The sequence below is a fragment of the Pangasianodon hypophthalmus genome, chromosome 9 (assembly GCF_027358585.1).
Source record: "Pangasianodon hypophthalmus isolate fPanHyp1 chromosome 9, fPanHyp1.pri, whole genome shotgun sequence".
Taxonomy (NCBI): domain Eukaryota; kingdom Metazoa; phylum Chordata; class Actinopteri; order Siluriformes; family Pangasiidae; genus Pangasianodon; species Pangasianodon hypophthalmus.
Window position 1 is genome coordinate 8854737 of NC_069718.1, and position 72089 is coordinate 8926825.

The 72089-nt window shown below is 39.3% G+C and overlaps 3 protein-coding genes and 4 non-coding genes across 11 annotated transcripts in view; 5 read left to right on the forward strand and 2 right to left on the reverse strand.

The window, feature by feature from the left end:
* Positions 1 to 586, forward strand: part of sting1 (stimulator of interferon response cGAMP interactor 1) — a 13842-nt gene extending 13256 nt beyond the window's left edge. The window contains exon 7 of the mRNA XM_026919644.3: positions 1 to 586. This exon is cut by the window's left edge and continues 129 nt beyond it. Coding sequence (XP_026775445.3) covers positions 1 to 146 — 146 coding nt within the window. The 3' untranslated portion in view covers positions 147 to 586.
* A 13664-nt stretch (positions 587 to 14250) lies between these two features.
* On the forward strand, positions 14251 to 16640 carry si:ch211-39i2.2 (DNA damage-inducible transcript 4-like protein-like). Its single transcript, XM_026918760.3, has 2 exons — positions 14251 to 14492; positions 15651 to 16640. The coding sequence occupies exons 1-2, from the start codon at positions 14342 to 14344 to the stop codon at positions 16103 to 16105; spliced, it is 606 nt and encodes a 201-aa protein (XP_026774561.1). The 5' UTR covers positions 14251 to 14341; the 3' UTR covers positions 16106 to 16640.
* A 658-nt stretch (positions 16641 to 17298) lies between these two features.
* On the reverse strand, positions 17299 to 41245 carry brd8b (bromodomain containing 8b). Of its 5 annotated transcripts, XM_026918978.3 has the most exons (20): positions 41147 to 41245; positions 40374 to 40470; positions 38133 to 38202; positions 37934 to 37983; positions 37032 to 37154; positions 35742 to 35822; positions 35133 to 35197; positions 34794 to 34933; positions 34377 to 34568; positions 33418 to 33520; positions 30218 to 30343; positions 29499 to 29674; positions 28765 to 29247; positions 28288 to 28478; positions 28078 to 28170; positions 27907 to 27975; positions 27315 to 27597; positions 27055 to 27153; positions 19928 to 19972; positions 17299 to 19541 (listed from the first exon to the last, which is right to left on the reverse strand). In XM_026918978.3, the coding sequence occupies exons 1-20, from the start codon at positions 41163 to 41165 to the stop codon at positions 19482 to 19484; spliced, it is 2565 nt and encodes an 854-aa protein (XP_026774779.3). In that variant the 5' UTR covers positions 41166 to 41245; the 3' UTR covers positions 17299 to 19481. The 5 variants fall into 5 exon arrangements, with proteins under 5 accessions (XP_026774779.3, XP_026774782.3, XP_026774781.3 ...); XM_026918981.3 differs by lacking the exon at positions 30218 to 30343; XM_026918980.3 differs by lacking the exon at positions 27055 to 27153.
* A 52-nt stretch (positions 41246 to 41297) lies between these two features.
* Positions 41298 to 41370, forward strand: trnaa-agc (transfer RNA alanine (anticodon AGC)). Its single transcript has one exon. It is a non-coding gene; the product is annotated as a tRNA-Ala (tRNA).
* Positions 41371 to 43091: 1721 nt separating this feature from the next.
* Positions 43092 to 43164, reverse strand: trnaa-agc (transfer RNA alanine (anticodon AGC)). The gene has a single exon. It is a non-coding gene; the product is annotated as a tRNA-Ala (tRNA).
* An 895-nt stretch (positions 43165 to 44059) lies between these two features.
* trnaa-agc (transfer RNA alanine (anticodon AGC)) lies at positions 44060 to 44132 on the forward strand. The gene has a single exon. It is a non-coding gene; the product is annotated as a tRNA-Ala (tRNA).
* Positions 44133 to 46174: 2042 nt separating this feature from the next.
* Positions 46175 to 46247, forward strand: trnaa-agc (transfer RNA alanine (anticodon AGC)). Its single transcript has one exon. It is a non-coding gene; the product is annotated as a tRNA-Ala (tRNA).
* The last annotated feature ends 25842 nt before the right edge of the window (positions 46248 to 72089 follow it).

Consider the following 72089-nt stretch of genomic DNA (forward strand, 5'->3'; position numbering starts at 1 on the left):
TCACAGCTCCGCTTCTTCTCCACCAGCAGGAAGAGCCACTCAGCTCTCTGCCCAGCCTGATGATTAGTGCACCACATTCACTGAGGTCAGAACCTGTGGAGAATACAGACTACACCCAAAACCACTACCACCACAACAGACACTGATAAACTGACTCTCCATGCACTACCTCCTGTACATAGCATCTTTATAGTGTGTTTAGTGATATGTAAACTAATCTCTACACACCGCACACACTGCCTTAATAAACCTTAATAAACATATAAAAACATCATAAAATTTATTTTACTCATCATGAATTCATGACGATTAGGCTTTATGTATTTCCATTAGGGTTAACAGAACACGTTTCACTTAAATGTGTTAAAGTCAAATTTGAATTTGAATTATGATAGTATTTATGCATTAGAAGGCAGTTTTTTTTTATATGAATGTATAAGATCTTTATCTTTATTAAACAAATAAAATACATAATTTATGGTACATTTTGTTTTCACATATTTCTGTATAAATTTTTTTTTTTACTGTTTATATAGAACGTTGTATTAGTTCTACATCTCGATTACGTTTTACTCTCTGTAGTAAGTACTTTCTGTGGATATATATATATATATATATATATATATATATATATATATAAACTTATTAAACTTATTTATATATATATATATATATATACATATATAAAATAAGTTTAATAAGTTCAATAATGTTCAATAAATTTCTTTTCCATATGGATTCTCTAACTTTGGTAACTTTATTTCATGGATAGCTGCAAGAACTTTTAGAACAAGGTCGAAACATTTCAAGATGAAAAAAACATTTCACTGAGGTGGGACATTCAGGAAGGTACATCTTTTGTACCTTTAATATGGGAAAGCGAATGCAGGGTAGGAAAACTCTACCCTGAAACACACAATATTGTTTGGAGTTGTCTGATGTCACAGGAAGCCATTGCTAGCGCAGTTACATTACATTTCACAAACATAAGGGATAGCAGTCAGATTTCACTGTTAGCTCATGAAACAACTCACCATTTTCCAGAGATAGTCAATGTCATATTAATGAGAAATCCAGTGCAGACGTAATAGAGACAGCAACCATTTGACTCAAAGTCGCAGAATGCAATGCAGCTATACGATGCAGTTGTGCTGAGTTACGGCAGAGACTCGGCTCGGCTAGTTAGCAATCTACTAGATGACAAGTGCAAGGTGTTGATTAGCATGAAAGCTAAAGATTTAAACAGAGTGTACAGATGAAACAACAGGACAGACTAAAGGACTAAAGCACTGCTGCATCGGTCTCTTTAAGTAGAGATGAAGAGAGCACTAAATCCCACTGCACCAATCAGTGCCATCTGCAAGCAGTCGAACGGCAGTGGGAAACTGTTAACTAAAGTGAAAATAGATCAACATGTCACGTTTAAACTAAAAAAGTCAAATAGAATAAATGTCATATGCCAATGAAGAGCACAGGTTAATTGTAAAGATTAATATGCAAGTTATTCAGGATGGATTTTTAAAAAAAAACTTATTTAAGGTACTTATTTGACCTTACAGACAAGATATGTACACAGTATTGTCCGACTTAAAGTCTTTTCTATTGAAATACATGGCAAGTGACACATAGGAAGTGGGGAAAAATCATGCTGACACATACATGTGTGTGGTGTGGAGGTCAGCACCATGTATGGACTGACGTGAGCGTTGTTAGGCAGAAGTGGGAGACAGCTGTGCTTACAGACAATGACGTCATCATGAAGCGTCTTTCCCTTTGTGGTGTATCTCTAGTAACGCCATTAAAATATCCGTGTCTGGTGAGTCACCACTAACCTGATTGCCAGGTGTCTAGCTTATATATAGAAAAGGTTTCCCATTTACCTTCATTTACTGAAAGATTGTCATTAACACTGAGAGGAAATTAGAAGGAAGGGGAGGGATAGGAGCATTGTGTCAGAAAAAAAATTCACAGCAGTTGTATCCATTGAGAGTAACTCTAGAAGATGTGTGTCATTAGTATATTTATAACTATATATCTATTTATTTATAACTCTATAGTTGGGCTAATGATCTTGATGTTTCTGAATGTTTTTTTTTTCAATCTTGTCACACACTTAACCACTCCTGCCTGTTTTAAATCTTAAAAATATCTCATTAAGTGAAACTTGTAGTTAGGCCAAAGTGCTCTCGCCACTGCGGCCCGGGTTTGGTTCCTGGCCAGGGAACCATGCAACAGTGCACTCTCAGTGCTGGTCCCAAGCGCGGATAAAATTGGGGAGGGTTGTGCCAGGACGGGCATCCGGTGTAAAAGCTATGCCAAATCAAATACGCGGACCAATGATCCGCTGTGGCAGCCCCTAACGGGAGCAGCCGAAAGAGGAACAACAACAACGTCATATATCAGGAGACCAGACAATGTTTTTCTGTCCTGTTTCAGTCAGTCTGTGCCCACTGTAGCCTCAGATTCGACAGGAGGGGAACTACACGCCTCAAGGTTCAATGTGTTGTGCGTCCTGAGGTACTTTTCTGCTCACCACGGTTATAAAGAGTGGTAGATTGAGTCACTGCAGAATTCTTGTAAGCTCGAAGTAGCCTAGCAATTCTCCTCTGATCTCTCTCATCAACATGCTGCTTTCAACCGCAGACTGGCGCTCACTGGATGTTTTTTGTTTTTTGCGCCATTCTGGGTAAACTCTAGGGACTGTTCTTTTTGAAAATCCCAGGATATTAATGAAATAATCAAACCAGCCTGTCTGGCACCAACAACCATGCTACAGTTAAAGTCACTGAGATCACATTTTTTCCTCATTCTGATGTTTGATGTGAACATTAACTGAAGCTCTTGACCTGTATCTGCATGATTTTATGCGTTGTACTGGTGCCACACAATAGGCCGATTAAATGAACAGGTGTAGAGGTGTGCCTAATAAAGTGGCCAGAGAGAAAATAATAAAATATTTCTCATTATGATATGACTATAAAACCAATATAAGCTTATTAACCCTATTTCTAGAAATATTTTTATTTATTTATTTATTTATTTATTTAGTTGCCTAGCTTATTTTTCCATGAGCTCTGGAGGAAAAGAATCAGGGAAAAAAAAAACAGACAGGTCAGATCAAGTCGGTCATGATCACGCACACGCCTTTTCTTCGGCATTCTATCAGATGCAGGTTCAAGTGAAACCTCGTGCCAATGAAGTGTCAAAAACACTTGTCTGATTTTGTAAAGATATTCCTTTTCTCAAACAGGAAGCTTTTCTTACATTAATTGTACCATCATACCTGTCAGAAGTGAGTTCTGACTTAAAAATAAAACTGAAAACCAATCAGGCTGCAAATCAGTTGATACGCTGACAGAAATCAAAGCAGTGTCAAGATAATGATATATGAGGAAGTATTAGCTCCCTTTTTAGAAACTATCTTTCCTCTTAACTGGATCATTAAGTAAGAACAATAATCAGAGAGCAAGCAATGACTGGAAAAGTGCTGATACTAGGAAGGAATTAAAATATTTACTAATGAATCTGATTTAGCATGACATAGTGGTTATTTTTTAATAAGGTGTGGCCATGAAGTATGATGTTGTGGTCATGAAATACCAAAGTAAAAGCCATGAACTGTGTAAACGTAGCCCAGAATGAAATATATTGTGGAAAAGTCATACATAATACATGGTCTTCAGTTAATTATCTGGTGGCAGTGGGCAAAAAAGTCTATTCACATTGAGAATTTGCTGACGTGGGTATATTGATGTCACAAACGCCAGTGACTCCAGTATGTCTTTATGCATCATTCTAAGATTGTAGTAAAGTGTAATATCATTAATCATCTCCATGCTTAGGTTCCTGTGACTGCAATGTCTAATCCAATTCATTTCTGTCTCTCACTCATTTTAAAATACAATAGTAGCCATGAGTGAAGCACTTTGTGGCCACAATATAGTTCACGAGCAGCTTAATTCGTGGCCTTGCTCTATATTAATCCGTGGCCACACCTTGTTAAAAATATCCACCATGTCAACAAGTACATAAAAATAACCACCGTTTCACCTCAGCATGTCTGTGCTCCCTAAAAATGTAATTTTTTAACAGTTATGTCCTCTTGAATGGCTGATTTAGATTATGAAAGTTGGTGTTTGAGTCACAAAAGCCACCATTTAAAACAGAAATGAAGTTATTTCTCCTGAAGAAAAAAAAAGATGTGGGAAGTGTTGCATATGACCTCAACTCATGACATTATGATGGCTCAACCATCAGCTTGAAGCTGTCGTGTACTATCTGGAAAATTTTAACCAAAGAATCTAACTAGCTGACTTAGCTAATGTGAGTCATTGACAAAATCTTGGGTTCATGGGAATATGATAATGCTGATTAGTAATCCCACTAGCTACGTCAGAATGGCAGGAGAACATGGGAGCATTTCTGAATTGCATATTTTGGTATATTCATAGAGGTAAAGGTGTAAAAATGTTGCGTTTTAATAACTTTTTGGGTTAAAAAAAGCACATTAAGCAATGATTATTCAGTGTTTGAAGATTATTGAATGACTACTTTAACGTCAAATGTAAATCAGAAGCATGATAAAGCTACACTATGCACAGAATCTGACAGTTTTATAAATAACAAATGGTTGGTCTCAGTGAAGACAAAAAAGTAATATAATTATGAACATTCTGGCAGCAAAACAGGACAATGTGAAAGTGTGTAAAACCTTTTGAGGTTCTTTACAGTATATGTACATTTAAAACACTCAGTCCACCAAGAGATAAAATTAATGCAGTCTACATGCCTTGTTTCTCTTTAACAAGAAGCTAATGATATTTTGTACAAGATTAAATAGAAATGATTTCGTCTCATGGAATAAAGTGAGCTTCCTACAACTACTTTCTGGACTTTCATCACTGTAACAAAAAAATACTAGTACTTCTTTGTTGAAATATTTTTTATTATTATTGTGAATATACTAAGTATGATATCATACAAATCCCTGTGTAAGTTATTACAGAGATTAATATACATGTGATTTTTGACTTTGTAACTACTGGCAGAGCTGCATTTATAGAAAATTAATCAACAGAATTCGAATTAACTGCTGTGGGAGGACATGCGGTATAAACATGTCATGCTCTGTAGAGGAACCTTTGTGATGATTATTATTTCCTGCTTCAGTTAAATAGGAAAGATACAACAAAAACAAAAAGGCAGATAAACTAGTTTAGGAACGACGGAAAAAATGTTTTTATTCTTGGATAAAGTTTCAGATAACTTCATCATAATCTGTGTCAGGGAGAGGAATTTCTGCCAGTTAAACCAGTTAAGAGATAAACAGATAAACCAGTTAAGAGACTTAGATTTAGACAAAGGTTAATTGAAAATCCATAATAGTTAACCATAACAGATTATACATCTGACCTGGATCATCAGATATTATTCAGGACATTAATCAGTCAGGTGATCAGGAATCCTGGACAAAAAAAAAAACTTGATGACAATCTGAAAAGAAAATCACTAACTTACATTTATGGCATTTGGCAGACGCCCTTATCCAGAGCGACTTACGACTTTCTTATCTCATTTATACAACTGAGCAGTTGAGGGTTAAGGGCCTTTTGCTCAAGGGCCAAGAAGTGTCTGATCAGAAATCCAATATCTTAACCACTGAGCTACTGCTAATGAATCACTGAACATCTGAGCATTAAATAAAAACAACCAGGAAGAAGTTGTGAATAAGTACAACTTCTTCACAACAAATTATTTGAGCATGAATTCTGAGAATTTAGCAATAAAAAATACAAATATACAAAAAAAAATACTAAGTGCAATAACTTTTATATGCTTTATACACCAAAAACACCATAACTGTTTATGATGGTTATTATTCTATGTTACATAGGTTTTGGATGTTTGAGCATATCCACTAGCTTAAAATAAAAACAAATTCTTTTAAATGTGTTAATATCAATGAACAGCTAAAACATTCTTTCTATTGTTCTTTATTTTATTTATTTTATTTTTTTTTAGAAAGACTTCACCTACATCCAAAGGTACTGTATCAGAGAAACCTTCAGCATTAGGATAGTTTGCATGTATTTGGCCTAGAGGTATTATGAAGATGTGCAGATGTTGTTTTCAGTCATCCATAGATCAGCTGACTGAGAGAACGTGTCTGTCCGGTTCTGTGCCAGTGATTTCCCACTGGGTTGGAATGACTTATGATCAAAATGATAAACTATCTTTCTCTTGTGGACAGCTCGTGATGCCATGTGATGGATCAGAAGGTAGAGCGGTACGCTGTTTGAAAGTCAAAAATCGCTTGAGAAGCACTGAGTTTGGACTGGGCAGTTTCTTAACAGAAAGAAGATGTTGCTAAAATTGAATTAAATTGTATTTGTGTCCTGCTTTTAACAATGGACATTGTCAGAGAGCAGCTTTACAGAAATCAGGATGTTGATTTAGATCCCCAATGAGCAAGCCAGAGGCAATAGAGGCAAGAAAAACTCCCTGAGACAACATGAGGAAGAAACCTTGAGAGGAACCAGGCTGAAAAGGGAACTCATCCTCTTCTGGGTGAAATTACAAATCATTACAGTATACAGGTGTAGCGTAAAGTCAAACAGTAATATGTGTATTGAAAGGATGTTCAGTATGAGTCCTGGGATAATCACAGGACAGTCTTTAAGATTACAGCATGCATTAACAGTTAAATGACAGGCATATTCTGTAACTTTTCAGGCGTATATCTGTATTGAGGCAAGTCAGGATACATCATCCACACAGACCTTTTACCAGATTGTTAGCATAGATTCAGACTCTTGGAGGCTAAAGAAAATGCTGTATGGTGTCCCACAAGGTTATGCTTTAGGCCCTATATTGTTTTAGTGCCTCCTCACTGACAAGTCTTTATTAATATGAAAATATGATATAAATTTGGCAATACAGTATGGTAGTGAGTAGCAATGCCATCTCTCCTCAGTTATTTTTGTACCAGTTCCTTCTTAATTTTTTTGGGGTCAAATATTTAATACTACTCAATGCTCGCCATGTCTCTGTATCTGTCTCTCTGTCTCTCTCTCTCTGTCTCTCTCTCTCTCTCACTCACGTACACACATTCTGTGGTAAACCATTTCTTGTTCCCATCCAGTAACTTCCTCAAGTTGTTCCTGAAAAGCCTTATTTCTGTATTACTGTGACCACACAGCTCTACACACAGTGCACCTTTCATTACACTAAAGAGAGTTACTGAGCAAAGGTGAGGTCACTGTTAAGGGGAAAAACACCAGAGTGACTCACACACACACACACACACACACACAGCTGGCAGACAGAGAGGTGTGAGTTGCGATACACGTACAGACTCAGTAGTAATAGTGTGGATTAAAATGAGGTTATTACACACCGGTCACTGTTTGCAATAGGTTTACAAATGATGCCGTACATTAATTTGAGCATTTTGGTAGATGCTAAGTCAAGACTTAAACAATTAGCTAAATTAGCATGATGAATGATGACTCACGCATGTAACGTATATCCTTCATACACTACCAGCTTCGACACACCTGCTCATAGAAGCGTATTTGCTATTTTCTACTAACAGGAAGACATTAACACTAGGAAATAACACACATGGAATTATACAGAAACCACAAAAAATCTAAACTATTTTATATTTTAAATCCTTAACAGTATTCTTCATGAGGTTTTACAAGTTCTTACCAAGCATCATGGCACAGGAGGCTTCTCTTAAAGTTCCCAAATAGGCCGACCTGCTCACTGCTTCTCTACTCCTACTTGTTTGGGGAAATAATTTCATTTTAAGTAAAAACTAATTATTAAAAATAGTTTTTGATTTAGAAATAAATGTATACATTGCTGGTAACTTCACTATTTATATTTGTCTTAGAAACAAATTTCAGCTGTAAGCCTTAATCAAAATGTCTTTTAGACATTGAAAAGTATATATATTCTAGTGTCCAAACTTTTAATTGTTAGTGTACATTTATTTATTTATTTATTTTATATATTGTATGTGTAATAGTGTAAACTATTATAACTATTATAAAATCAGAAGTAGGTCAATAATATTATTATTAAACAATATTATTCACTATAATCCTATAAATTATTGAGTAACTACAGCCAGTAGTAGTAGACGTAGTAGAAAAAGTACAATATTACGAGTGTAAGTGTGAATTTAAGGACCTATTTGTGGAAATTATTCATTTTTCCCCTCCTTATTCTTATTTTGCTGCTTATTATTCCTTATTATTTTGCTGCTGCATTTTATCTCTTCCGTAATATGCTATAAAACCTCAGAGAAATTCAATATTGTGATATGTTTCCTGTATCATGAAAAAGTCTTTTATGTAATATGATATTATACTTCTTCAGTAATATTTGATTAGTGGCCTGTGACACTTGAGATCGAGCCAGGACTTTCCCTGTGAGGTGAAGTCAGGTGGAAGGTGGCCTGATCCAGTGATCTCAGCAGCAGGGAAAGCAATGTCAGCATGAACAGTGGTGAAATATTCAAAGTTCACTTCCTGTCTGAGTCTGCTCACCTGTGGCTCACGTCCTACTCATACTGCCTCCTCAAACTACAGGGTTAAAGTCTGACTCACTGCCTTACACCTGCCTGGACCTGCACCTGTACGTCAGCTTATCCATGCCTGGGGGTTATAGGTGTATCTCTCTGCATGTTTCATTAAATGTACAGTTATTTCAGAGCGACTGACTTAAGTGGGAGGAGAAGGGTTAAAATATACACTCTCAATTCACAGCTCTCTATTAAAGATATTTAAATGGCAAACATATAGAAACTTCTGTTGCAGTAGATATGTAGAAGGTTCTGTGCATGTTCTTCCCATGTCTGCGTGAGTTTCCTCCAGGTTCTCCAGTTTCCTTTCGCCTCTCAAAAATATGCCAGTAGGTCTACATTGCTACTCTAAATCAAGAAGAATGAGTGGATGATGTACAGTAGGCTATATATCTTGAAATGGCATTCCACAGGTTTTTTGTGAGTGAAATAATGTTGAAACAAATGGTCAGGTACTGCTTCTGGACAGAATGGACATCACATAGTAGCTGAGATCATCAGGACAAAGGAGTAGCTGATGTGTTTGCTGGGTTTTGTTTTTGTGGTTTTGTTAGAAAGGTGGTGGTGATCTTTTATTGCCTTTTTTAATTCTGTCTTTTTTTTTTTTAATGTAGCCTGAGCCAAACCAAGGAAACGCTTGCACAGCTGCTTTTAAATCTTGCTAAGTTCTTCCACACATCACCTTGTTACAGGACTTGCTCCATTGGCTTCCTGTAGCTGTCCAACTCAGATTTAAAACCCTGCAGCTTGCCTGCAAAGCCAAAAATGTTTCATTCCCCCACCCACATGAAATCACTCATCACACCCTTCTCTGCACCATGGTCCCTTTAAACCTCAAGCACAGTGTGACTTGCCCTGATATCATTCAAGGTACTCACGCTTCAAGACTCTTCTGTGATTCCACCAGGGTGGTGGAGTGACCTTTCCCTGGCTGTGCAAAGGGTTGAGTCACTGGCTACCTTTAAACGAAGACTGAAGACTCATCTCTTCATTGAGCACTCATATGAGCACTAACTAACTTGATGTGTTTTTATTTATTTATTTTTTTGACCAACATTAGCCCAGTGTAATTTCGTCCAGGGCCAACAGACTTTCCGCCATCCAGGTTCAGCCAATCTTGGCCCATCATTGGTAGGGTTGTTAGCACAACGTTGTATAGGGAGGCCAACATAGCCACCCGAAATAGACTTTGGGCCAAAATCAATTTGCTGCCTGGGGATAGTAGACCCTGACCTTAATCTCTGACCTGTTTGTACTAGCATGAGGATCTCACTCTGATGGAGTCACGCGTGCTCTTGATAAGGGCGTCTGCTAAATGTCTGTATATTAATTGCATGCTGTGCATCATAGGAAAAACTATTTCTTTCTTGTGTTCTTCACTCACCACACCCACACACTTACGCACTTATACATACACCATTCTTGTTTTGGCCCAACCTAGCCTGGGGGATGACGATGTGACGGGAACTTTTCTGCTCTTCGGGTTATCACAGACATCTCCAGGCTCTTCCACCACTGCAGGAACAAGAACCTAAAAATACTCAACTGTATCGTGCAGTGTCTTGTCACTGGGGTGGATTTCTCACGGATATTTCTATTGTACCTGTAATTACCTTTAAAACTCTTTTAGGAACAACTATAAAAACATTTGTACTTGAATTTGTACTTATATTTGAATGTACCTCCCCAAGGACAAGCATGTGTACCATGTCATGTACACTTTGTTGTTAAATTATTCATTTTTTGTAGACATTTGTAGACTCAAAAACTATTTTTTTCTTTGGCAGTCGGGCTCTCCAGATATATGTTTTAGTTATGTGTTTCAATAAAGTACTTCCACAAAATTGTATTTATGTTCTCATTTTGTATTTCATTTTTTTTTCCCCCAATGGTATCGTCCAGGGATGTCCAATCTTATCCAGAAAGAGCTGGTGTAGGTGCAGGTTTTCATTCCAACCAAGAAGCAGCCACACCACAACCAAGCAGCGGATAAGATTGAACACCCCTGGTCTAGTCCGTCTAAGACTGTGTGTCATGCATGTTGCCTGACTGGCATTGAACATGACCCTCATCCTTCAGCTTCCAGATGATGAGCCCATTAGATAGCTCCACCTCGCCATTTGGGACTGAGTCCGATCAGGTTACATTTCATTTTTCTTTTTTTTCCCTTATTTTTTTCATTTTGTTTTTTTAATTCTATAATTAAAGTACTTCCTCATTATTCTTGCTTACATTTTTCTTTTATCTTTCATTTTAAATCCATGTGATTAAAACAATTTGTCATGCTTTAATCAGCAGCATTCCCCGAGCCACAGCTCCCATAATACACAGCACATCAATGAACTGCAATCTTTAAAACATGACCAGTCACATGGTCCATATTCCTGTTCACAGCCACCGTACTTGTGATCAGCACCACCTGTTCACTGATCAGCCTCAGCCTTTCAGCCAGCCACCCAGCGTCAGCTGATCCTGGCCCAACATTTGTAGGGTTGTTATGAAAAGTGAACACAATGTTCTATAGCTAAGGCCAACATAGCCACCCAAAATAGATGCTGGGCCAACGTCAGATTGCTACCTGGGATAATATTCTTAGATGTTGAGCTATTGCACTAGTATGAAGATTTGATTTTGATGAGTCAAAGTCACGATGGATAAGAGCATCTGGTCATTTATGGTATGCTGTTTATCATAAGAGAATCTATTTTTCTCTTGTATTCTTCACTCACCCCACCCACACACTTACGCATTCATAGCTACACCATTCATGCTGTGAAAAAACTAGACTGGGGTGGAATTACTCTTCAGGCAATCACAGACATGTCCCTCCCATCACTGCAGGATATTTACCATACAAGAGCTTCTCATTCTCAGATAAAACAATATTAACCTGTATCTTTTAAGGTCTTGGGGGTCACTGAGGTAGATTCCTCATGGGTGTGTCTTTTGTACATTTAGTCACCTTGAAAAGTAATACAATGGACCTTTAACACTCATTTAGGAACCACTGTTGTACCCTTGAAGTTACAACATGTCTGTCTGTACTTTAAATGTACAAGTGTATGTACCCTGAGATGTACAGTTTGTTTTTGAGTAATTTATTTTTGCAGACGTTTGTAGACTTAAAACCACTTTTTATTTGACGGTCAAAGCTCAGATCATTTTAAAAATATATTTTTAAATGTAGTGTCAATAAAGCATTCTTCTATATATCATTTCGGTTTGTTTTTTTTCACTTTCATGTCATTTCCTTTTTTCATTTTCTATTTAGGTTATATTTTTGCTTTGTCTTTCATTTTATTTTCTTTTGATTAAAATACTTTGTTTCGCTTTAATCACCTGCTTGTGGATCAGATTCACTCGGTCCCATCACACTCACCTGGACTTTCACACCATTGTTGCGAATCACTGAGTCAGTTAGATTGAATCAGTGAGTCAGTTAGACTGAATCAGTGAGTCAGTTACACATTACAGAATAATGCTGTGTTTGGTTGCTAGTAAATATTTTAATATTTTGGTTGACTAGCTAGTTGTTTTTTTTAAAACGCAAAACAATTAAAGGGAATAAACTATTATAATTATTATAAACATATCAGTCAAAATCAATAATTAATGAGCAAACATAATTTACAATGACAAATTTTGTTCTTCCATTACATTTAAAATGTAGTTTTCACATATGTCATAGTATAATCAGATTTATAGCAAAGTCATTTAAGAGGATTGGCCATTTTAATCAAATAAAAAATTAAATTTGTGTAAGCGGTATTACTAAATGCAAGATGCAATAATAACATCCTTTATCAGTGATGTCAGTAAGCCTTTGCTCTCGTGCTCCTGGTGTGACTTTTATTGATCGCTGCTTCTGCCTCATTTCACCTGTTTGCTGATTGTCTGATTTTCTGCCTGAATAACGCTCCTGATTATTGCTCTGTCATATAAGTTTGTCTGGCAATGTACTCTGACCTGCATTTGCATCCAAACCCATGTGCTATGTTACCTGTCACTTCATTCTTTGTACTTTTATTTATTTATTTATTTAGGTTTCATTTCATTCTACATGTGCATTTGAGCAGGCTATGGAATTTTACTCCAACATATAGCTATGAAATAACCTGTAATAAATTACAGGAGAATGTAATTATTAAAATATGACAAAATGCAATGTTACACATTATTGATAGAGTTAGCAGATTCCCTACATAAAATGGATAGACATGCTAGCTGGCTAAATGCCAATTCTTTATCTAGGTTATCTAGCTAGAGCAATGCAACAACAAACAGGCTTGATTATCTGTATAATGCACACTTTAACAGAATGAGGTTTCACATTGAAAAAACCATCTACACTATGTTTATGAAATGTATTTTGTTCCTTCTTTTGTGTAAGGTTATAGCCTTTGCTACACTGAATAAAATCATAGGAGACATGATAATGATCCAAAAATCATTTGGACCAACGCTGAAAAAAACTCCAGCTTGGGCTGACCAGCTTCCAGACGTGAAAACACAGGCCGAGCTGGTCAAGCTGGATTTTTTAACAGGGAAGATAGTGGCAAGAAGGAATGAAGAATTAATGGTAAATGATAACAGAGATGTCAACTAAAAGTTTCTGTTCTTCTCTCAGTTAAAGATGATTACGTTTTCTGTTGCGTTTCCGTTCTTAGCACTGTTCCACTTTTAATTTTCATTCCTTGAACCCTGGTTTTCCACACCCAGGCTGTAAAAACCATAAATGACCCTCACCCATTGACACCTACCATCCACCCACCACAGTCTGATGCAACTCTTTCAGCTCTTTAACCACACAACAAGCTCTTATCACCGACAAATTCCCCCTCTGGTTTCTACACTATTACACTGTAGAGGCTGATTTGCCCTTCAGTAGCTGCTCTCAGTGCCATCCCACAATCACCGTCTGTTTATAGGGCACTCTAGATTCATCTCTACAAGCAAACTTTATTAAGGTCAAGTTTTTACTTGTTTTTGAATAAATGCCCATTCAGAAGTTTTAATATCTACATAATATAAACTTTTACAGTTGCACAAAGGAGATGCAAAGTACGACTCTAATTGTACAACCTGTTATTTTTTTTTTGTGTAAGTTTCAAACACTGAATTCTTGAGGCATTTCCACAATAATAATAAAAAAATGTTATAAATAATGTTTATTATTAATAAACATATTTATAATAAACTTATTTTTAGATGTAATTTTTTTTATTTATTAAAGTATATATTTAAATACTTATTATACTTATATATATATACATATATATATATATATATATATATATATATATATATATATATATATATATATATATATATATATATCGCCTATGCTAAGCATACAGCAATAATAATAAATAAAATATAAATAATATAATAAATATATGTAATGCTGTAATATAAATGTACATGTAATAAAGTGTAGTAGTGTAAATATGAGCTGTAGTGTAGGGATGTAAGAGGCTCTGGGAGTTGCTGATCTAACTTCACCACAGTGTTGCGCAACGTGCGTCGTTTCCATAGCAACCAGCGTCCCTCCTACCACGCGCGAGAGCGCTCCGGCCAATCAGCGCGCAGCGTCTTCCAGCTGATGCAAGCAACAGCGTATAAATACGGCGCGAGCGCTGCGAGGTCGCGCACTTCAGCTTGTAGAATGTACGAGAACAGAGTGAGGAGACAGCTCGGGGTGGAGGCGGCTGGAGAAATCTCAGAGTTCAGTGAAGAAACGGCGTTAAAATGGTCTACAGTCAGGCTTTGGTGTTTGGTTACGGCTTGTCCGCTGGTTGTGAAGAGGATAACCTAGCCGAGATGTGGAGAAAGGTGCTGCAGCACTTCAGAGCCTCTAAAGAAACCGCTGGACGCCTCAAGAAAGCGACTAGCTCCTCAAGTAAGTGCAGAAAAATGAAGAAAAAGTGCTTTTAACTTGTTAAATTGTTGGTCTTAAGTTTAAAGAATAATTTGAACATTCTAAACTGACAGTGAGAAGTAAGAAGTACGATAACAAACAATAGCAACAGCAAAAAAAAAAAAAACACTCACTTTTTTTTAATTAGACTTTCTTATTTTATTATTATTTTTTATCTATATAGATATAAATAATTATCTGTGTATCTAGGTAAATTATTTTGGCAAACAGTGAGTAGGTACGTGCGCTGTGCTGGGTTCCTGTGTGCGCATGCGCAGTGTGGCTTACCGGGGGGAAGCTTTCAGCTGACGTCATCAGCGATCAACTCAGCTGATAACAGCGTGACACACACACACACACACACACCCCTGCTGACCGCTGCAGTTTCTCACTCTCGGCCATCATATTAAATGCCAGTCAGTGGTTGCGTCTGACAAATAAAAGAGTGAATACTGGCAGTTTGCCTGAAATGTTTATTTTAGTATTTTAGTATTAGTATTTTTAGTACTTATATAGTACTAAAGAGCTAAATAATAGTTATAATGAGTGTATGCACATTGCGGAGGAAGAGTGCAAATTGTAAGAAAAAAAAAAAAAACTCGTTAGATTTGCATGATAATCACTAAAATGAAATCACTCCAGAATAAGTCCAAATTTAATATTTGCCATAATGGTTTTGCCACAATATGCAGCCAAATCAGCAGTAAAGTTGTTTTTAGCTATGATCACCGATGTTGTAGCCTTATATGTATTTAATTCTGAAAGGACAAATCATGATGACAACTAAAGTAAGCGCTTCATCTTGGTCAGGGTTACGGTGGATCTGGAGCCAATCCTGCAAACAGTATACACCCTGTTCACAGGACACACACACACGCACACACGTTCATACCTGGGGAAATTTAGTATACCCAGTCCACCTACTGGCATGTTTTTGGAGGGAACCCCACACAGACATGGGGAGAACATGTGCAGAAACTTCACACTTCACACAGACAGTAACGAGAGCTCAGGATCGAACCAGTAACCCCCCAAAAAAGCCACAATTGCTTAAGTGTTGTGTATTGAATCATAGCCTGTGCAACATGGAGGCACTCAGGATGCAGCCTTTTAAAGTTTCTCATCATTTCCTCCTCACAGGTCTGGAGTCCGAGTGCAGCCTGGAGGATGATGACCTGGAAGCGAGTATCCAGCTGCAGCAGCAGGATTTGGCTGTCCGGATTGAAAAGTGTCTTGTGATGGCGAAAGCGTCGAGTCTGCAGTGCAGCGAGCTGCTGGTGCCGGCCCGCATGAGCTCGCGTGTAGCCAGAGATGTTCTCCGTGCTTCAGAGCACGAGCCGTGCGGTTTGAGAGGAGCTCTCATTCAGCTCTTCACCGAGACCCAGGCAGGTTTACAGAAAGCAGGCACAGTGACGCTGGAGAACAGCCTTACGCCCACCTTCGAGCTGTCGGTGGTGTTCAGAGCCGATCCGCAGCGCTGGCCACCGTTAAAGCACCTGCTCGGGTCCGAGAGAGTCCTGCGGCTCCGGCCAGAGTATCGCCTCATCAAAAGGAAGCTGTACTCGTCCGCCAGCCCTACAGTGATCGAGTTTTAAGTACGGCAGTGGTGTGTAGTCGAGGGGGAGCAGGACCTGTATCACTGTGTTCAAGAAAACTGTTACAAGCCATTTTGCACATTCCACTCGTTTGCTGTTGTTAAATATATTTATTACCTTTCCTACTGAAGATACATGAATGTTACTGCTGAATCATTTTTTGCAACCTTTTGCACACTACTACACTGTTTACAGCAGGTGTGAATGAAGTTATGAATGTTATTTCCATTTAAAAATGTCTTCTGTTTGAGGTGTGTGAACACTTACAGGTGCACTGTGCGTGTGTGTGTGTGGGGGGCTATATCTCCCTGGACATATTAGTAATTTCAGACAGACAGGTTTATCTTTGTGTAACTATTTGGGGAAATGTGTAATTTGTGCAAGGTTCTTTTTCTTCCCTCCTTACATTATTTTTATGTTCCCAGATGTTAAAGGAGCCAAGCTGGCTTTGTCTCCGAGTAGCAAGGTGGTTTTTTTTGGTACATTTATCCTTATTCCCTCAAGACTAAAGGAAAATAAAAATCTTTGCACTGTATTCAAATGTCAAATTGCCTTTTTTAAATTTATTTTATTTTTTTTAATTACTATATTTTGAACATCTCATTCTTCAAAGAAGCACTAAGCAGTGTTTAACTTTCCGTAGTTTCATTAAGTCAATTTAATGTCGCTTAGTCATCTAAATCTAACACATGATGCTTTGAAGACAAACTGAAATCCAAACTGACTGTTTTTAACTTTAGGTTAACGGAGCAGTTCCTACTGTGCTTGATTCATCAGTATCACTTCAGAATTTTTTTTCTTCTTTTTGTTCTGTAGTCAGAATTTAAACGTGGGTTTTTTTTTGTTTTTTTTTTTACTGTCACATGTTTGATATTTTCAATATTGCACAATACTGTCCTATTACTTCACTCACAATAAAAAATGCTGAGTGTTTTATCTAGAAATATGCTATGTCACAAAAAGAAGCACTATGATTTTAGTTTCCTGTTGTCAGTGTTTGGAAACAGGAAATGTAAAGGTTGTTACCAGCAGCATTAAAAACAAGACTATAAATACACTACCTGCTCCTTTAAAAAGTTTTAATACATAAAAATCCTTACACTACTTGATATAGTTATTGTAGTAAACAAAGTCTGCATCTTTCATCTGTTTGGAAAAAACACAAGAATGCAAGCTCTAAAGCAAGCGACTGATCAGATTTCTAAAGTTTTATTAACTCACATAAATTAAAACAAGAAGAAAATAGCTTCATTTACATGTACATGTTTTTTATATAGAAAGTTTCTTTTGCTAAGTGTAACCTCTTTTAGGAATTTATTTTATCCACAAGTTGTCATTTGAGCGCAGACACAGTGCACACCTACTGAAGTATAAACTGAGTAGACTAAAAGAATTGTTAAACAAATAAAATGTACACAATGTTCCTTTTACCCCAGTCAGCCAAAACATGCTTGACGTCCAACATCAGATTCTTTCATTTTTCACTGGAGTAAATACTCACTTTATTAGGAACACCTGTACCTTCATGCAGTTATCCAATCAGCCAATCATGTGGCATCAGCACAATCATGAAGATACAGCAAATAACTACTCTTTACAAACGTGGTGAGCAGAAAAGCATCTCAGCATGCACATCATCTCAAACCTTGAGGCAAACAGACTACAACACCAGAAGACCACATCAGGTTTCTCTCCTGTCAGCTAAGAACAGGAATCTGAGGTTACAGAGGGCACCAAAACTGGACAGCTGAAGATTAGAAAAATATCGCCTGGTCTTTTTTAATCTTCACCTGCTATTACCTGAAGCTCTTGACCTGTATCTGCATGATTTCATTCATTATGCTGCTGCCGTGTGATTGGATGGTTGGATAACTGCATGAATGTTCTTGATACAGAAGCTGGTGAGCATATAATGCTGCCCAAATATTCATCAGCTATGCTATCTTGTATTTACAAATAAAATGGAATGATGTTAAGTGGTTCCAGTTGTCTAAGATGGCAGTGTTCAGCTACACGGTGAAGTTTTGTTCATGTTTAACAGATTACAGCAAGTCACACTGTGTCCTAAACCACACTGCTGAGACTGCACGATGGCAAGCTACACTGGCACTGTAGCAAAACCTTGGACACCAAACACTGATCGACTGGCTGATCTCTGACTTTATTTTTTTAATAATTTTTTTGACAAACCTTTTCCTTTATTAATGATGAATTTACGTCTACTCTGGCTCAATTTATTCTGATTCAGCAAAGAAATAATGCTGACTTCAGCTTTAGGAACAACATCCTCTTCTAATGAGACCAGTGACACTGTGTCCTGGAAAAGACCATACTGCTGATAGCATGACTAATCCCTCCCACACACACACACACACACACACACACCTATCTATCCAGCTCCTCAAAACACCTTTACAAACAATTTATGATCATGAACCAAGATGATGAAGCTTCTCCAGCACCTAATGCTGTTCCTTATGCTGAAGCTGACACCGTGTTCAAGACACATGCAGCTGTAGAGTCTCAGGACTAATACACACTGAGAAACTTTCACATCCAGATCAGAGAATGAAGATAGACGGTCGTGATCATGAGCAGCCCAAAAACAAAGCCGTACCCTACGTTCACACTAGCAGGAGACAAATCGACAGATGACCGTTCATTTTCTATGTGCGTCACACGGAGCTGCAATTTCAATGATTTGAATTGAATTGATTTTTTTTTTTTTTTGCAATTCTATGCAAATTATGTATGATGCTGTAAAGAAACAAATCCAAACGAGTGCCTTGGACCAATCCTATAGTGCTTGTGATCTTACGTTTCTTCAGTTCCCCATTCGCAACTTTAGCTCCTACCTGCAATTAGTCCCGAATTCTGATAACGCAAAAGTGGAAGAAGAACTAAGCATGGTTTCATCTTATCCAGTCATACACGCCCTGTCATTAAATGTGTACAGAGGCATTACGAAGAAAAATGAAGCTTGGAAGGAAGAAGCAGAGATCATTGGTGCCTCTGGTGTACGTAGCTAGTACAGCTATCTTGCTTTGCTAATCTGCCAATGAAGGTAATACAAAGCTGAGCACATAACATAAAACAAACTGCACACCAATTAGTGCTATATTTAATTTGTTTTTAACATCAAAGCTTTAGAAGCCATGTATAGCTATTACTGCTTTTCACAATAGACAAAATATAAGCATGCGAGCGACTTGTTGCTTGCTAGTGTGAAGGTAGGACAGATTACCAAGATCAATTCCACACACACTCTGCTCCACATGAGAGCACCAGTCTGTTGTGTAATAACCCCAGATTCATTCTGGGTGAGAGAGACAGACAGAAAGAGAGATCGGTCCTTAAGGCCTTGTGGACTTTCTGTTCATTTCTTCATCTTCATGTCAGCCTCTATAGCACTGCGGCGCCCCCTGGTGCCTCCATCCTGGAAGAACAGAAAAAGCAGGAGTGGAAGGAGGGCGTGAGCAGGGACATGAGCTTCTCGGCAGACAAAATGAACTACTTTCTGTTAGCCATGACACACCAGACTGTACACACTGAAACCTACAAAGAAAGAGTTTTAAATATTTTCTTATTTAAATCAAACTTGCTGCTTACTTCTGTTACAAGTAAGCCAAAGAATGGAAGATTATTAAAGGCTATACATAAACAAATTATGTATGTGGTCTGAGCACATCTCCAATCAGTCCTACAACAACAGGAAAAAGTGTGTGTGTGTGTTTGTGTGTGTGTGTGTTTGAGTGTGTGTGCAAGAAGCAGAAAGACAGGCCTTAAGGGAGCAGAGAGAAAAGCTCTGAGCTGGATACTTACAAAGAGAGAGAGAAGGAAAGCAGGAGAGGCCATGGGGAGACTGTCCTGTAGGAGGACAAACAGCAGTGAGAAAGAGAGTCCTACACACACACACACACACGCACACACACACACACACACACACACACACTGTCTCTCTCTCTCTCACACACGCACGCACGCAAACTTCTATGCAACTCACAACAGACAGGTTTCAGCCTACAGAGATTTATAAAACTACAGACACAAACAGATTTACAGACAGACAGACATTTAAAGCAGAGTAAAGCACATATAAAAGCTTTTAGAGCAACAAGGAACTTTTTCTATTTGTGGATTTATTTAGTAAATTTACTCTCCAATTTATTTAATTATAAATTGGAGCATTTCCACATCCGGAGCATTTCCACAAGAGGAACCAGCACTGGAGTAGCTTTTTAAAAGCTTTACGTGCTCTGATGGAGCAAAAAATAAACATGCTTTTGTGGAGGAGTCCATATTTTTATTCCCACTTCGCATGTTGAACGTCCTGAGGTGGGAAAAGGCTTCATTACAACTTGCAAATGATCACTTACAAGGCACCATGAACGCAGCTTTAGCTCCTGAGCCACAGTTTCTGGAAGCTTTTTATTTCATACTTTACTGTGGAGTGGAGCTTGCATGTTGTGCAAAAAAGTGTGATTACTAAATCACGTGTAAGATCAGTCACAGTAAGATCAGCAAGGTGGAATGTTTCCACATCACTTTTTCTTGCACAGAAGTGTATACCGAATACACTTCTATTAATATAATACTCAATGCAATAAGACAGTGTGAAACTTCAGTCTCATCCTTATCCATGTGTGCTTTATTGCTGTACTTCTGGCATGCCATATGGGTGACATAGTCAGTGCCAATTCTGTTATTTTAAAGAGCCTTTTTCTTGTGGTCAGGTTTCCTTGCTCAAACAGCTCAAATTACTCAACAGAGAAAATGTCCGAGTCCATTAATTCCCAGGTTTGATCCCGACTTTGTAAAGCTGATTGAGTTCGTGCCCTCGACAAAACTTAGTGGCACTACATTTTTGACGGCAGCCTGTTGTCTCAGTTTTCAGTCTGTTTTGCACATTGCAGTCATGAAATTAAAATCTCACTAAGCCTTAACACCAGCACCATTTTGATAAACGCTGCTTTTAAACCCAACACTCAGACTAAGCCTTCATGCACGGTAAGTTTATTTCAACAAGCTAATAACCTTTGATACAGTGGGAAGACGTTTAGAATAACCCAATACAGACAACTTGCACGTTATATTTGATTACGTATAATGAGAAAGCACCTGAATGAAGCTCTTAACTTCAGTGAATGAATGAATGACGTCCCAGCTAGCGTGAATTGAAAAGCTTAACATGCGCAAGAGGCTAAAGAAATATTAAGGGTTCGTTTCTAGAAAAGATTCTTTGTTGTTGCTTGGTGCTGGGCTTGGGTTGATGTTAAATGCATTTGAAAAAGTTTGTAAGCCTAAAGAAAACTTAAAAATTAATAAACAGTAATAAGGAGTTTGGAAACCATGGCTACATGTGCAGCAGTTTTGCAAAAACTTGTATATTAAGACGACTGCATCAGATGGTAGTTTTTCAGTACTTAAATCCCCACTGTTATCACTGGTTTCTCATTTAAAGCTTAGCAGTAAACCTCGCACCATGACCTGACCTCTATTTTAGTGATTTTCAGTGATCTCTCATTAGTGAAGGCTTGATGTCTGTATTTGTATCAGATACTCCAGGGTATAAAGCTGCATTTTGACAATAAGCTCCGTCCCTAGGATGAACCGTCATCACAGCGTGGCACTCTAAAACCTAAAATCTCCGTCTAAAACCAACCTTCAACTGTTTTTGTAAAATACACTGCTAATAAAACATGATTAAAAAAAGAAATAATACAGTTTAAAACAGTTTAAAAGACGGTTACATTACATTTTTTTAATGAAATTCAAAGGTTGCTCTTAAAGCAACAGGCATGGTTCCTGCAGTATAGAACAGGAACTGCAAAGTTCTTAGACCTCAGTGGAAACACGTCTAATGAAAGATCATAGACTCTGGTTAAGATGGATATGAAAATGAGGTTGTGTTAACTTTCATGGACTTTTAACATTTTGGCTGAAAGCAGGGAAGTCACAAAACATAAGCAAGGCAAAGCACTGCATGTTCATCACATACACACACTACCACTGGGAGAAAGCTCACACACATGTATTAGTACACAGCAGGTTGTGAACACACACAGACAGCACAAGTAAAGGCGGGATGGAAATGAAAGCGAAAGAGAGAAACAGTTTCAGTGCGCTTTTTGTCACGCCCTTGTCAACACCTCATCCTCCACGTCTCTGTGAAGGAAGGCGTAATGCTGAGTGGACACACTCCCCTTTCACAGCAAGCACAATGTAAAAACATATGCACAGTCTACTTTCTTTACACTGTCAGTTTATCAGCTAGCTAACAGGCAGGTGTGCTAATTTGCTGTCATGAGAACTAGCTAGCAGATCAATCAGTTTGAAACATCAATATTTTTGAAACACAAAATTTTTTTGCTTCTATTTGGATATAAACAGCTTTACACTCAGCGGGCCTCGTTTATCAAACTGGATACGAATTAATTTATTTTTAAGTTGTTCACAGGAGCATTTACAGAAGAAATGTGGTATTCATGAAAATCCAGTTAGTTCAGAAAAAAGTTCGTATCCTAAGAGAGCTCTATAGTTTGTGTAAATATGAAGCAGATGAAGGAGACTCGCTAATGTAACCCTTGATTCATTGACTAATCATAAATTTGCCAACTTTATACATGGATGTATTTCAAATGCATGCACAAATTTCATGAAACCTTTGTGGAAATTCATATCAGTCATTTCATATTATTTGCATGATTTGAAACCAATCCAAAAGAAATCTACAAATTAAATAAGTCTAACCATTCACTTAGGATGAAAGTAATGGCACCCATGTGTCTGTGCCTGAGCTGCATTGCTGGAAGATTAAGCTCATGCCACGTTTAAGAGGCTCTCTTTCACCATTTACTTGTCAGTTTGATGTTTTCAGCTCGCTGTGAGCTTTTTGCCTTTTACTGAGTTTTGTGGGCGTCACTTAACGTAAATCAGCTGTGCTGTGAACATGCTTGGTAATCCTACGACTGACTGGCATTTATCAACATGCGCGCATGGATAAGAGGAAAATCTGTGTTACCGAAACGTTTGTAAATCTAGCTAGAATTTCTATTACAGTTTGGCCTACAAAACATTTACAGACAGTTTTATTAAAAGATCTTTTATTTTATTTTGAAAAGGAAACTGCCAGATTGGAGTGCCAGCTGGAAAAGTTTTCATCATTGTAGACTCAATCACTTGGGCCTTCAAGAAATGATCTACCAAAGTTTAATACAGTGAATAAATTAATAGACTTTAGTGGCACATAAGACAGGGAGAAGGGATTCCACAAAGAGAAAATTGTGAAAGAAAATCAACAAGGGCGTGTTAAGAAGAGTACTGAAATGGGGGAAGCCACTCGTGTGGTTTGTCTGAGATGTAGCTGAGAAAGAAGACAGATCAGTGCTTGACAGGAAAATGTGAGACAGATGACTGATGAGTGATTGGTGTGTGTGCACACATTAAAAAACAAAAAAAAAACTAATGTGAAGTGAATTGTGTTTGATAAAATGTGAGTTGAAAGGATGCGGTAAAATGTCTCTGAAGTGTGTGTGTGTGTGTGTGTGTCTGTACAGTTTTTACAAATACTACAACCCTGACGCAAATCACTAAAAACAATGGCTTTAAAAAAAAAAAAATAAATAAATAAAAAAATAAAAAAACTATTTAGGGCCAAGTTTCCCAAAAGCCTTGCATCGAGGAAGCTTTCAGTTTTCTGCTTTTGAAGCCATTAATGCGTGGTGTATGATTGTGAGGTTTCAGTGTCAGGAGTTGAGGGGCCAGTGGCTGCTGATGGATCCACATGGATCCTATACTTTCTAGTACACTGTATATCAACCTATATGTATAGGAGTCAAGGCTGAAGAAGCAAGAAACTCTATCGATTTATTAAATAGTGACTTCCTCATATTTCTTGTATTTACATATGTATTTTATATTTGACTAAAAAAATCAGGTGAAAAAGTGAACTTGTGAACAGTAATAGGTGAAAATTTTTTTTTTAATCAGTATTTTGAAAAGGTCAACAGACCTGAAATAACTGTCCTATCATAAAGGAAACTGTGACACTGTAGCAACCCTAGTATGAAGAGGACCAGAACTGCCGCAGCAGCACTAAGCAGAACATAAACATGACTGTGCAAAGTCAATTTTGTTGCAGCTGATATAAACTGGTTAACCACCTGTGCATCCAATGATGATTCCGTTGTTTTTACATTAATCGTAGATGGCCTCTCAAGTAGGTGGAAAATTAACTAGAACTCCAAGTACCACCAGCTCCTCTATGAGACAGATCTGGTTTTGAGGAACCTGGCCCCTCACTGAGCCCTCAGGCTACAGCTTCTTCACCATCAGCCATGTTCTTCACTACACCACAACATGCACAGTTTATTTCAACGGAAATAAATACACACGTCATCACAAGACAGGAATGACAGTGGGGATGGGGACATAAAGGTGATATGGGTTTGCTTCAGGTCTGGTGCGTTTAAGTTACAGATACTTTGAAGTACACATGACTTGAGGGCATGGAGAGGAATCATGCATATGAAACAGATTCATGCAGATGATGCAGCCACATACCGTCACTGACACGGTCACGTAGTGCCCAACAATAAAATCTCACCAGAGAAGGTTTATGCATCACCTTGTGTATGTTACCTTGGTTTTTAGCCAATTTCGGCTAATTGGAGAGTGGGACAGTGTTTATGTGCCAGTGTGGCAATACAGTAATGATGTATAACTGAGTGTTTCGTGAATCTGAACTGTTCTCAATGACAAATATTATCCTTGCTCACGTTCTAGCTTAACATGTTGAAGACTTACCATCAGGAGATCTTTCTAGAAATTCACAGCAGCTGAGTTGTGTCGATCATTTTTATGAAAATTCCTTCCAGACCTTTGTTGATTGGCTGGTGATTCTTGCTTCCTGAGGTGTCCAAGACCAAATTTACACCTGGCATTCCCATTTAACTGCTATTTGGATTGTACCCCGATTGTTTCCTGATATGTCTTCAGTTAAAAATCAGATTGCTGTATCGCATATTATATGCAAAATCACCTCATAACACCCTGACCACCAACTTCCTGTGCTGTTCCTCACTTCCATCCGTTTCTAATGAAAAATTTTGAATAGAACATTATGATTTTGAGTGGTGTGTTTAATTTCCTCAAAGTCATGAGGACAGAGACAATTTTCAGACAGTTTAGTCTGCTGTAGCTTCATTTAGGCATGAGGATGATGTGATGATGCAGACTGTCGTTGGCATCTTCACTGAGGCAGCCCAGCTAAACTCTCAAATACACTGCTAGTCAAAATAGTTTCTAACATGATGAGGTTTTGTTTTTTTTTTTAAATAAATTTTATTACAGGTTATTGACTATCGGCAACTATGTACAGCAAAATGTAAAAAGTGATTTATCAAATGGCTAAATGGACCACTCTCAGATTGTAATGGGGCTTTAAATGAGAGCTTTATGAAAAGGTGAAGTGAACTTGTTTGGTGACACAGATGCCGTAAGTTATAAGATCAGCCATTTCTAGTTAGAAGAACCCATTTTAATGCTGTTTAACCAAAAATGTTAATACACAGTGTTTCAAAAAACAACTGACTTGCAATGTACATAGAGCCACTTTTTAATTACACATATTTAAAAAAAATATCTATGGTCCATTATGCTAGAGAGATATTTGTGTAGATATTTCCAACCCAGTTTGACAGAAAACATTGTTCATGTATTCAAATTTCTATTCAAATGCTCTGTATGCCACATTCTGTACCAACATAATTACCCACCTCCATTACTGCGCTATATGAATAAGATCAACATCTGAATTATTTTACCACTTTTTTAAAACATATTGGGCCTCATTTATCAAGCTGGATACATTTACGCATAAGAAAACTAATTAATGTAAACTTCGACTTGATCGACTTCAAATCATATAATTTGCTCAGATTACTATACTGTTACACAGAGAATACTACTATCAAGTTCATTAATCATTAATTTAAGAATATAAAAAAAATAAAGAAAGCAAACCAACACAAACCTATAAATTAAGACAAATAAAACTAATCATTCAACTATGAACAAAGAAGTGGCGGCGTATAAACGGAGGAAGCAGGAAGAAGATTTAGCGCTCCCTTAACTATTATTAATATTATATATTAGTCAAAATTTTTATTGGCATAAAAGTGAGTTAAAATATGCAAATACTTACAACTTCACTACAAGACTGATAAATGAGGCCCACTGAGCATAACCCACTTCATGCCTAAGGTTTGTACTTTTCACAACACATGATTAGACATACCAGGCTCATAAATAAGTCTAACTTCTCCTTTTCTCTGCAAAAACACAATCAGGCTTGTAAGTGTTGCGATAGCGTGGTGCGGTTACACGGGTATTTTCAAAATGCAGAGTCTTTAGGCTGTAAATTCTTTAGGCTACAGACACCACTGAGATGTCCTGCATTTTGAAAATACTGTTCCATCTTATTCAGTCAGCACAGTGATAGGGGTGAGTGTGGTTAAGTTACACTTGCAGAACGTGGCATGCAGAGCGTTCGAGTCAAAGTGTGACATGATTATACGTAGTTATCTTGAAACAGATCATTGATATTCGTATAAAAGGTGCTGCAAAGAAGTTTGAGACTGGGCTGGTATTTCTGTGCTTCTGTAAGTAGTCTGCAGTTTATTCTGTGTGAAAAATAATCTCTAAGCATTTGTCTATACCAACTGTTTGACGCTTCCATACTTCCTGTAGTGTGTGCAGAGGTAATGGATGTGCGTTGAGATGTAAGTTTTTGGGAGAGGTTTACACTTCATATAAACACCCCGGATGGATAGACCGATCCAATTTAAATATATTTTAAATGGGTTTTTGTTTTTATTTGGATGCAAGTTGCGTGAAACTGCCAGGTGTAAACAGGTTCTGTGCGTATGCATATGTTTATTCTCACTGACCTGTTTGTTAGTATCTTGTTTGGAGTTGTTCCTTTTCCTTCTGGGCATGGCAGCTGGTTCTGGCTCTAAATGTGCATCTTTGTGTGCTGGGCTCAGGCTCTAAGTATATAAGACTGTGGGTTAGGGGATGTAACGCTATCCTTATTGACAGGGACTTTAGCAGGCTTGGGGATTGTTTCTCCAGCCATGGTTAAATGAAATCGGATTTCTGACCGCTGTTCCTTCCACCACAATCAGCATGTTGGGTGTGCACATCTCACCTTGTCATTAGGGTCTTGTTTACGGTTGGCCTCCCTCCCGCGCAGGCTCTTGGCACTGATGCCTGATTCAGACGTCTGCATAATGAGCTGAGTGGCCAGGAACTGCTGGATCTGCTCCAGGACATCGCGCTGCATCTCCAGGGCCATGTGGTAGACGTCATGGTCGGAGCTGTTGTACATGACGGCGTTCTGAAACATTAGCATGATGTCTCGCTGGAACTCGGCTGTCGTGCGGATCTGCCCTGTCTCGATGTTCTTCTTGATTGCAGATAGGTCCATGGGCCTGATCGAGGGGGCAGGATTTTTGACTGACCGACTGATAGACGTTCAACTTTAAACAGTTATAGAAGCTATTTATACTACTTAGCACCTGTGAGATAAATCACAGCATCCCTGAAAACATTATCAAGACCTTTCTATACACACCCTTTCCCTAGTAACACCTAAAATAAATAAAAGCTCTCTGCTTATTTTTCCTGCAATTAGTATTAAAAATATACTTGTTATATTATATGTGAGTATAAAATATATACTTGGTCAGTGCTTGCTTTTAGAAATATGACCTTTACATCATGTCTGTGTGTTTTAGTACCTGTGTACGATGCTGTGGTAGCCAGGAGCGATGTCATCGGATACAGGCTGCAGAAACACACTCGCATACCTGCGCATATGAACAGACATAAATCTCAAAACATCAAAACACCAGCCAGCAAAGAAATGCACGATTAAACAATCTGATTTAATATAAGATCTCACAGCTAACCTGTGATTGGCTGCTGCACGCCACACCAGCATGATGGCCTTCTTCCAGATTTTTTGGGCCTGCAATGCCTCCTGATCCTCACTACACATTGAACTGGCACATAGATAGAAGGAAAAAGAGAAGTGATAAATTATATAATGCGCTCGGTTTTTGCCTAATTATCAATTCCATTCTTGCTCAAACTCTGCAAACAACTCACACACTACTCACAACTGGGATGAAGCGGGGCTGCTGGCGGTGGAGTCCGCGGTGGTGTAGCGTTGGGAGTTAGTGCCGTACCCGTCCTCACTCTCGCTGGCCGGTGGGTCCACCTCTGAAAGATATGGCCCCTCTCCGCATTCTTTCATCTCCATCCCTTCATCTGCATCCACCTCACTCCCTCCATCTTCATCCTTCACCTCCTAGAGTGAAAGACAGAGAGAGAGAGATTTGACATAAAACATTTAGCAGTGTCTGGCTTTACTCGTCACTAGTACACCAAACTGTAGAGTCCGGCAGAGTCTTTCACATCTCGTGTTCCTTCCCTTTCAGTGACTTGGTTATTCACATTTGGTCTTCTTTATCCCTGTAGCAAATACCGTGGTCAAACCACAGATGTCAACACGTCACTGTCTGTGTAACCATGGAAACTTAGTAGTAGGCTTAATTTTCTATTCATTTTTGTGAATCGCATTTAAAATCTCATACTTTTGGGTCTCTCACGGAGGCAGAGCTGTCCTCCGAGTCAAGGCATGGCGTCTCAGCTTCTGGCTGCGTCCACTCCTCACTCTCGCACTTCACAGATGGACTGGGTGTTCTGTTCTCCGTCTGCTCTTCCTCCCTCGCTCCATCCTCCTCTCCATCCCTTTCTTCGTCAGCTGCCGTCTCAGGCTCGCGTACGTTTCCTGGAACTGCTGGAGGTGCGGAATCAGGGTCCTCCAAGGGCATCTCGGAAACTCCGGTCTGTCCTACTTCTTCCACCATTACAGATTCCACTACGATAGTGGTGGGTGCAGATGAGGGAGAGCTAAGCTGGGGACCAGGGAAAACTCTGGACTCTGGCTCAGGTGGTTTAAAGGGCTGGGATTCCCAGGGGTCTGAGAGAGGGTGGCCCCCGGCCACCGCCTCCTCGCAGAGAGAGAGAGCAGCCTCCACTGCTGCCGCATCCAGCGCCTCCACCGACTCATCCACCTGAGAGAGAGAGAGAAATAGACTGAGAAAAGAAGCAGCATCTGCCTGCAAAATCAGATAGGTATCTATCCAAACAGAGTACCATCGCAGAGCTGGTAGAAAGAAAAAAAGTAGGTAATTTGGCCACTAAATTTCTCTTGGGAGGAAAAAGAAAACCGTCATCCTGGCCAGATTGTAATCCAGACTGTAATAAAATCAGAGTAGCACCTCCAAATGCTACTTTTGTGTGTCTCTGAATCTGTTATTTGTACCTTTTCTTCAATAATGGCTATAATATCCCCGACTGTCTCCAGGTCCAACTCGTCCTCTATGTAAGGCACAGCCACCAGGTCCTCCACCAGCTCTCCCTCTCTCCCGTCCGTCTGCTCTGACCCAGACTGCACCGCCAGAACCAACTCTGGACCAGAACATTCTGTTACTGCAGCTCCTAAACACACACACACACACACACACACACACAGTTTAGTTCCAGCATCAAGAACATCACTAATGTGTCTCCTTGTGTTTTGGTGATGGTGGTGATGCATTGTGCTTTTGGTGGAATTGCAGCAGAAAGCTTACGAATGCCCATCACAGTGATGTCTAGATGGGATTTAATCAGTTAGCAGTCTGATTTAATGGGTATTATAAACTGTAGACAGTGCACAGATGGACGGGTGAAAAGAACAGTTGAACCAAAAGCCAGTTTAGCCAGCGATCAGCATTATGCAAAAATGTATCGTGCAAATCTGTGGCCAAATTAAAGGAATACTCCAGTAATATCTCTCTTACTGCATCTCTAGTGTGCATGACATTACCACGTGTTTCAAAATAAAAGTATTTCATTTTATTATACTGTAAATTTCTGTTAGGTTGAAAAACACTGAAGTATTCCTTTAAGGATTTTGCTCACATCTACTTCCTATATAAACTGACAGACAGAAAAAGAAAGCTACAGAGAGGTGTAATAAAGAGTTTGAGAGGCAGAGACCTGTGCTGGGTATAAAGAGGTGTCCGGAAGCAGGAGGAGCTACAGTGGGGGGGTTAGAGGGCTCAGCGCTGGCTGGCATCTGGACTTGGGGAGCACATTCCAACAAACGCGATAATGTTGGTGCATCTAACACACAAACACACATACACAAAGATATAACGCTAAAAACACACAGATTCTAATGCAGAAGCTTCACTTCTATTAGGCAAACACTAGGGACGGAAAAACTATACCAGTCGTAGATGCAATGCAAGGCTATCTCGAACAATTCCAATCTCAATCAAACATCTCTCATTAAAAAAATCCAACAGTCTGTAGGGGTGGACAAGTGATAAATTCATTAGCTAGTCCACAACACAAAAAAAGCTCCAGTGAATGACTAGTCACATGGAAACCTAACTGCCTAGGCTGACAAGTCAAATTCAATGCCAGTGACATCCATGGGGACGCTTGTTACTAATTTGTATACCAGAAATATCCTTAAAATATACTTCAAACAGCTATTGGAGAACAACTGCACTGCCCGGCCAAAAAAAAAAGGTCACCATTTGGATTTAAATCAGCAAATACTTAAGAGCTGTTGATTGGACAATTACTATAGTGATTAATGTGTTTCAGCTGATAACAATTCTTTTAACCCTAAGTGATGCAGTTCGTAGCTTCTCATTTCTTTAACAACCTTGTTGGAAGATGTATCCCATGCTCATGGAAAAGATGTTACTGTGTTTCAGAAGGGTCAAATTAGTGGCCTGCACCAAGCAAAGAAAACAACTAAGGAGAGAACTGTCCAATCCATTACTAACACCTGGAAGGATAGTGGTGAACCACCAACTTCATGGAAAAAATTTGGTTGGAAAAAGATCCTGACTGACCATGATCAGAAATCACTTCAATGCTTGGTGAAGTCAAATTGTAAAAAATAGACAGTAGAACTCACGGCTAAGTTTAATAGTGAAATTAAGAGCATTTCCACACTCACAACGTGACGAGAACTCACAGGATTGGTACTAAACAGTGGGTGGCCATAAAAAAAAACCACTTGTTAGTGAGACTAATCAGGAGAAAAGGCTTCAGTTTGCTAGGGAGCATAAAGATTGGACTCTGGAGCAATGGAAAAAGGTCATGTGGTTTGATAGGTCCAGATTTACCCTATTCCTTAGTGATGGGTGTTTCAGGGTAAGAAGAGAAGCACATGAAGCGATGCATCTATCATGCATAGTGGCCACTGTACAAGCCTCTGGAGGGAGTGTTATGATCTGGGGTTGCTTCAGTTGGACAGATCTAGGCTCAGCAACGTTATGGGGCAAGAAAATGAAGTCAGCTGACTACCTAAATGTACTGAATGACCAGGTTATCACATCAATGGATTTTTTTCTTCCCTGATGGCATGGGTATAAAATCAGGGCTCAGATTGTGAAAGAATGGTTCAGGAAGCACGAGGACTCATTTTCACACATGAATTGGCCACCACAGAGTCCTGACCTTAACCCCATTTGGGATGCGCTGTCTTTGGGATGTGCTGGAAAAGACTTTATGGAGTGGTTCGACTCTCCCAACGTCACTACAAGATCTTGGCAAAAAATTCATGCAACTCTGAATGGAAATAAATGTTGTGACGTTCTATGAAGTTTTTGAAAGAGTGGCATAGAGAATGTGCACCATAATCAAAGCTAAAGGTGGTTCAATGATATATTAATGTGTGCGACTTTTTTTTTGGCCGGGCAGTGTATTTCAGACATTTGACCTTGCTGTGACCTTAACCCTGTTTGAATTAACTCCAAAATCTCATCAGTTCATCTCCTGGTTACAATGATAAATCCTATAAACATTCCCAGACTAAGGGAATCGAATGAGTGTATAAATTCCTGTGCAGTCATAGTTCTTTTCCTCTCATGATAAATTTTACGTTGTAACACATGATGCTTACGACCTTAACAAAAAGCCAGAAAGTCAATGGCAAACATTTCAGCTATGACTTGTGGGGTTCTGTCCTCGCATTGCAAACATTATAAGCCTGGCTAGAATCTTTATTTTCAAGAAACATTTATTATGTTTAACTGCAAGGGGATGTATTGTGTGCAGTGTACATGCAGGAGAGTTATATGACAGCTTTGTGTTGGAATTTATTTTTTGCCAGCTTTGGCAGTGTTTCCACGTACCTGTGTGTTTCTGTTTCTGAAAAGATCTTCTCACATCTACATGCGCTAATTAAGCCGACTAAGAAAAATCTTTTATCATCAATCATGTTGCTACACCCTTTTTTTTTTTTTTTTTAAACAAAAGCCACTAGAAAGTAGGGTTTATTTTTTAATCTGACTGCCAAATCTATTTGTCTGCCAGGCAACTACATATAAAAAAAATTAATAGCCTGAACTAGTGATTTGTCCACCCCTACAGTCTAGGGCTGCATTCACATTTCAAAAGATTTAGTATTAGAATGTGTTTGAATATTATAGGTCTTGTACTTTTACAATGACAGACAGAGCAAACATTAGCAGTAGTGCTACACAGCACAGCTTCACAAAAGGGAATTACATAGCAATATCCTGCTAAGTATTGCTCTTCACGTTCTTTTCTTAAATATATACCATCTTTAATCCAAGTTCAACAAGACTACTTCAAATAGGGCTGTTTGCTTTTGCTCAATAATTATCGAGTATATTATAATTGTATTTTTGTACCTGAGATTCAGTCAGAGGAAAGTGTGACTTGTTATACATAGAATAATATCACTTCTAGGACTTATAAACGTTCATACGTATGTCATAAGTATGCCATTACTGATATGCACTTATTCAGAGCACTTTTTCCAAGATCAAGAGACACAAGGATTATTTGGACAGAAAGTTTAGCTATCATGTGTTTTCGACTTAGGGTAGCTGAAAAAACTTGGGATCTTAAACAATTTGTGATTTTTTTGTTTTTTTGCCTTTGAATGTCATCACTTCGAACAGCCCTAATGCAAGTATAATCATTTTCATCTATCACATAATTTCACGCAAGCAGCAAAAGGAAATGTTAGTTGATAGAATTATAACAGAGAGATGGATTAAGAATCAATTTATAGTTATAATCGAAATAACACTGAATAATGAGGCTATTAGTGATTTGCACTCTTGGGAGACACACTGATTGAAGATCCACAAACTGCATGCACAGAGTGTATAGCGAGACGCAGTGTGACAGAGGTGAGTGTTTACCTGTCGAGACGTCATGGCTGGTGGAATGAACAGCTGCAGGGACATGAATGTCCACACCATGAGCACCATTACTGAGAGCTGCAGCCATCTCACCCTCCACCACCTGTACACAACACACATCCTTTATCAACACAACAGCACACTTTTGTATTTGTTAGGAAGTCTAAGTTTAAGAGAAAAATCCAGCTGGTGTTTTACCAAAAAAAAAAAAATAAAATTTTCACCAAATGACCAAATGGAAACTACATACAGGTGCAGAATACATGTGGTAACAGAGTTAATTGTAATGTTTTAAAACATTTACAATGCCATTTCAATTTAAGACCAACTTGAAGTGCTGATGTACAAACATCTTTGGCACAAGGCATGCCACTGAAGTGCAAGTCATTGGTGCACAAAGGTTTTATTGCTTCATAGATTCAGTAGCAGAAGAGAAAAACACAAACAGTGGTTTAAAATAGCTCTGACTCCAACTTCCTAACAAGCTGGGATATGCAAAGAAAACAATGTCATTGTACTGTAATGTACTGTATATGTGAAAAATAAAGGCTTTCTCTTCTTTCTTTTTTTCGCTCATACACACATTCACACATAGAGGCAATTTGTAGTAGTCAATCTACATACAAGCATGTTTTTTTGGGAAGTGTGAGGAAACTAGAAAACCCAGAGGAAACCCATGTGGAGCTGAGAGGCAGGCAATGCTACTCACTGTGCCAACGTAAGACAATCTAATGCTTGCACTTGTTTAAAAAAGGGGTTCCTTGAGAGTTCTTTTAGAGTTCTTTAGTGGTTCTTAGTTTCTTAAAGGGGCCCTGCTATGCATCCTCTCTGAAAGATGAAACCCTCTGTTGTAGGATTCTACAAAAGATCTGTTAAGGGTTCCCCCAGTGGGACAAACCAAAGAACTCTTCAGAGTTGAAAACATACATTTGTTTTGGTCTCAGTGTTGTGATGCTTACCAGTCTGGGGCTGGCTGATAGGAGGCTTCCTTTCTTCAGCAGCTCAGACAGCAAAGGCGAAGGTGGGGGCGTGGCCTTCTGATTCGGGAGCTTCTTCTGTGGGGATTCCTCTATCAGAGCACCCAGGCCTCCCTCTTTATGCACTGGGCCAGTTGACTCAGACACAGGCATGAACACTGGCACTCCCTGTGCCTGAGCAGAAGACAGAGTGATTACAATTAGAGGAAATAAACGGTAAAAGGTTCTGCACTAGTGAACAGGTTGCAACTGCCACAAAGTCACTAGCAGATGATTAACCCTGACCTGTTCAGCTCTGTGACTGGATTTGATTCTGCCTCAGGAGAAACGTATATGTAATGTATAATGCAATACTTCTTAAAACTCTATAAAGACCTCCAGAGAAGGGCATGGACTCACCATAGGACTGGGACAGGACTCGTCTATCATCGGCTGAGGGGTGTCAGGTTGTGGGAGGTCCATGCTGGGTGAACTGGCCCCCAGTGGAGAGCGGACAGTGATGCTCGGGTGCCTCTTTGTGTTTTTAGCGGCTTGTCGTGCTGGAGACATAAGGAAAATAGAGACGAAGGAAAGTTCTTTACTTAGAAACACGAAAGATGTTTCATGTTTGACATTTTTATCAAATCTTAACTTGCCATACGCAACCGTCAATTTAAAAAGAGGTCCGTGTTTTTAATCTACATAATTTTAATTTGCTTTCTGATTGCAATTTCTGAAATTCTGCTCTTCTGCACCTACCCTGATAGGCCGACTCTGTAGCTCTCCTCTTCTGCTCAGCCTCTTCTTCCTCCTGCTTCTTTTTTCTGTCACATTCATTCACACACAGTAAGTGTGCAACACAAACTCATACCAACAATCATTTTATACACTGAATGAGCAGGAGTACAGGTGTTCCTTTTAAAGTGGCCATTCAGTGTAAGTAAAACAGGTACTGTAATTAATACTTATGTTCTTGCTCAGCAAAACTACTTACTTACGCCTCCTTTATCAATACTTTCCCCTATACTCACGTGAATTATTCCTATAGCGACGTTCGCTTACTCATGCTTACAGTCAGTAATTATAGACAATAATGTATATTTAACAGAATTCACTGTTTACATTTACTCAGATGTATATTCATTCAAATATTTTTCACTCTGTTTATTTATATCTATTTATTACAAGTACACTGCTGTTACCTTCACGCAAAAATCTGTTCTATATTGCACTGACTGCATTGACTGTAAACACCTGATAAGAGAGAAGAGAAACGGTACTTCGATTCCTCTGTATGTATGCACATACGGTGACACTGACAAATAAAGAACCTTGACCTTGACACGTCAACTAAAAAGCTCTCCTTACTGTTCAATCTCTATCCATAGCTCCTCTAGTTTGGAGTCCATGTGTCCTGCCTGAATCAAATCCACCTCCTTCTTCAGCTTCCTGCGAGCAACAGAAACAAACAGAGAGTTCAATTATTAACTCAAAAAAACTGAAAATATTTACATACAAAAAAAATCAGACTCAAGAATTAAACTGAATAATGTGTTAACACATCCTTAGCTAATATATACGTACACTTAAATAAGCGTATGTAAAACACGTACACACATAATAGGAATGTATTTAATCAATAATAGAATATGAGAAAATTAAAAAATTGAGTCAGTTTAATAAGTGAATATATTTTATCAGCAAAATAATCAACGACAAATTAGTGTTATACTATTAACGCCTTGAAGTTGATTATTTTTCAATAACAGCATTCCCCTAAAGGTTTTATTCCTTTTATACCACAGCAATCTGCCACATCTAACATTTTAAATTTGTTCATGAATGGCACGCTGGACTTTTTATCCATTAAACAATCGTTCTCTCACATGCCTCTATTCTTTTCTCTATCATGTAGTTAATAAGATGAAACGTAGCTGGTCATGTTACACAAACACAAACTCCTCCATGCTGAAGACTTGCCTGTGGCAGAAAACCTTCTGATTGTTACAAAGCGCTGACACTGGAGACTCCTTCCATAACATTAAATAATCTCCTGTATGGAAACCTCGCCATATAGATGATTCTACAGTTTTCTTTGTTAAGCAGCATGTTTTTAAAATCCATTAATTATTAGACTTTTTGTGGAGGGTCCATCATCCAAGTCCACATGAATGAGTTGTTACTATAGAAATAACAATGTATTAGCACTAATGTGTTAATATAAATCTGTGATATTAATTACAGCTGGCAATGTTATGAAAGCTGCAGGAGAGTCTCTTTACAGGTAATTATTTATTTGTGGGTTTTTGTGGTTGCAAATTTCACATAATGCTGTTCATCTTCAAGCTCTCCATTTTATCCACAACATTTTTTAGCCCCCTTCTCAGGTTATATTTGCAGACATTAAATAAAATATATTAAACATGCACTAAAAGACCCAATTTTTGAACTAAAACCAGATGTTGGGATTTATTCATCCTTTTTCCTTTTTTTTTTTTTAAAAAAAACAAATTTTAATAGGCTATGCTGTTTATACGACCACTTGAATAATCTGGGGACTTCTAATGATTAATTAATGTTCTAAAATGTTCTCTGGGCCATTTGGTTGCAGTTAGTGTACAAGATTACTGCATCAGGGTCAAAGGTCAGGACAGGCACCTGTATTTCTCCTGGGTGTCTTTGAGGAGTCTTTTGAGCTCATCTATCCTCTCTGCCGTGAGCCTGCGCACAATCACATCCTCGATGGTCTCTACCACTTCTCCTTTTTCACCACGCTTCCGCCTGGGGAACATCAACACATCGTCAGCGTTCAAAACACTCAACACTCATTTAAACAGCAGGCTCTGATACTATAAAGACTTCCAAAGCCACATGTGTCAAAAAAAAAATCTCATGTGTACTCCAGCAGTAAATAAGTGCAGTGTAGGAGTGCAAAGTTTCTACACTGCACTTTCAAACATTTCTTTAGCTGCTTCGCCACTCTGTGCACAGCTGATTAAACACTTTTGTCTCAAATTTCTCTTCTCTGGAAATGTTCTGTATTACAGTGCACTTATTTACTACATTTATTATTCAAGTACACTTCATACTATAGAGCAGTCAGAAACAATTTCCTGGTTTAAATAATATTGGGAATTTCATATCTTTCCAAAACCTAAAATAACACATTGCTCTGCCTTTAGTCGCCTAATGCAAGGCCATCGAAACCTCATCACTTGCGGTAGAAAAATGGGGTTGCCACTAGGCAGATGCTAAATCACTGGAAGGTAACAGGTCTGCCAATAATACAAGTAAACAGTTTTATGTTTTCATTTACCGCTAAACCTTTTTTGTAGTTCCTGTTTAATAAAATGCAATCTTACACATTTTCTCACATGTTCTCATGGATCCAACAAAGACCAAGTAAGCTAAATTCAAGCTAAACATTACTACAGGTAAATAAGAACTAATTTCTAACCTTGTTAATATTTGCATGCACCTAATCACCGAATTTTTAGAGCTACAGTTTTGTGTTAAAAGTGGCAGTGTAGTGTGTACAGTATGCTGGTAGTGACACTTACTTTGGGGCCTCTGTGGTCTCCAGCAGCTCTGAATACTGGGAAGCGCAGTGCTGTGTTGTTCACAGAGAGAAGAAATCTGTATTAATCTTGAGAACCAATTCACCTCTGGGCTGTACGTCTTGCAGAGGGTCTTTTTCAGTGAACTAGATACATAAACATTAAACACTGCTCTGCCTGTAACTTTAAGAAGTTTGAATACCTTTTGAGAAAACCAGTCTGGAGGGCGGCCTGGCTCAGAGAAAGGTTTGATGGCTCTGCTCACTGACACCCTGAAAGAAAGAAAAAAAAAAAGTGTGAGAGAAACTCAAGGCCTTTATATGATGAATCAATTTAAAGCTATAGAACCTTCCGTAACTGGAAACGTTTTAGAAACTGAAAGCCACAAATCACAGACACACACAAAAACATTACTGAATAATAATGATACTGTTCTAGACATTAGCGCATGTGTGGACACGGGTACATACGGATAACATTTAAAATCTTCCATAAAAGCATAAATCTAGATTAAACGTCATATTGTGATTCCCTGAGAGCAAAGAAACTACCGAATCTACTGTTTTCCTGTCATTTCCAGTATATCTATTAGTGCTCTCATTTACATATTTCTGAATACATATTGTATTCATCTCCAGTTAGCTGTATTGAAATCATAAAGTTCTCAACCGTGTGTTGGCTGAGACAAGAAGATTTTTACCAACCATTGTTATTTGTAATGTGGTTCTCTACATATATACTCAATTTATAGAGTATACAATAATAATTAAAACTATTAAAATTTAATCAGCCTTCATTCATTTTGGAGTTCCTTTCAAGCCCATTTTACACCAAACCGGGTTCAGTGATTACTGAAAGGGAGTGAGTGCATGCAAATCTAAGTAGTGATCTAGTCTGGGATGAGATGCACGATACACCTCCTGATTTTGATTTTACGCTGCAGTGCGACACACAAGCTCAGTCCTCTCATTACAGACACGGTGAGTGCAGAGCGCCTACAGTTACAGACTCTTACATGCTGCGGCTCATAAAACATCACTAAGTGTGTAAATATATCACTTGCTATCTTTCACTCTCTGATGTTCAACAATTAAATGTGATGTGAAATATGTGTCCATATAGATTTTTTTAAAATCAATTTTATCTAGCATTGTGCAGATTTCAGATTGCGTTCAAATTAACTTGGAAGTGCGAAGTCAGAACACAGAACCATGTCACTTTCGACCTCTGTGCATCTGAACTGCGAAGTGGGGGGGAAACCATGGACGCCTCCATGTACGTCTCTGTACATTGACTGATCTAAAGCGAACTTTAGTACACACGGTGTAACTCATTTAAACGTATAAAAATTGCTACTTTGTTTACTGTTCATATTGTGAGCGTCACTTGCTGAACTCGGGGTTGAGAAGACTGTCTTGACTTTCCGAATAGGAATTCCAAGTTGCAGAAGCCTTTCTTTGGTCAGATGTTGGAAATTCCAAGCTATGAGCATTAATCAAATGTAGCATTAACTGTGCAAAGTAAAAATGAGCTCTTAAAAATGGACTGAAAAGGTTGAGATCCCCTGCAGGTAACGTGCAAATCGCACGCCTATAACAACCATTTTACCGTGTTATTTTATGCAAAGGCAAAGGCATTGGCTGCTGCAATGAAAACTGTGATACACAGAGAAAGGTGATGACTTCAGTATATATACTCCTGTGCAAAAAAAAAAAAAAAAAAAAAAAAGCGGGGGGGGGGGGGGGGGGGGGGGGGCAAACCCAAAACGGCAAAATATTAAGCTTTTAATAATCTTAACAACAAATCATTGGTCAGGAAATGAGCAAACATTAAACAAATACTGTAGATCTCTCAGTGATCTATTAATCCTGGTTCCATTTATGAGCTTGTTATCTTCCCCTGATGGGCTGCATCAGGTGTGGCAGATAACCAAATAATTACAAGGAAAAAAACATTCTAGAAGATATTTGTGGAAAATTTTGTACATCCAGACATGTGGGAGTTTGAATTTTATATCATGATTTTACCTTTGCATACAAGAAAACTATAGAAGTGAATTTCCCTGTTTCTAGCTTTTCCCCAAACATTTTGCACAGGTCTCAGGAGTGCATTTGTTTCATTCTTGCTAATTTCCTGACCAATGATTTGTTGTTAAGACCATTAAAAGCTGATATGTGGCCACTTTTTTTTTGCCCGGGAGTGTAGACATCGTGCGTTATGGTGGAATGTATCAGAAGGGGTTTTGGGTGTGAAATGTGGTTTGGAAAAATGAAAGCTTTGCCCGAAGTGCATCTCAGATGTCATGAAGTGTTAGATAATCAGATTTAAATCTGTTTAAAACACATCTTGGATATAATCCTGATTCTGAGGATATATGAAAGAACTTGGTGTGTCCGTAAATATGTTTGCTTGTTGATAATGCGAGCTGTGCTGTGTTCCTCACCAGTTCTGATCTCCGCTCCTCATCACTGAGGAAGCCAGGCACAGCTTCTCCCGGATGGACCACGGCTCTGTCGGCCCAAGGGACAGAAGCTTATGTTCTACACAAGCAGGAAACAACAAGGATACATGGGTTGTTATTATTATTATTATTTTGCAGTACAAAAGTCATCTATGTACAACTCATACAAACATTAGTAAGTGTTGGTTGCCTATACATTCTTAACAACAGCTTATATTTCTTTATCTAGCAGAATTACCTATTCAATTTCTAAAGCTGAAGCTCAAATAACACTCATGTCCCTACATAAGCTCCCTATGAAGGGAATTACAGTGTCTTAACACACCACACTTCCAGTAAAACGAAATAAACAAACATCCTAGCGGCTAAGACTGCTTCAATGGCAGCGATAATTAGCTTAGCTAGCTCTTAATATCAGTCAGGCTTGTCTTTTATCAATCTGTTAGCTAAAAAAAGCAACATAATGACATATTAAATATATAATGCACATTTATTTATTAGACGTTACACTCTGCACTCTGATAACAGTGTTAATTTCACTCGGGTGTTAGCTACCCGTCTGACTAGCTAGCTTTTTGTTAGCTAGCCTAACCCTAGCTCGCTAGCAAGACTAAACACAAGCTAGTCGTTTATTTCAAAACGTCTGATAGCTGCTTAGAAATAAAACACTAACTTTAGGACTGAAATTAATCTCTATTCCCTCATGTGTGTTAATGATAACCAGGATTCAGCGAATAAATATTATCGCCACTTACTCCCTACTCCGGTGGACATCTCGGCCGCTAGCTTCAGTTGGCGCACATTTACCTCTATTTACACATCTGTGTGCTCGGAGCCGCGCACTTCCGCTTGCGTGCTACCGACGTCGTGACGTATTTACGGTTTTTCGTAAGATAGTGGTATAACGGGGGATTAGCTCAAATGGTAGAGCGCTCGCTTAGCATGCGAGAGGTAGCGGGATCGATGCCCGCATCCTCCACATCCTCTTATTCTTACTATTGTTATTATGTTAGGAAAATGCTTTAGTAATTCGACAAGTAAGCGCCTCTGTGTTAGTTGAACTCAGCACACATTGTTTTAAAATTGTAATATACTAAGATGGTACAAACATCGTGGTTAATAAAGAAAAAGAGGCAAATAAATATAGAGTAAAATAAATTAATACATAAACAAAAAATAACAACACTGATTTTATTAGTTGTATGACAATATAACTAACTAAAGCCGGGGAGAGCAGAAGTAAAATGAAACAGGTGTTAAAGTAAATGAACGTCTTCCAGATTATGCACAAATGCAATTACTGGAGCATATGTTCAAAGTTTTGGTTGCCTTCCTGATAGTAGAAGTGGACAAATTATGAAAGTAACACTCCAAGTCGTTTTTTAAAAGAACCAAACCAGGGTTGAAGTTTTACTACACTGCATTTGTGAACGTGATACTTGGCTAATAAAATGATTAAACTGCATACAGAGTATACATTTTTAGCTCACCATAATGAGCAGTAAAACCAATAAAACATTTATCCAACAGTGTTTCAAGTCACAGTAAATGAATTCCAACAAAAAAAAGGAAAGAAATGAAAGAAAATGAAGAAAGGTCTCAGGGTGTTAGCCACAGAAAGTTCAGCTGTCATCAATATCCAATTTCAAATGTGACACCAGAAAGGATTTGACTGGATCAAAGCTGTGAATGAGCCTGAAAGGTAGTTCTTTACCTTTCCGCTTTAATAAAAAAATGTTAAGCAAAGAACAAACTTTCTTCCACCACAATATTGTGAACCGACCTGTTCCAGGTAATAACAGCATGTGGGACAGGTACACAATCAGTTTGAAAAAAAAAAATAAAATGCACGGATTTTCTTCTTATTTTTTCCGACGTTCTTTTGCAAACACATTGTCCCAAGCAGGCAAACGTTATTGACCTCTCCGGGCTCAGAGTGGCGCACTTCCCCTCTCCCAGGAAGGTTTTAGTGTTTCTATAACTTCTGATCTTGGATTTTACACACAACAGCTTCTTTACTCCTAATCGTGCAGACAGGAATGCCTTTTTAATGAGAGAGGTCAATGGAGAACGGCCTTGAACAGGTTTGGGCCTCTTAGTTCCACTGAAGGGAAACTGTAATGCTACAGCATAAAAAGTCATTCTATACAAGTGTGTGCTTTAGACTTTGTGGCAGGAGTTTGGGGAAGAACCACATGTAGGTGTGATAGTCAGGTTTCCACAAATGTTTGGCCAGGCGCGCTTTCTTGCAGGATATGTTTGTCCAGTCCTCAACTGTCCAGTTTTGGTGAACCAGTGCAGACTTTACCCTCAGCTTTCTGTTCTTCTGTTTCTGGATGACATAAATGGAACTCGATGTGGTCTCCTGCATTTGTAGCCCAACCGCGTCCATGTTCGATGTGTTGTGCATTCTGAGATGCTTTTCTGCACACCACAACTGGACAGAGTGCTTATGTGAGTTACTGTAGCCTTATCATCAGCTGGACCTAGTCTGGCCGTTCTCCATTGACCTTTCTCATTAACAAGGTATTTCCATCTACACCATTCTGAGTAAAGAGACTGTTGTGTGTAAAAATCCAAGTAGATCAGATGTTATAGAAATACTCATACCCGCCCATCTGGCATCAACAATCATGTCAAAATCACTGAGATCCCATTTTTTGCTCGATTACTAAAGCATTTTAAAAGAGTAAAAGGATTTGGAGGATGCGGGCATCGATCCCGCTACCTCTCGCATGCTAAGCGAGCGCTCTACCATTTGAGCTAATCCCCCTTCCCGAGAGTGGGGAAGTGCGCCACTCTGAGCCCGGAGAGGTGAATAACGTTTGCCTGCTTGGGACAATGTGTTTGCAAAAGCACGTCGAAAACAATCAGAAGAAAACCCGTGCATTTTTTCAAACTGATTGTGTACCTGTCCCACATGCTGTTATTACCTGGAACAGGTCGGTTCACAATATTGTGGTGGAAGAAAGTCTGTTCTTTGCACAACAAATTTTTATTAAAGCACAACGGTAAATAACTACCTTGACAGCTGAACTTTCTGTGGCTAGCACCCTGAGACCTTTCTTCATTTTCTTCAATTTTTTTCTTTTTTTAATTGTGGAATTCATTTACTGTGACTTTAAACTTTATTGGATGAATGTTTTATTGGTTTTACTGCTCATTCTGGTGAGCTAAAAATGTATACTGGGGTGTGTTTTATAAACAGGCCAATGTCGCCATCTAGCGGCCACACGCACAAACATTCATACATAGTAAATGAATTCAAAAAAAAAAAGAAAAAAAAAACGAAATTGAAGAAAATGAAGAAAAGTCTCAGGGTGTTAGCCACAGAAAGTTCAGCTGTCATCAATATCCAATTTCAAATGTGACACCAGAAAGGATTTGACTGGATCAAAGCTGTGAATGAGCCTGAAAGGTAGTTCTTTACCTTTGTGCTTTAATAAAAATTTGTTGTGCAAAGAACAGACTTTCTTCCACCAAAATATTGTGAACCGACCTGTTCCAGGTAATAACAGCATGTGGGACAGGTACACAATCAGTTTGAAAAAATGCACGGGTTTTCTTCTGATTGTTTTCGACGTGCTTTTGCAAACACATTGTCCCAAGCAGGCAAACGTTATTCACCTCTCCGGGCTCAGAGTGGCGCACTTCCCCTCTCTCGGCAAGGGGGATTAGCTCAAATGGTAGAGCGCTCGCTTAGCATGCGAGAGGTAGCGGGATCGATGCCCGCATCCTCCAAATCCTTTTACTCTTTCTATTATTATTGTTATTATTATTATGTTAGGAAAATGCTTTAGTAATTGGGCAAAAAAAATGGGATGTCAGCGATTTTGACATGATTGTTGGTGCCAGATGGGCTGGTTCGAATATTTCTATAACGTCTGATCTACTTGGATTCTCCTTACTCAGGGAGGACATGCTGGATATTATTCAGTAAATCTCGCATGTTAACAAGAAAATCTAGTGGAAAACCTTCCCAGAAGAGTGGATGTTACCATAACAGCAAAGGGGGAATAAATCTGGAATGGGATATTCAACAAGCACTTATGTGTGTGATGGTCAGGTGTCCACAAACTTTTGGCTACATAGTATATCAGCTGAGAAGAATACCACAGTCTTATTGTATACAATTCAACATACAGTTATTACTATTTACCTTTTGCGTAGAATGAACTTCTTCTTCTTTTGGCTTTTCCCTTCAGGGGTCGCCACAGCGAATCATCACTCTCCACCTATCCCTATCTTCTGCATCCTCAACACTTGCACCCACTAGCTTCATATCCTCATTTATTACCTCCATATACCTCCTCTTTGGCCTTCCTCTTTGCCTCCTGCCTGGCAGCTCAATGTCCAACATTCTCCTACAATATACTCACTCTCCCTCCTCTGAACATGTCCAAACCATCTTAATCTGGCCTCCCTAACTTTGTCCCCCAAACGTCCAACATGAGCTGTTCCTCTGATGTACTCGTTCCTAATCCTGTCCAACCTTGTCACTCCCAAAGAGAACCTCAACATCTTCAGCTCTGCTACCTCTAGCTCTGACTCCTGTCTCTTCCTCAGTGCCACTGTCTCTAAACCATACAGCATGGCCGGTCTCACCACTGTCTTGTACACCTTCCCCTTGAGTCTCGCTGATATTTTTCTATCACACAGAACTCCCAACACCTTTCTCCACCCATTCCAACCTGCCTGCACTCGCTTCTTTACCTCTTTCCCACACTCTCCATTACTCTGGACTGTTGACCCCAAGTACTTAAATTACTTAAAGTACTTAATTCACACACATGTACTCAGTCTTACTGCGACTGACTTTCATTCCTCTTCTCTCCAGCGCAAACCTCCACCTCTCCAGGTTTTCCTCCACCTGGTCCCTGCTCTCACTATAGATCGCAATGTCATCTGCAAACATCATTGTGTAAGGAGACTCCTGTCTGACCTCCTCTGACAACCGGTCCATCACCATAGCCAACAGGAAGGGGCTCAGAGCCGATCCCTGATGCAGTCCCACCTCCACTTTTAACTCTGTCTGACCTACAGCACACATCACCACTGTCCTGCTCCTCTCATCCATGTCCTAACCTAGCTTCCACTACTGTCTCCCATAGCTTCACTGTATGGCTCATCAACTTTATCTCAGGTTAGTTATCTCAGGTTATAGTTGCTGCAACTCTGCACATCACCCTTACTCTTAAAGATCGGCACTAATACACTACTTCTCCATTCCTCAGGCATCTTCTCACTCTCTAAAACCCTGTTAAACAAACTAGTTAAAAATTCCACTCCTGCCTCTCCTAGAAACTTCTTTTGCGTAGAATGAACAATTTTATCAAAGTGCACCATTTTATTTTTCTCCACAGCTGTTATTATTATTATTAGTAGTAGTAGTAGTAGTAGTAGTAAAATCATGAATGTAGTATAATCATGTTTTTCATGATGATGATTATTATAACACAGGGCTGTAATTAAGGAATTACATAAGTCTATCAAACCCCAGCGTATTTAACAAACAGCGAGGACACGTTGGATATTATTCAGTAAATCTTGCATGTAAACAAGAAATAAAGAAAATAAGTATATGTATGTTTGTGTGTGTGGCCGCTAGATGGCGACATTGGCCTGTTTATGAAACACACCCCGGTACCATGAGGGTCCAACACAGAAAACCTGAGAGAAACCTGAACCTGCAGAAATGCTAATCATGACTTTGTTTGGCTTCATAGTCACAATATACACATTGATATGGGTCATTTTCCTCGCCTCATTATTTACCGCAAGTAGGGGGATTAGCTCAAATGGTAGAGCGCTCGCTTAGCATGCGAGAGGTAGCGGGATCGATGCCCGCATCCTCCAAGCAAGCTTTCACTTTTATTTTAAACAAACATGAACTTTCGTCTTTTAGTCAAATACTTATTTACAACAAACCCCAGTGGCTCCGAAACCAAATATCACCTGTATATCTAATTACTGTGATGTCACATTAATGTATTTATCCATTTATTGTAATGTCAACTATTTATCGTTACCCTCGCTGTACTTGACCAGGTATGTTTGCATGCACACACACACACACACACACACACACACAGACACACACAGACAGTTACAGTAATACTTTATTACAGCAGAAACATGAAATGACATTGGCCTTTTATACAAATAAAAGGTGTTGGAGAAAAAAATAGAATAAGTAAATAATTTAAAAAACTATGCATAGCTAGGAGCTACTTAATCAAAAAAGAAACAATGAAACAAACAAACAAAAAAACAAACAGATAAATAGGTGACATCAAAATAAATAGATAAACATGTGATGTCACAATGAATAAAAAGGTTACAATAAATAGACAAACAAATGAGTGACATCACTATACACTACGCAGTTTTAACTCTAGAGGCCTAAATATAATTGTAATAAATGAAAACAAACAAACAAACAAACAAACAAAAAAAAAAAACTCCACAATGAACCTTTGAAATCAGAATTTCCATAATAAAGAACATGTCAGCCAGAGCACCACAGCAATTAGCATCCATAACACACACACACACACACACACACACACACACACACACACACACACACACACACACACAGAGTGCCTATGGGCTGAAATATAGTCACATGTGGTAAATGTTGATAGTGTGTGTTTTATTAGTATTAGAAATGCCTATAAAGTTGTATTGCGTCAGTTAAACAGTAAACTTTCAAGCCAATGCCATCTACAAGTAAGAAATTTAAAGGAGCCGTGTGTAAGTTTTAGAAATGCAGAATAGCCAGAAGCAATTACTGCATTAATTTTATAATGACAGACGGAGATGTACAATGACAGATTAGTGATGTTACAACACAGACAGATATAAATATAAACATCTATTTTGAAAAAAAAAAAAAACACATTTCTCCATGCATTCATCTTTAAACATTCTGTTTTCATTGTCGACTTTGTGAGAATGTTGCTCAGAGTGTAACTCAGGGGGTCCCAAACTAGGCGTTACTGACATAATAAACTGTTCAAATGTTACAGTTGTCCTGTATTATAAATCTGGAATTTTAAATAATGTAGGGTGGTCATGGCTTGGGATCACAAAAAATTCATAATATCCATTTGGAATCCTTTGCTCAAAAAGTTTGTTAACCCCTGCTTTAACTTCATACAACTGAGAAGCAAAGTAAAGCGATTTGCTGACTGCCAACAGGAGTGAGAGGTGGTGGAACGCTTCTCTGTCCACCTGCTATGAAATATTTTCTGTGTTTATTGGTTCCATATATTGTTCCCAGCTCCTGAACCAGCAGGTTATAATCACTGTGTTCTACAAGATGGAGTGTTTGTTTGATGTGCCTTAAATAGATTGTAAAGAGAAAACATTTTTGGTTCATTCCGACGTTGTAGGCCAGGGGTCTTCAAATAAAACCTGTGAACATTCAACTACATGTTCACATAGGAACACACACTATTGTCACTAGGTTCACTTTTAAACAGAACTGTGTACTGGTTGGCGCTGCACTGGGTTTTACTAAGCCCATTGTCTGTCCCAGTAGTCATTGTACTGTCTTGTACTGTCTTGTTCTGTCTGCACATGTTTGCACTTGTGCACTTTATTATATAAATTATGTAGTCCCTTGTAGTTCTGTGTTGTTCTGTGTCGTCTTATGTAGCACCTTGGTCCTGGAGAAACGTTGTTTCGTTTGACTATGTACTTGTATATGGCTGAAATGACAATCAACTCCACTTGAACACATGAACTTGAACTACATAAAATTAATTACTTCAAAAACATCTGGAGAAACAACTGACAAGACTGAGTAACAACAACAGTTACCATTTAAGGCTTAAAAATTGATTAATTGTGTATTAAATTAGAAGAATGTGTACATTACAAAAACACTTTGACTGAAGTACAGCAGTACAATCATTGGTTTCAAACCTGTATGTTTTGTCTCACTGTGGCACTTCCTGGTATCACTTTTGCCTACTGATGCAAACCTCAGTCTCCCATATGATACGATTTCAATTCATATGATTCTTCTACTACAATAAAATTTGATTTAGTATCCTCTGATTGATATGAGTGAGAAGTTTGCATGTTCTCCCTGTGCTTCGGGGGTTTCCTCTGGGTCCAAAGACATGCGCTGTAGGCTGACTGGCATTTCCAAATTGTCCGTAATGTGTGAATCTGTGTGCGATTGTGCCCTGTGATGGGTTGGCACCCCATCCAGGGTGTCCCCTGCCTTGTGCCCCGAGTTCCTTGGGATGGGCTCCAGGTGACCCTGCGACCCTGTGTAGGATAAGCAGGATGGAAAATGGATGGCTTGATATGTGATCAACTTTGTTCAGAGTGTTGGGTAGGCCTACCATTAATTAGTGAATGATGATGACATAGAGAAGCTCTATTTTAAAAGAGTTTCAGGCAAATCATGTTGCTAGCCTACTGTATGTACACATCAGTTTGCAAATATGAATTTTTTTTACACACTTTGCTTTTTAAGAGTGTTCAATTTATAGTAAAATATTATCAATAATAATCAACTTAGAACCAATTGTAATTGAAAGATGGTTGTAGCAAAATGACAAACTGCACCTTTAAGTACTGCATCGGTCCTGGCAGATTGTGCTTTTATACTTTTCGAACTCAGCATTTTGGAAAGCATGGACACGGTACGTTTCTGTTACACTCCTGAAATCTGCCACATGCCCACGCAGGCCGCCACACTCGTGCGCCGGTTCCTCATTTTAATAAACTCAGTCCATAAATATGGAACCCTGCGGCAGCTACAGCAGCTGCGTTCAGTCGAATCGATCCTTTTGGTTCATTTAATTGATCGCCTCATCTTATTCGGTGTAGCGAAGAAAGTGCCCGAGGCACACAGGCAGAAGCAGGCGGCGGGTTTTCGGGATGGCAGTGACTCTCGGGCACGGGTTGCCAGATTGAACTGAATATTTCAATCCCAAATGTTGTATAGTAGGGAGTCTATAGGCGACTTGTGATGGATTATACACACAGTGTCACTCAGGCTTTATGGTTGTCACTGTGTCTGAGTCTCACACACACACACAGTAAAAAATTGTTGTAGGTTTTACAGTAATTTACTGGCAATCTGGGTAGGCAACTGTAAAACATATTTACAATAATGTACTGTAATATTTTACAAAGTATAAAATAACACATAATTCAAAACGTTTGCTCGTTTGCTCAAGGACTCAACCAGGGCAGTTTGGAGGTGCTGGGATTTGATCATGCAACCTTTCCATACTCAAAGCCTCAACCACTGAGCCACCACAACTAGCTGTGAAAGCAAAAGATGCCATCTCTGCTATCATCCACCTTTCTGTGACATATCAAGACAAATATGTAAGGATGCTGCTTATAGACTTTAGTTCAGAATTCAACACAATCATCCCATAACAACTGATAAGAAAGCTGAGCCTGTTGAGTTTGACCACTCCCCCTCTGCAACTGGATCTTGGACTTTTTGACTAGGAGACCCCAGTCCATGAGGACCGGCAACTCCACCTCCAGCAGCACCACACTGAACACTGGTGTTCCTCAGGGCTGCGTGCTCAGTCCACTGCTGTTTACACTGCTGAGTCATGACTGTGCTGCAAAGTACAGTTCAAATCACATCATCAAGTTTGCTGATAACATTACAGTTGTGAGTCTCATCAACAACAATGATGAGTCAGAGTACAGAGAGGAGGTGAACCAGCTTGCAGAATGGTGTAGAGACAACAATATATCTCTTAATGTTGATAAGACTAAAGAGATGACTGTTGACTTAAGGAGGATCCAAGTGGTCCACTCACCACTGTACATCAACGGAACAACTATTGAGAGAGTCAAAAGCTCCAAGCTTCTTGGTGTGCACATGACTGAGTACCTCTCCTGGACTCTCAACACCACCTGCCCAGCCAAGAAGGCCCAGCAGCACCTCCACTTCCTGTGGAGACTGAAGAGATCCAACCTCCCCCCTTCCATCCTCACCACCTTCTACAGAGGGAGAATAGAGAGCATCCTGACCAGCTGTCTCACCATGTGGTATGAGAACTGCACAGTCTCCAACCACAAGGCCCTACAGCTGATAGTGAGAACATCTGAAAAGATCATCGGGGTCTCTCTACCACTCACTGTCACCTCGTACAATAACGGTTTCATCTGCAAAGCCACCAGCATTGTGGACGACCCCTCTCACCCATCCCATGGACTTTTCACCCTCCTGCCATCTAGCAGAAGGTACAGGAGCATCTGTGCCACCACCAGCAGACTCTGCAGACACCCTGCTGCCTCCCAACGCTCACCTGGGCTAGTCAAACACCTAACCCAGTATGACTCAATACCACTGTACACCTGCACCTTACAAAGATGCATCAGTCCCTTTATGGAACACTAAACATATTGCTGCTACCCTACCAATAGTTTACAGTTTACAGCCCATGTTCTGTGTATTTATTGTCCTGCGTATTTATTGTCCTGTGTATTTATTGTCCTGCACTCATCTCACACTGTTGTCTATTGCACTTTATGTAGTCTTGTACTGTTATGTGTTGCGCCATGGTCCTGGAGAAACAACATTTCATTCTAGTGTATACAAGCTATATAGAGGAATGCCAATAAAAAATCCATTTGACATGACTTGAAAAAACATTTTAAAAAGTGTCTGAGGCACACAGGAGGAAGTAGGTGGTGGATATTTTTTTTTCAATCCCAATCAAAAATGGAGCTGGGCAATAAGATTGATATCGTGATAAATTATGTCACAGTAAACTTTTCTGAGATATCGTGATATTGTGATATATTTCTATTTAAAAAAATTGTAACAATTGTAAAAAAAAATTACTTAAACTTGTAAAATGTTACTTTTTTACAGTTTTGTTATTGTTTTTCTCATTTTCAATTTTTTTAAATAAATAAAAATGTTTTTCTAAATATAAAAAAAAATCAAAATGTAACTTTTTGTAGACATTAAATCATCAAACAGGCTTCTTAAATGCAACAATATTGTTTTGCTTCCAGTTTGCTCACAAACCTAGGCTATTATAGACGGCACCCATCCAATACCGATGATCAGAAGCAAAAATTGGTTAATCGGATATCAGAGGGAAAAAAAAAAAAGAACGAATTTGGTCTATCCTGGAAAAGATTGAAAATGGATTTGGATAAGTTTTTTTTGGAACTGGAAAGGTTTACATATAAAGAGGATTGATTGTATTTGTATTTTGTTAGGATTGATTTTATACTTATAAATACAGTATAATTTTATACTTATAAATTATATTTATATCATATTTGTACTTTATTGTATTTATTATATTTGCAAATGTAAGTGAATTTTGTGTTTGAATTTAACCGAATAAATAAAAAATATCAGATCAATATCAGCTGATACTCAAGGTTTCATTTAAATGAGTCAATTCTTTGAGTCAGCTCCTTGAGGTGAATGTTGGAAGAGTGATTTGGTGATTAGACAGCCAAGAAATAATGGTTTATTTATTTATTTACTTATTTTTTGTAACTAACTGAGGCATCTGGATATGCTCAGTAGTTAAAATAGACATTCATTGTTGACAACGGAGTGGAGTAAATCATCTACACACAATCAAGATCAAATATTCCTGAAATGTATTTATGACCAATAGCAAAGTATTTTTGCAAATAGCAAAGTAGTCATACAATACTAAGCAGCTTAAATAGTTGTAGAACACTGAACTGCTGAAGTAGTTCTAGAACAATGAACAGCTGAAGTAGTCATAAAATACTGAGCAGCTAAAATAGTTCTAGAATACTGAGCAGCTGAAGCAGTTCTAGAATACTGAGCGACTGAAATAGTTCTAGAATACTGAGCAACTGAAGCAGGTCTAGAACAATGAACAGCTGAAGCAGTTCTAGAACAACGAACAGCTGAAGCACTTCTAGAACACTGAGCAGCTGAAGCAGTTCTAGAACAATGAACAGCTGAAGCAGTTCTAGAACAATGAACAACTGAAGCAGTTCTAGAACACTGAGCAGCTGAAGCAGTTCTAGAACAATGAACAGCTGAAGCAGTTCTAGAACACCGAACACCTGAAGAAGTTCTAGAACACCGAACACCTGAAGAAGTTCTAAATTAATGTGTGGTTGAAAGAGTTCTAGGCTGATGTGATTGTAGAACTGGACCTGACAGAATATTTCATCTAAAAAATGGTATGCCCAATCACAGACAGCCTATGAAACATAAACAGTTGTGTGACATCATCAAAGTAAAACTGCATAGCAACAAGAAGCTGATTGGATATTAGGCAATTATGCCACTTTCTTATTCATTTTTATCAGCCTGTTTCTGTTTCTCATTAATTGATTATTGTAAATGATATCAGAATAATATTTTATAAATAATGTGGAATACTTTCTATCTCAACTCGTCAGCAATCAGCAAAAAATTTAACTTTTGGCAAATGCATTTCAGACCTGTATAAATGATAGTGCCCATAAATAATCAACAAAAGTATCACAATTATATCCATAGCCCCAAGTTATTTTGTTTCGGCCCAGTGGAAAAGAAACTCATTTGGGAGGGAAACCACCCAATCTGGCATCGTGTCCCCCACAGCTGAAGTGTCCTTTGAAGTGTAGGGTCTGGTTCTGAGAGAGAGCTCTGGGTGCAGCTGGACTTGAGCTGCTGTCGCTGAAGCGTAGCAGACGTTGCACTGGGAAACCTCTGAGAATGAGCAGGAGGGAGGGAACGAGTGTGAGAGAGAGTGACAGATGAAGAAATGGGATAGTGAAGAACAGCTCCAAGACACACACATGAGCGGCACAAGGATGTTTTCTGCAACTAGGCAACGTTCTATTCGTTATTGACCCATTTTTTGTGTTTCTATTATGTGAGGCCTACAGAGATACCTCAGTCTCTCTCTCTCTCTCTCTCTCTCTCTCTCTCACACACACACACACACACACACACACACACGTAGGAGAGGAGGAGGAGGAGGCTGGACAGAAACAAGCTGAAATTACTTTGTTTATTACAGTTGCGTAATTAATATGGGCATCATGCCATTACAGTAATGCATCTACTCATTCCTCCCTCTCTCTCTCTCTCTCACCCACAGAGTCCATTAACCACAGAGACCTGAAACACATGGGCTGATGGCCTCCCTCTGGCTCTGGCCACTCCACTTCATCTCCCTCCATCATGCCTCACTCTTTCTCTCTTTATCTCTATCCCTTGTTCCCCCGTTTCTCATCAAGCCCATTTTCTCTAGTGCCTTAACCCCAGCTAGTGTTTACCCAAGGTCACGAGCAGTGTGTGTGGATACATAAGAGATTCAAATCTCTCCACTCCACTACTGTCTACCTGTTTCCACAATTTCTGCTCTGTGTATGCATGTATTGCTGCCACTGTTTATGTGTGTGTGTGTATCTGTCTGTCTGTCCTCTGTGCCAAAGTTTGTTGATATTCCTGGTTGAAATCAGGCCATGAATCATCATGGCCTCATTTGGATGATTAGGGCAAGATACACCTGAGCCCCAGTAACTAACACACACACACAAACACACAAACACACACACACACACACACACACACAGAGTGTTAAATCATGAAGTCCTAAGAACATGCTTTCTCTCATCTCTTTCATCATTCTATAAGAAAGTCACACACATTCTTTCCAGTAACTTTTTTCATTTTCCTCTTCCTTGTGTAGATGAATTTAGATCTATAAAAACTATAGTCTCTTTTGTTGATGTCACACCCCCTCGAACACACAGGCATGGAAAAAACTCAATAACTAGCTAAGCTAGTCAACACAGCCACATGTGGAATTTAACCATTTTAACGGGATGTCATCCTTCTGTAAAAAAAAAAATGAGTATTTCAGAAACAGCTGATCTGGGATTTTCACTGATAGCTCTAGAGGTTACACAGAATGGTGAGGGGAAAAAACACACACAGTGAGTGGCAGTTCTGCGGGCAGAAACACCTTGTTGATGAAAGAGATCAGAGGAGAATGACCAGACGGCATCAATCTGACAGGAAGGCTACAGTAACTCAAATAACCACTCTTTACAACCGTGGTGAGCAGAAGAGCATCACAGAAACACAGAATGCATAGTTGCTCAGAATGCATCTTATTATTGGGCTTCCTAAGACTTTGGTTGGTGAGTGTATCTATAAAAAAAACAAACAAACAAGTGGAATTATTTTTATCAGTGCTAAACAAATGTTGTGAAAATAATACCTTCAGTGTCACAAATAAGTCTGTATATTAAAAGTGATTTTCCTAATAGCCCACATTGTATGTATAGCTAGAATACTAAAACAAATTTCTTTAGTGCAAGATCGCTCTGAAGATACGTCATAAAAATGGTAGATGGCTTCGTTTTACGCTGCATATCACAACATTTTATGATTTCTTACAGAAGTTAGGCTGTTGAGGCATTAAATACGTATTTAGTTTTGTTTATTATGTTTACTTTTTTCAGAAATTGGCTTGAATGCAAACCATGGGGCTAGGTGTATTGCAGTAACCAAAGCAGACATACCAAAAAGGCAAAATAACAACCAAAGCCTGAAAACAGGCAATAGATCAAGCGATGTACAAACAGGCTGAACTAGAAAAAACCCCAACAACAAGCAAAGAAAAAGAACCAGAGGTACACAGCTTAATAATGTCACTGGCAAAAGAGCGAGACTTTGCAAAATTGAAGTGAGAGTTTGTGTTATTTAAAGGAGTGAGTGTGATAGTGAACAGGTGTGCTTGATTTCGTGATAAGTCGTGCGCGAACAAGTCAGCTCTTTGAGTCAGCTCTTTCAGGTGAACGTTGAGAGCAGACTCGCATATACGTGCTGTTTATATGTTTTTTGTAAATGTAGATGTGTACTATTTCAGTGTTAGTTAATCAAAATGCTTCCATGGAAACCTCTCTCCAACATCTGAGCTGTTGGTGAATTGTGAGAAGTGTGTTTAAAAAGAGCCAGAATTTCCTTCACTAACTTCATTAGGAGCCGTGAACAGAGATATGGTGCTTGGTCATATGATGAGTTGTATAGTTTTAGAGTTTGCTGGCTGACTGGGAATCATAGGAAATGTAGTTGTGGTCTGAACGGAGGCTGGTGATTTCATCCACACTGTCCATAGTGCACTTCCAGCTATTTTGTTTGCCTCCAGATGCATACATCCATGCATCACATGACCTGAAAAGCATTCTACAGAAAACATACACTGAAAACATTTCCTGCCAGAAATATCGTAATTGTGAGATGAATGCCACCACAATGTCGTAATTATAACTTGGGAACTTGTCTTGACTTTCCGAGGTCACAGCAGCCACCAATATGAATGTGATGCTTACAGCAGGTTTAAGTAGTAATTCTGCATGTTAAAATCAACTTTTTGTTGTTGATGATATAAAATAAATACACACAAAAGAAATTTTCTCACGCTGTCCATTTTTTTCTGACCAATTCCACTTCAAACACCCACATAATCCCGGCCTCCGAAACGCATACATGTGAACTTCTGAGGAGGAATTGAAGGCATCAAAAATCAAGGAAAGCAATATAAACTGTATCTACAGCACAAGGCCATTTAGTTTCAACCTTGTGAAGTTTTAAAAAAAAAAAAAGGCCCCACTGGGGAGGCCAATCTGGCCACGTGTCAAAATGAATCAGGGCTGTGACTTAGCACTGCACTGACTCAAACCCAGCGTGTGAAATTGTTTCTATTGCTGATGATTAGATCACGGGTGCTGTGTTCACTCCTGGAGCTCCACCACCCTGCTGAGATCCTGCTAATCAAGTGTGTAGGAGCATCTGAATATTAGAGTCAGGTGTGTTCAGTCAGAGCATGCCACAACTGTCAAAGATAGAGAAGAAACTAAAGAAACTAGAGCTATATAAAGGCTGATTGACACTGTGTGATTGTTGTCATGGCAATGCTGTCAGAGGCAAAAAATAGTTTGCTAGCGACATACGGAAGAACATTTTCTACCATACGTAGTACCGTGTCTTTTTTCAATGGACAAATTATTGTAATGGCTGCAATTAATACACATTCAATGAGAATTATACCTGTGCAATATAACAGGTTTAAAAGAAACTAGTAGCTAATAGCTGGCCTATGTTAACACACTAGCTAAAACATTTTAGAGGATTTAGACACAGATCTATCAAAATTATATCACCAAGAGCAAATAAATGTATTAATAAACTCACCTTAGCCCAATTGAACCAGGTTTGACTGACAAAAATGCATGTAACTCATCAAACACACACAGTTAGCGATTAGTGACCTAGCTAAAAAGCACATATTTGACTATCATTCATTAGCTTACCACGTTACACAACAAATACAGACGGGACTGGAAGTATTTGGACAATGAAAGAGTTTTTGTGATTTTGCCTTTATACAACACCACAATGGATTTGAAACAAAACAATCAAGATGTGAACGAAGTGTAGACTTTCAGCTTTATTTTAAGAGGTTCCACAAAAATATGGCATTTACCATTTAGGAATTACAGCCATTTTCAGGGGCTCAAAGGTATTTGGACAAATTGACATAGTTGTAAACATAACCATAATTTTAATACTTGGATGAAAATCCTTTGCAGTCAATGACTGCCTGAAGTCTGTAGCCCATGTTCTCAAAACTCAAATTCTGAGTTTCCTCCCTGGAGATGCTTTGCCAGGCCTGCTGTTGCTGCTTGTTTGTGGGTCTTTCTGTCTTCAGTCTTGTCTTCAGTAAGTGAAAAGCATGCTCTATTGGGTTGAGATCAGGCGACTGACTTGGCCATTGAAGAATATTCCATTTCTTTGCCTTCAAAAAGTCTTGAGTTGCTTTCGCAGTATGTTTAGGGTCATTATCCACCTGCAATGTGAAGCGGCGTCCTATCAGTTTTGTAGCATTTGGCTGAATGTGAGCAGAGAGTATAGCCCTATACACCTCAGAATTCATCTTGCTACTTCTGTCAGCAGTCACATCATCAATAAACACCAGTGAGCCCGTTCCATTGGCAGCCAACATGCCCATGCCATAACACTGCCTCCACCATATTTGACACATGATGTGGTATACTTTGGATCATGAGCTGTTCCTTTCTTTCGCCATATTTGTCTCTTCTGGTACAAGTTAACCTTGGTTTCATCAGTCCAAATAATCTTATTCCAGAACATGGGAGGCTTTTTTAGATGTTTTCTGGCAAAGTCTAATCTGGCTTTCCTGTTCTTGAATGTTACCAGTGGTTTGCACCTTGTTGTAAACCCTCTGTATTTACATTCATGAAGGCGTCTCTTGATTGTAGATTTTGACAATGATACGCCTACCTTCTCCAGAGTATTCCTGACTTCTGTTGATGTTGTGAAGGGGTTTTTCTTCACCAAGGAAAGGATTCTGCGATCATCCACTTTAGTTGTCTTCCGTGGTCTTCCAGGCCTTTCGATGTTGTTGAGCTCACCAGTGCTTTCTTTCTTTTTAAGAATGTACCAAACTGTTGATTTGGCCAAACCTAAGGTTTTTGCTATTTCTCTTATACATTTATGTTGTTTTTTCAGCCTAATGATGGCCTCCTTCACTTGCATTGAGATCTCCTTGGACTTCAAATTGGTAGCTCCAGTCGAACAGCTGCCAAATGCCAACTCAAAACCTGATATCAACTCTAGACCTTTTATCTGCTTCATTTGTCTTGAAGTAACGAGAGAATGGACCGCACCTGGTCAATTAACTTCTTGTCAGTCAATTGTCCAAATACCTTTGAGCCCCAGAAAATGGAAGTACTTTGCTTAAAATGGCTGTAATTCCTAAATGGTAAATGCCATATTTTTGTGTAACCTCTTAAAATAAATCTGAAAGTCTACACTTCAATCACATGTTGATTGTTTTATTTCAAATCCATTGTGGGCGTGTATAAAAGCAAAATCACAAAAACTCTGTCATTGTCCAAATACCTCCGAACCTGACTATAAATGCCTTACCTGAGCTGCAAGAGAAATGCTAATGAATGTTAGTCAGCTGAATTATTTTTTCTTGTTGTGGGATTTGTATCGTTAGCCAGTTGTTAAACTGCTTTAGCTAATCTGCTAGTGGCTAATGATACAAATGCACCAACAAGGATAAATTGGTTGATTATCATTCATTAGCTTTCCACCACATTATGCAACAGCTGTTCAGCAAGTGAAAAAACACAACTATCATGCTTGAATTCTTTTTCCTCATACAGGATAATATACGACACTTTCACTCTTTCATTCTGTTTTCACTCACACGCCTTCTCATCATGAAGCTGGACTTCTTTCTGTTGGGGCATGATGACAGTTGACATATGTGGTGAAGGTGAAGTATGCTTCCCAAAATTCAGACCCAACACCCATGACACAGCACTGTATTACTTTTACAGGGTTGTCAGGACGACTCGCAGCAGCTCAGGAACATCATGTTATAAAGTAGTTCTGTCTCAATATCAATAATAATGATTCAATCCGAATCAATAATCATGTTTATTTATTTTAAAAAATCCTGCATGAGTGAAAATGTGATAAAAAATGTCACATAATAGAATCATTACTTGCAAAAATCTGCTGTCACATGAAATTCCCTTAAAAAAGCAAAGTAGTTTGATATGTTTCCATTGAGAGTTTCTTGTCTATCACCAATTGTGGAACGAAGAAAGGTTCTCATCTACTTCTCAGGCTAGCAGTTGCACTTTTCCGCTTCCCTGCTTCTCCTGCTTCTCCTGCTGGTGTGTTTTATTGGTGCAGAAAATCCTGCCACCTGACACCAACATGTGCAATTGCAAAAACATTTATGTTAGTTTTTCACAACAAATCACGTATCGACAAACAATTTATCTGATAATGTCAAACAGAAAAAGTTTTGTTGTATTGAAAACATTTTACATTTTTTTTCCATATAATCTCTAAGATGGGATCCAGCCTCAAGACAACACTCATTATGTATGCTTCCATCCTAATGTTGCACATATTGTAAGCAAATTTTCAAAAACTCAGTGAGTCATTGTGTGTTTTCATCAACTATTGCTATGATGAATAATCTGCAGAGAAGCATCAAGATGGTGTAATCAAAAGCGCACCAGCCAAACAAAGACACTCCGTCATGGAGCGACTGGAACACACACTCGATAGCTCATTTATTCCAAAAATCTGTTTCCATCTGTTTATAATGATGTGGAGCCAGAGGCGATTGGATGCAAGTGCAAGGCTTTTAATTGGAGATTTTCCAAAACTCATAATCTGTCATGGAGGTCAAAACACAGGCAAAAACAAGTAAAACAGGTAAAACTATCTTCAAGGTTAGAACGTGTGCAAAACCAGTGGCAAGAGCAGCTGAGTGTAATGATATTTGAGAGTTCAAATCTCACTGCCAGAATGCTACTGTTAGGTCCTTGAGTAAAAGCATCATAACCTTCAACCTTATCACAGAGGGACTATCGAGAGCATCCTGTGCAGCTGCATCACTGTCTGGTTTGGGAATTGCACCGTCTCGGATCGCAAGACCTTTCAGCGGATAGTGAGGACAGCTGAGAATATCATCGGGGTCTCTCTCTTCCCTCCATCACAGACATTTACACCTCACCTCACCTGAAATGACAATAAACTCCACTTGACTTGACTTGACTTGACGTCAGTGTGACTGCTGTACGACCCAAATCATGGTCAGTGATCATCCTGTGGTGGTCTAGTCCCGCTGATGAAAGGGTGCTAACAAATAGTGCATAGTAACAGATGTGTTTACCTGACAGAATGGCAACTCGTGTATGCTGATGTGTATGCAGGGTGTATTCCCACCTCAGACCCAGTGGTCCCAGGATGGGCTCCAGATCCACTGTGACCCTAACCACGATAAGTACTTACTGAAGATGATCGAGCACTATATAAGGAGATACAGTACGGAAACCAGACATTGCATAACTAGGGCGTGTTCTGGGAAACACTCCCTGTGACCCAACTTTTAATACACAATTCAAACATTACAATTTATTCAGCAGCAAAAAACACATAATATGGAAATATTAAAAGCAATTTATTTCATTAAATACACCACCATTCAAGGACAGTTTTAATTGAATGTGGCATCAGGGGTGTGGCTGTGAAGTGGGTGAGGAGTCGTGGAGAATGAGCAGGTAACAAGTGAGTGTCTACACCTGTGTGAGCTAGCTAGTTAGCTAGCTAGATAGATCCAGTCATTCATCCAACCAAAAATCCATCCATTCATTTCATTTGTTCCACAAATTTAATGATCCAATTTGCTTTCATATCTAAAGTGGAATAATTTTTTTTATTATTCTGCTAAACATATATTGTATGAGGAAGTTTCTATTTAAAACATTACAGCACAGTCCGTTAATTCTCAGGTTTATGTCTTTATTTGTACACTCATATTAAAATGTTCCTTTTGAAGCTATGAAGTAAGTGTCAAACTTGTGATCAATGTCTAAATGACTCTGTTTTGATCAGGGTGAGAAGTTAAGATCAAACAATGGAGAATCTTTTCTTTATGACTTAAACTGAAATGAATGGAGTTCAATTAAAATTCTCACTGATCTTTTCCTCTCATCATGGGAAGCCCACCTCTGCTGATAGGATAGAAGACCTTAGCCAGATATTTTCACTCAACATTTATGCATCTTGCTAAATTTCATGTTTATGAAGCTAGAATAATGGGCTTCAATCCAAATGTGAAGCTATTTGTTTGTAGAACTGAATACATTCTTCTGCTCACAGAAGGGTGTGCATTCAAGCAGAAAAATCTCTAAGATGTTCTTCATTCTGGGTAAGATTCCATATTTTTATTTTTGTTCGTTATTATTTTGTATATATTTTTGAAAATGATTTTCTGTACTTGATCAGATTAATGTAGAAATAAGTCTGTGAAATATGCTTAGTTTTAAAAAAAAAAGCTTTTTTTTTTAGCATTTTTACTGATATGTTTTTTTAACAAAACGCACTTATTCAGACATAATGTGTTAAACATCTATGTAGGCACACAGAAGCCACTCGCAGACACCACACTGTTCCCCTTTACCTACCCACTTCTATTACCATGTGTGCTCTCAATAACACACACACATACACACACATACACACACACATGATTACGAAGTGGTGGTGGGTGATATGTAGCCATTACGAGTGTGTGGGTGACCGCTGTCGCACCGAGGTGACACGACGAGGTGTCACTTGGCACAGATAATGGAAAGGTCAGAGGTCAAGTGTGAGAAAGAGGTTGTGGGGAGGGGACAACGCAGGCACTTTGGTAAATTAGTTACTGTCCCAAGGGAGGGGGCGGGGCACCAGACACGGGGCAATGCTCAGACATGACATCATAGAATCCCCTGAAAACGATGGGAGGTGGGTGTCTGGGATGAGTCTGAGCATGTGTGCGTGTGTTCGCCTCGCCATGGTGATGACATCAACAAAAATGACACACAGGCAAGGTGTGATAAGTGAGTATAGAGTGTGTTATTGCACACATAAATACACACAGAAACACTGCAGGGTGCGTTAATGATGATCCTGGTCCAGATGGGCTCATCGCACATAAAAATTCACTTACACACATACACACACACACACACACACACACACACACACACACACACACACAGAGACTGATTCACATACCCCAGTGACGTTATCCTTGATTTTCAGGGTGCTGTTAATTGCTGAGATGTTCAGTGCTCCATCTCTCTCTCTCTCTCTCTCTCTCTCTCACACACACACACACACACACATACACACACACACACAGCTTGAGAGAGACAGGTGTAGTGGGAAGCAAAGAAAAGTATCCTGATAAATATCAAACATTCAGCGACTGTTAAAACAACAGATTTTGTTGTCCATTATTACCTTATCCACATTGTTCCCCTGTTACCCTAGCTAACCTACTTCCACGAGGGGCAAAACCTCAAAAACCTCCATCCATTCTCTCAGGTCATGTGGTTTAGGAGATTTCCAGCATCTCAGAATTACAACGTGGTCCCAATCCTGAATTCCACTTAGTTTAAACCCATATATCTAGTAAAATGTGGTTTCCCCGATCTACAACCCCATATAAACTCTACAAACACTGCTGTTCCCATCGGCGTTTCCAATATAAATCTTTATCTAAAAGCCCCACTCTATATAATACTGCAGGTGTCTCGTAAAATCAATGACATTATTTATAGACTTTTAGGAAACAGGATTTCTCAGGGCTTCTTTGGATAGTTAAATTTAATCTTTTCAAAAGATATAGTAGATAAAGTTAATGCCAGTTATTCCAATATTTCTATTTTTCCCTCAAAGGCCATTTCTGTTACTTTTTTTGGGAGATATGTTTACTTTGTTTCTGTATTTTCAACTGCAGTTTTAGTTAATGTCCTACAATAATCTAGAGCAGGGTCTTTAGTTTCTGGTCTTTAGTCTTTCACTATTTAAATGTATTTATGACAATACATACTAATCTAGAAGATTAATACATAGAAAATAAAAAGACTTATACAGGTGATGTAAACAAAAGTACTGGACTATTTTAGTGATAACTCACATTAAATTATTAACTTAGCCAATACTACTTTGCTGTGCAATGTGTTTTTGTCATTTTAATGTACATTTCATTAACAATTATTGTTTTGAAACAGAGACAAAATGACATTAGTGGTATCCATGTTGGCACAGGTTTCATCTGTCCAGCAAATGTACTACGTAGACCTTTCTCTCAACAACCATGTCATCATATTCTCCAATGAAAAGTAGCATCACGGTTGCCATTTTGAATATTGTTTAGGGGCTGAAATGCCTGATCAGCATGACAGCAAATCCAAATAGTCTATTGATGGTATATTCTGTATTAAAGTAGGTAAGTAGTAAATAGCTAGCTAAATTTTTCACACTTGGCTAGCTAGCTAGTTCATTTAAGTTGATCGCCTGCTGCAGTTGTTAATGAACACAGCACTAATAACCTAGCTAGCTAGCGTTAACAACAAACAGGGCAGGGCATGATGAAAATTGGACATTAATATTAACCCCCCACACCCCATTTTGCGGCTATAACAGCATCCACTTTTCTGGGAAGAATTTCTGCAAGATTTTGGAGTATGTCTGTGGGAATTTGTGTCCATTTAGTCAGAAGAGCATTTGTGAGGTCAGGCACTGATGTTGGAAGAGGCCTGACTCTCAGTCGATGTCAGGGCTCTGTGCAGGCCACTGGAGTTCCTTCACACCAAACTCGTCAAACCATGTCTTTATGGCCCTCCCTTTGTGCACAGGTACTGGAACAGCAAAGAACCTTCCCCAAACTGTTGCCACGAAGTTTGTAAACATACAATTGTCTAAAATGTCTTTGTATGTTGTAGCATTAATATTACCCTTCACTGGAATGAAGGGGACCGAACCCTGTAAAACAGCCCCAAGACCATTATCCCTGCTCCATCAAACTTTACTGTAGGCATTATGCATTCCAGTAGGTGGTGTTCTCTTGGCATTCAACAAACTCAGATTCTTTCCTTAGATCTACCAGATAGTGAAACATGATTCATCACTCCAGAGAACACGTTTCCACTGCTCCAGAGTCCAGTGGCGGCATGCAATACACCACTCCAGCTGATGCTTGGCATTGCGCATAGTGATCTTAGGCTTGTGTGTGTAGCTACTTGGCCATGGAAACTCATTTCATGAAGCTCTTGACACACAGGTCTTGTACTGATGTCGCTTCCAGAGGCAGTTTGGAACTCTGTCGTGAGTAATGCAACAGAAGATAGGCGACTTTTACATGCTATGCTTCAGCACTCGGCCCCTTTCTGTGAGTTTGCATGGGTTTACTATTTTGTGGCTGAGCTGTCGTTGCTCCTTGATGCTTCTATTTCACAATAATAGCACTTACAGTTAACTGGGCCACAATATCAGGACAGAAATATACTGGGTATATAGGTATATATACTGCAGCAGAAGCAGGTCCCATACACACTGCTGGCTTTTCTGACTTCCTTCCACACACACACACGCTCCTGACTTTGTCCCATTAAAATGTTCACCCTTATCCCGGTGAATAGCACAAAGCCATTTCTTTCTCACAAGCTCATCGATGGGAAATGAGTGAAAGATCAAATACAGATGTTTGCTTGAATTATTTGTGCATTTAGGCATACTGCAGCTGTATTTGCTGCCATTCACATGTGTAAACACGGAAGTGTGAAAAGGTCCTTTTTATTATATTTGTTCATATTTCTCACAGTGAACAGACTTGACAGTTGTGTCACAGAACTCATGTTACTCAAAAATTGATTCACATCAGTTTGTTTCTTAGTTTATTTATCTAAATTAAATGGATTATTTTATATCAGCTTATTAAAATTATCTTTAGTTTTTATTAATAAAACTGACACACACACACCAGTTGTTTGAGAGCAGTTGAGATGTATTGGATTTTTCCCAAGTGAGGATGAAGTGAACACACTCATATTAGAACAAAAAAACAATCCCAAAAAACAGAAAAGCTAGAAGTCTGAAGCTCAGGGAACATTGCAGCCTGCAGCCTAATCTCGACTCACACTTTCATCTTAGGCTGCCTCAGCAGTGGCACAAATCCCAGCATTGAGACGTGACCTCTGAGTGGTATGCACAGAGGGGCATGACCTATGACTATGTGGCCTTTCGTTGGACTGATCTCCTGGCTGATTGCAGTGCAGGGTGATCTGGGTCTGAGAGAAAGATGAATAGGGTTCTGTTCTGCGCTGAAAGGCTCTAGAGACTGAGACTTAACTCATTAATGATGTCATGATGACCCAAACTCCATGCAGTGAACATGATTATTATTCACCAAAGGTGTCTAGTTCTTTCGTTCCCTTTCTCCACCATGTTATTGTCCCTTTATTGCTAATTCTCCATCCTATTTTCTCTGTGAGTTGGAGAGAGGGACCAAATGATGGCTGATTGGATTAGGGAGGGATGCATCTGTAATCGGAGGTATTATCTTTGCCGTCGTGTGCATTAGGGAGCATTAAGAGAGACAGGCAGAGAGGGAGTTACAGGGGAACTGCTACTGTACGTGGTACCTGCTCTCCTGCTATCTGTCCTTCGCTGCCTCCACCCCTTCCTCATTCTGCCTATGTGTCCTTCCCTTGGGATGGAAAGGGGGAGCTGCAGATAGCACCCATTACTGTCAGCCTCAGCTCGCTCTAATTGGCCGAGATAGGAGCCTGTCGCCGCCGAGGGAGGGCCCCGAGATTCAATTAGTCCTCCTGATACGTCCTTTTCTAAATTTTTAATGAGCAAGCAATGCAGTGCATTAAACGCTCATGGGAGCCGAACATGATGTAGCAAAAATGAAGTGTCACTAAAATCAGGGGGCGGGCATAAATGGCAGTCCGTACGGGAAAGAAGCTCAGCAAGACACAGGTTGGTTGGGATGACGGCTCATAATTAAAGCTGCGCCAAGGTGCATTCTTCTTCGACCTGACTGCGGACCCTGTGGAGTGGAGCTTAGGCAGGAAAGCCTGTCATATAGCTACTGAGGATGGAAATGGACTCCAGTGAACTCGTATGACTCGCTCCCTCTCCTTCTGTTTTTAATTAAGGCTGTTATTGTACTGATAATACCACTGTTTTCTCTGGAGCCCAGAGCCACACTGGCCCTATATATAAACCTAGGATTATCAGCTAGAGGGAGAGGAAGGGAGCACAGGGAACATGAAGGAGGTGGAGTGAAAGGAGGACAGAGTATTGTAAATAAAAGAAAGTCAAAAATCCTTTTAGTTAAAGGATAGTTTCAATCTGAAATAATATTCAAATACCACTGTGGGTTTTCTTAGGATTTCTCCATATGGCCCATTCTCTCCATAAGCCTGTAGCTTTATTTATTGAACAAAGCCTTATCCCTGTGCATGCAGAATTAAAGAATACACTCTTTCGAGTCTGAACCTTTGAAACTAACATACTTGACTCTCTTCACGTTCTCAGAGCATTCCCTTGAAGTGGCTTGCATATATGTTCACCCCTCTTTTCCACATTTGTTTTGTGTTACAACCCGGAACAGAAGTTGATTAATTGGATTATATGTCATCAATCTACAAAAAATAACCCATGATACTGCAGTGTGTGTATGTGTGTGTGTGGGGGGGGATTAATATTATTGCAAAATTATTAATAAATTTAGTTTAGATATGTTCTCTATCAAACCTTATATTAAGATCATGTAACACTTTAATTGTACATGGGTTGGCTCCATTAAATGACTTATGTGATTTCTGATGGCGTCTGAACTAATTTAGAGGTTTCACAGCAACGGGGGTGAATATATATGCTGGCACAATGTTTATGTTGTCTGTTTGTAAATAATTTTGTAAATTAAATTGATTTATCCTTCTTCAATACGGTAGGTTATTTGTGTCTATAATTTATAATCTCAATGAAAGGGGACACAGTGGCTTAGTGGTCAGCACTGTTGCCTGTCACCTCCAGGGTTGGAGGCTTGAATCCCGCCATGTTCTCCCCATGCTTTGGGGGTTTCCTCTGGGTACACCGGTTTCCTCCCCGAGTCCAAAGACATGCATTGTAGGCTGATTGGCATTTCTAAATTGTCTGTGTGTGCGATGGGTTGGCACCCCATCCAGGGTATTCCCCTCCTTGTGCCCCAAGTCCCCTGGGAAAAGCTCCAGGCTCCCCACAACCCTGTGTAGGATAAGAGGTACAGTGGATGGATGGATGGATGGATGGAATCCCAATGAAGACCATTTCTTTTCCAGGTTATAACACTACAAAATGTGGAAAAGCTCAAGGGGGTGAATACTTATACAACACACTGTATATCTTTATCAACACCGAGATTCAGGCTCCTTTTTCACTTTTCTGCACAAATGTGTGTGTGTGTGTGGAGAAAGAGAGAGAGAGAGAGAGAAGACCAGCAATCTGTGACAACAAGGTCAGATTCTCCTCTGGCCCCTGCTAAGTAAAAGAACTGAAATAGCCAGATAGCCAGATCACGGGTCCATCATGGAACACAAAAATCCTTGTGTGTGTGTGTGTGTGTGTGTGTGTATTCATTCACTGTAGTATGACAGAATGTATCACTGTGGTGAACTTTTGGTTGAGGCTCCAAACAGATGTTAGCATGTTTGCAAAACTTTCCACTATTGTTGTGGTTGTTGTCATGGTTATTCACTCTGGTTCAAACATCGCATCTCATCGTGGTATACTCACCCAAACATTTCTGTTGGTATTGCATCTTTAGTTGATTTCTGAGGATGCACACAACTGACAAGACAAACCGCCTCATGATACATGGGCCAGCCACTTTGCGTATGTTGGCAGCATAACAGAAAATCTGGGACCAACTTGCCCCAACCTCCTCTCCCTGGTATGAACAAGAAACAGTTAGAAATCATGGATCTGCATGTTTGTACACTTATTCTTTGTGTGTGTGTGTGTGTGTGTGTGTGTGAATGATGAGTGTGTGTGTGACGTGTCATAATGCGGTTGATACTCAGGCTATTAACGTGTTGACACTTTGGGGTCAGGCTGACGGAGGTCTCGCGCTCAGTATGACAGAGTGGAACCTCTTTATTATCCACAATGTAATGGTCTCATCGCTGAGGGCTTTCTGGTCGTCTCTCTCCCTCTTGCTCTCCTTCATTCTGAATGCCATGCTCCTCTCCTTCTCCCTCTCTCCTCTTTCCCTCAGTTGCCTTCTGCCTATTATCATACCATGAATCTGCACTATACCTCTCTCTCTCTCTCTCTCTCTCTTTTTTTTTCTCTCTGTCCTCATCCCTCATTCAGGTCTGGTTTTCTCATTTGTCTCTCTGTCCCAAATCCTCCTCTCTAGCTCTTCATTATTCACTCTTTCCTCCATGTTTTCCTCTTCTCCTCACCACTTTATCCTTCACTACTCTCTCTCTCTCTCTCTCTCTTGCTGTTTCTATTTCTCCACAACACACACATCCATTACTGCATCTCTATTTCCCTTTGTTGTTTTGATCAACTCTTTCTTTCTGTCGTGTCTTTCTCTCTGACTTTCTCCACCTTTTATCCTGACTCTCTCACACTCTTTCTCTTTTCTCTCTCTCTCTCTCTGTCAGAATTTGGTCTGCCATTGTTGCCACTCTGTAATTTTACATTGTCTGATGCAAGTCAGGGCACATCATCAATGATGTAACCTGGACTTCTTTTGGATCTCTCAGCATCAGACACCCTCACCCAGGCAGCCCAACAAGGATTGATCAGGCCTCAGCCTGTGCCCTAAGAGCAACCTCACACAGATCTCTTGATCCAGAGCCACCTGAAAATTCTCTTTGCCACTTCAGTGTTGTTGTAGATGGCCTTTCTCCTAATTTCTCTTGTGATGCTGAGTGCAGAGTAGGCTTTGCAGAGAAACTGCCTTACAAAACCTCTGTACCTTACACCCTATCTGCAAAGGCAAGACAGGCCCTCCAGCTTTGTCTATCGTAGGCCCTCCAGCCTTGTCTATCACAGTCCTGGATCTGGCCCTCTTACTACTTCCCCTTCTGTTCAACTGCCTCTCCAATGCGGTCCTCCATCATGACGATATCTGTTGTGTCCTACAAGGACTGGTCTGGCCACTGCTGTGGGAATTTAAGTTTCCTTCAACAGTACTTTAGATGGTGTCATGCATGTTTCTGCTACTAATAATTGCACTACACTTAATCTTTGCATGCATCTAGAGCACCTGATGGACAGTCAATGATATAGAACCTTTTTCCAGAACCTTTGAAGAGCAGCAAAGGATATGCTTAAAGGCTCACTTTCGGGTATGTTAGTGTATCCACCAAACTACGGCATCGATTATTTGATTAAATGAGGAGAATGTGAAGTTGATTCTGTGTGGTTTTGTTATCCAGAGGTCAGACTACTTAAATGTTCCTGTCCAAAACATGCCCCCATCTGTTCTGGGCTGCTTGCTTGCTCTTGGTCCTCACTGCTAGGCTGGACCTTTCCAAGTCCAGCTTCTTCTTTTGCAGCCTCCACTCTTTGGTTCCTGTCAGTCATGACTGTTACCCTTGCCTCTGTGGGTTGTTTGTATTCAAGCAACTGCTGCACCTTACTTGATCACAAAACTTTAAACTGCTTCTTACAAGCAATGCTGCTTGTAATGCATAGAGGCTCTGTGCTCTGAGAAGTGCTGCTGGTCCTGGATCCTCCTCCATCTCACCAAATCCTAGACCGAGTATTGCAATGTTTGCAGTACATCCTTGCATTTCTTCCTTTATAACTGAATCTTCAAGTCTCTTTTGCTTGAATCCTTAGAAACTTCTCTCAGAATCCTCCATCTCTTCATTATTCACTTCAATATTTACGCTTACCTCCACGCTTCCTCCACTCCTCAATCCTTCATTGGATCCACATGCCTCATCACCCTCTCTCTGTCTCTCTCTTTCTCTCTCTCATGTTTCTATTCCCTGACCACATCCATTATTCCTTCTCTCTTTCCCTTTATGCTTCATCCTTCTGATCATCTCTGTCTCTTTCTCTCACTCTCTCTGGCAGAAATGCTGGCCCGCCTCTGTTTCCACGCTCTTTTCTGTTTTGATTTTGTGATCCTCCTCTCCACCTTTCCTCATCTAATTCTCCCTCCCTCTTTCTCACCCCTCTTTTCCAGTTTATTACATTCTTCGATTATCCGCTTTTATCTTCCCCATTCAATACTTTCATTTCATGCTCTTTTCCCCTAATCTTTCAACCAATTTCCCCTTGTTTGCTAGTTGTCTTCCTTCTCAGTTCCTTTAAAAGTGCACCTTTGTGTGTCTCTTCTTCTCTCTATTTATCTATCTCTCACTTTTTCAAGCACAGTTTTCAAGTCTGCAGACTTCACAGCCAAAGCTGCTTCCTTGTGACTCACTCTACACGGCTTTCTCTTTTTTTGATAACATTCCCAATCTGCTGATGGACCACACTAGAAATGCTTTTCTCACATAAAACATTTTCATGCCACAATATGTACAGCTCAGAAAAAATATGGTAAAACATGGTGTCAAGGTGTTGATAATACTCTCTCTCTCACACACACACACATATACTTACTTGGTCTCATTTCATCTCTGCTCCATCATTCTGTCATAGCGTCTCTCAGTCTCCTGAGAAGAGTATTTGCTAATGCCAACAAGCATAAATTACCCCGCGTCATTCCCACTCGCCTGTATGCAGACAGCACATTGCCGAACTTACATGCTCCAAACTTAACACCATCTGCAGCAGAGCCCTACACGCAGCACACACAGAGCTCAGCTGCTTCTCTGAGGGAATATGGGCAAGTTCTTCAATGTGTGTTTCTGATGGTGAGAGAGACAAATATGTTTGTGTTTTGGTTCCATTAATTGTATTCGGAAGGAGACATATTTGCAGCACCATGTGCCAGTATGCGTATACCGAGAATGCCCATCTGTGTGTGGGAATTTATAAACCTGGGTGTGTGTCTCAGCGTCACTCTTGGTATATCGAGCAAACATTAGCGACATTAAACACACACACACACACACACACTTCAGCAAGGAGGGTACAGATGGCTTAATTTTTCAAACCTGTTCAAAACTGATCACATGACACCAGGGAACTCATCAATAAGCCAAGCGGCTATTCACTCCCCAAACCTGTGCCAATTCTTTCACTAGGGCCACTGCTGGCCCTTACTGAGCCCATGCACTGGGTCAGTGGTGTGTGTGTGTGTATGTGTGTGTGTGTTATAGATTTCTCAGTCAGTGCAGGTGCTGCTCTCCAGAGCCCATGGTGGCAGGCAGGCAGTGATGGATACACCACGCTGAGATATTCAGTGCAAAAGGCCATCGATCAAATGTTACAATGGCAACCAGCAGCTTACACAGTTTGGTGCTGTGAATGCTAGAAGAGTAATTGTACACAGTCTTTTTCATGTGTCAGTTTTTCAACACCTATCAGAATCCGGACTGCAAACATATATACTCCGTACATTTGGCAAATGCTAATGTAATTTGACTTATGATAACAACCTAGTGACAAGCCTTTGTACCTTAAAACTCTCAATTCACTACTTTTTCCTGAGAGTTTTTTTTATACTTGCTAATATTTCACCACCAAGTTCACTTTTTTTTTAAAATTCCATACACATATGGACTCAAACCCACTGAAGTATATTCACATCTAAAAAGAACTAAAACTCACAAAACTCCACAAATTCTCAGTCTGACTCATTGGTTACTAAGAATACTTTGTCAGTTAGAGCACAATGGCCTAAGAAAAGCAGCTGGTAATTGCAGCAGGTTCGCTATTTTTAATTTAAAATTTGATGTAGTATATATTTCCCTTTTATTATAGTTACAATTTTATATTTTATATAACAGTGGAACAGAGGGTAATGTTGCTGATTCACAGCTCCAAGGTCCCCAGTTCAGTTCATGTTCTCCTTGTGTCCATGTGGGTTTCCTCTTTGTTCTCCAGTTTCCTCCCATAGTCCACAAATATGCAGGTAGGTAGATCGGCAATGCTAATTACCCCATCTGTGAATAAGTGTGTGAATGTGTGCCCTGCGATGGACTGGTTGCATACTCTCACCTTGTGCCCAGTGTTCCTGGGATAGGTTCTCACTGAAGCTGAATGAATGAAGCATTTTGGCACTATATGGCCAAAAGTTTGTAGACACCTTACCATCACAATCATGTGATTTTTGAACATCTCATTCCAGATTTAGTCCCCACTTTGCTGTTATAATAACCTCCACTCTTCTGGCAAGGCTT

What these genes read in the sequence shown, in the direction of transcription:
- si:ch211-39i2.2 (XM_026918760.3), top strand. Translation starts at nt 14,342, where the DNA reads ATGGTCTACAGTCAGGCTTTGGTGTTTGGTTACGGCTTGTCCGCTGGT. An exon ending in GAAAGCGACTAGCTCCTCAA is followed by an intron (nt 14,493 to 15,650) that starts GTAAGTGCAGAA and finishes TCCTCCTCACAG; the next exon opens with GTCTGGAGTCCGAGTGCAGC.
- brd8b (XM_026918978.3), bottom strand. An exon ending in TACAGAGTCGGCCTATCAGG is followed by an intron (nt 34,934 to 35,132) that starts GTAGGTGCAGAA and finishes TTATGTCTCCAG; the next exon opens with CACGACAAGCCGCTAAAAAC. An exon ending in CTTTCCTTCTCTCTCTCTTT is followed by an intron (nt 19,542 to 19,927) that starts GTAAGTATCCAG and finishes CTGTTCTTCCAG; the next exon opens with GATGGAGGCACCAGGGGGCG.